Raw genomic sequence first — 72,089 nt, 5'->3', positions numbered from 1 at the left:
GAACTGTCTGAGTATAGAGGGACTGAGTATAGAGGGACTGTCCGAGTATAGAGTGACTGAGTATAGAGGGACTGTCCGAGTATAGAGGGACTGAGTATAGTGGGACTGAGTACAGAGGGACTGAGTATAGAGGGACTGTCCGAGTACAGAGGGACTGAGTATAGAGGGACCGAGTATAGAGGGACTGAGTATAGAGGGACTGTCCGAGTTTCGAGGGACTGAGTATAGAGGGACTGAGTATAGAGAGACTGTACGAGTATAGAGTGACTGAGTATAGAGGGACTGAGTATAGAGGGACTGAGTATAGAGGGACTGTCCGAGTACAGAGGGACTGAGTATAGAGGGACCGAGTATAGAGGGACTGAGTATAGAGGGACTGTCCGAGTATAGAGGGACTGAGTATAGAGGGACCGAGTATAGTGGGACTGTCCGAGTACAGAGGGACTGAGTATAGAGGGACCGAGTATAGAGGGACTGAGTATAGAGGGACTGTCCGAGTACAGAGGGACTGAGTATAGAGGGACTGTCCGAGTATAGAGGGACTGAGTATAGAGAGACTGTCCGAGTATAGTGGGACTGAGTACAGAGGGACTGAGTATAGAGGGACTGTCCGAGTATAGAGGGACTGAGTATAGAGGGACCGAGTATAGAGGGACTGAGTATAGAGGGACTGTACGAGTATAGAGTGACTGAGTATAGAGGGACTGAGTATAGAGAGACTGTACGAGTATAGAGTGACTGAGTATAGACAGACTGTCCGAGTATTGAGGGACTGAGTATAGCGGACTGTCCGAGTATGGAGAGACTGAGTATAGAGGGACTGTCTGAGTATAGAGTGACTGAATAGAGAGGGACTGTCCGAGTATAGAGGGACTGAGTATAGCGGACTGTCCGAGTACAGAGGGACTGAGTATAGAGGGACTGCCTGAGTATAGAGGGACTGAGTAGAGAGAGACCATCCGAGTATAGAGTGACTGAGTATAGAGGGACTCAGAAAAGAGGGACTGTCCGAGTGTAGAGGGACTGAGTGTATAGGGACTGTCCGCGTATAGAGGGACTGTCCGAGTATAGAGGGACTGTCCGAGTATAGAGGGGCTGAGTATAGAGGGACTGTACGAGTACAGAGGGACTGAGTATAGAGGGACTGAGTATAGTGGGACTGAGGATAGAGGGACTGTCCGAGTATAGAGGGACTGAGTATAGAGGGACTGTCCGAGTATAGAGGGACTGAGTATAGTGGGACTCTACGAGCACAGAGGGACTGAGTATAGAGGGACTGAGTATAGAGGGACTGAGTATAGAGAGACTGTCCGAGAACAGAGGGACTGAGTATAGAGGGACTGAGTATAGAGGAACTGAGTATGGAGGGACTGAGCATAGAGGGACTGTACGAGTACAGAGGGACTGAGTATAGAGGGACTGATGATCGAGGGACTGAGTATAGAGTGACTGTCCGAGTATAGAGGGACTGAGTATAGAGGGACTGAGTATAGAGTGACTGTCCGAGTATAGAGGGACTGAGAATAGAGGGACTGTCCGAGAATAGAGGGACTGAGAATAGAGGGACTGTCCGAGAATAGAGGGACTGAGTATAGAGGGACTGAGTATAGAGGGACTGAGTATAGAGAGACTGTACGAGTATAGAGGGACTGAGTATAGAGAGATTGTACGAGTACAAAGGGACTGAGTATAGAGGGACTGTCTGAGTACAGAGGGACTGAGTCTAGAGGGACTGAGTATAGAGGGACTGTCCGAGTACAGAGGGACTGAGTATAGAGGGACCGAGTATAGAGGGACTGAGTATAGAGAGACTGTTCGAGTACAGAGGAACTGAGTACAGAGGGACTGAGTATAGAGGGACCGAGTATAGAGGGACTGAGTATAGAGGAACTGTCCGAGTTTCGAGGGACTGAGTATAGAGGGACTGAGTATAGAGAGACTGTACGAGTATAGAGTGACTGAGTATAGAGGGACTGTCTGAGTATAGAGTGACTGAGTATAGAGGGACTGTCCGAGTATAGAGGGACTGAGTATAGAGAGACTGTCCGAGTATAGAGGAACTGTCTGAGTATAGAGGGACTGAGTATAGAGGGACTGTCCGAGTATAGAGTGACTGAGTATAGAGGGACTGTCCGAGTATAGAGTGACTGAGTATAGAGAGACTGTCCGAGCATAGAGTGACTGAGTATAGAGGGACTGTCCGAGTACAGAGGGAGTGTCCGAGTATTGAGGGACTGAGTATAGAGGGACTGATTATAGAGGGACTGTCCGAGTATAGAGTGACTGAGTATAGAGGGAGTGAGTATAGAGAGACTGTCCGGGTTTAGAGGGACTGAGTATAGCGGGACTGTCCGAGTATAGAGGGACTGTCCGAGTATAGAGGGACTGAGTATAGAGGGACTGTCCGAGTATAGAGGGACTGAGTATAGAGGGACTGTCCGAGTACAGAGGAACTGAGTATAGAGGGACCGAGTATAGAGGGACTGAGTATAGAGGGACTGTCCGAGTACAGAGGGAATGAGTATAGAGGGACTGTCCGAGAATAGAGGGACTGAGTATAGAGGGACTGAGTACAGAGGGACTGAGTATAGGGGGACTGTCCGAGTATAGAGGGACTGAGTATAGAGGGACCGAGTATAGAGGGACTGAGCATAGAGGGACTGTCCGAGTTTCGAGGGACTGAGTACAGAGGGACTGAGTATAGAGAGACTGTACGAGGAAAGGGTGACTGAGTATAGAGGGACTGTCTGAGTATAGAGTGACTGAGTAGAGAGGAACTGTCCGAGTATAGAGGGACTGAGTATAGAGGTACTGAGTATAGACAGACTGTCCGAGTATTGAGGGACTGAGTATAGAGGGACTGCCCGAGTATAGAGTGACTGAGTATAGAGGGACTCAGAAAAGAGAGACTGTCCGAGTATAGAGTGACTGAGTATAGAGGGACTGTACGAGTATAGAGGGACTGAGTATAGAGAGACTGTCTGAGTATAGAGGGACTGTCCAAGTATAGAGGGACTGAGTATAGAGAGACTGTCCGAGTATACAGGGACTGTCCGAGTATAGAGGGACTGAGTATAGAGGGACTGAGTATAGAGAGACTGTCCGAGTATACAGGGACTGTCCGAGTACAGAGGGACTGAGTATAGAGGGACTGTCCGAGTATAGAGTGACTGAGTATAGAGGGACTGTCCGAGTATAGAGTGACTGAGTATAGAGAGACTGTCCGAGCATAGAGTGACTGAGTATAGAGGGACTGTCCGAGTATAGAGTGACTGAGTATAGAGGGACTGTCCGAGTATAGAGGGAGTGTCCGAGTATAGAGGGACTGTCCGAGTATAGAGGGAGTGTCCGAGAATAGAGGGACTGTCTGAGTATAGAGGGACTGAGTATAGAGGGACTGTCCGAGTACAGAGGGACTGAGTATAGAGGGACCGAGTATAGAGGGACTGAGTATAGAGAGACTGTCCGAGTACAGAGGGACTGAGTACAGAGGGACTGAGTATAGAGGGACTGTCCGAGTATAGAGGGACTGAGTATAGAGGGACCGAGTTTAGAGGGACTGAGTATAGAGGAACTGTCCGAGTTTCGAGGGACTGAGTATAGAGGGACTGAGTATAGAGAGACTGTACGAGTATAGAGTGACTGAGTATAGAGGGACTGTCTGAGTATAGAGTGACTGAGTATAGAGGGACTGTCCGAGTATAGAGGGACTGAGTATAGAGAGACTGTCCGAGTATAGAGGAACTGTCTGAGTATAGAGGGACTGAGTATAGAGGGACTGTCCGAGTATAGAGTGACTGAGTATAGAGGGACTGTCCGAGTATAGAGTGACTGAGTATAGAGAGACTGTCCGAGCATAGAGTGACTGAGTATAGAGGGACTGTCCGAGTACAGAGGGAGTGTCCGAGTATTGAGGGACTGAGTATAGAGGGACTGATTATAGAGGGACTGTCCGAGTATAGAGTGACTGAGTATAGAGGGAGTGAGTATAGAGAGACTGTCCGGGTTTAGAGGGACTGAGTATAGCGGGACTGTCCGAATATAGAGGGACTGTCCGAGTATAGAGGGACTGAGTATAGAGGGACTGTCCGAGTATAGAGGGACTGAGTATAGAGGGACTGTCCGAGTACAGAGGAACTGAGTATAGAGGTACCGAGTATAGAGGGACTGAGTATAGAGGGACTGTCCGAGTACAGAGGGAATGAGTATAGAGGGACTGTCCGAGTATAGAGGGACTGAGTATAGAGGGACTGAGTACAGAGGGACTGAGTATAGAGGGACTGTCCGAGTATAGAGGGACTGAGTATAGAGGGACCGAGTATAGAGGGACTGAGCATAGAGGGACTGTCCGAGTTTCGAGGGACTGAGTACAGAGGGACTGAGTATAGAGAGACTGTCCGAGTACAGAGGGACTGAGTATAGAGGGACTGCCCGAGTATAGAGTGACTGAGTATAGAGGGACTCAGAAAAGAGGGACTGTCCGAGTGTAGAGGGACTGAGTATATAGGGACTGTCCGAGTATAGAGGGACTGTCCGAGTATAGAGGGGCTGACTATAGAGGGACTGTACGAGTACAGAGGGACTGAGTATAGAGGGACTGAGTATAGAGGGACTGTCCGAGTATAGAGGGACTGTCCGAGTATAGAGGGGCTGAGTATAGAGGGACTGTCCGAGTATAGAGGGACTGTCCGAGTATAGAGGGGCTGAGTATAAGGGACTGTACGAGTACAGAGGGACTGAGTATAGAGGGACTGAGTATAGTGGGACTGAGGATAGAGGGACTGTCCGAGTATAGAGGGACTGAGTATAGAGGGACTGTCCGAGTATAGAGGGACTGAGTATAGTGGGACTCTACGAGCACAGAGGGACTGAGTATAGTGGGACTCTACGAGCACAGAGGGACTGAGTATAGAGGGACTGAGTATAGAGGGACTGAGTATAGAGAGACTGTCCGAGAACAGTGGGACTGAGTATAGAGGGACTGAGTATAGAGGGACTGAGTATGGAGGGACTGAGCATAGAGGGACTGTACGAGTACAGAGGGACTGAGTATAGAGGGACTGATGATCGAGGGACTGAGTATAGAGTGACTGTCCGAGTATAGAGGGACTGAGTATAGAGGGACTGAGTATAGAGGGACTGAGAATAGAGGGACTGTCCGAGAATAGAGGCACTGAGTATAGAGGGACTGAGTATAGAGGGACTGAGTATGGAGGGACTGTCCGAGTATAGAGGGACTGAGTATAGAGGGACTGATTATCGAGGGACTGAGTATAGAGGGACTGTACGAGTACAGAGGGACTGAGTATAGAGGGACTGAGTATAGAAGGACTGTCCGAGTATAGAGGGAGTGAGTATAGAGGGGCTGTCCGAGTATAGAGTGACTGAGTATGGAGGGACTGTCCGAGTATAGAGTGACTGAGTATAGAGGGACTGTCCGAGTATAGAGGGACTGAGTATAGAGGGACTGAGTATAGAGGGACTGTCCGAGTTTAGAAGGACTGAGTATAGCGGGACTGTCCGAGTATAGAGCGACTGTCCAAGTATAGAGGGACTGAGTATAGAGGGACTGAGTATAGAGGGACTGTCCGAGTATAGAGGGACTGAGTATAGAGGGACTGTCCGAGTATAGAGGGACTGAGTATAGAGGGACTGAGTATAGAGGGACTGTCCGAGTACAGAGGGACTGAGTATAGAGGGACCGAGTATAGAGGGACTGAGTAGAGAGGGACTGTCCGAGTATAGAGGGACTGAGTATAGAGGGACCGAGTATAGAGGGACTGTCCGAGTACAGAGGGACTGAGTATAGAGGGACCGAGTATAGAGGGACTGAGTATAGAGGGACTGTCCGAGTACAGAGGGACTGAGTATAGAGGGACTGTCCGAGTATAGAGGGACTGAGTATAGTGGGACTGAGTACAGAGGGACTGAGTATAGAGGGACTGTCCGAGTATAGAGGGACTGAGTATAGAGGGACCGAGTATAGAGGGACTGAGTATAGAGGGACTGTCCGAATTTCGAGGGACTGAGTATAGAGGGACTGAGTATAGAGAGACTGTACGAGTATAGAGTGACTGAGTATAGAGGGACTGAGTATAGAGGGACTGAGTATAGAGGGACTGTCCGAGTACAGAGGGACTGAGTATAGAGGGAATGTCCGAGTATAGAGGGACTGAGTATAGAGGGAATGTCCGAGTATAGAGGGACTGAGTATAGAGGGACCGAGTATAGTGGGACTGTCCGAGTACAGAGGGACTGAGTATAGAGGGACCGAGTATAGAGGGACTGAGTATAGAGGGACTGTCCGAGTACAGAGGGACTGAGTATAGAGGGACTGTCCGAGTATAGAGGGACTGAGTATAGTGGGACTGAGTACAGAGGGACTGAGTATAGAGGGACTGTCCGAGTATAGAGGGACTGAGTATAGAGGGACCGAGTATAGAGGGACTGAGTATAGAGGGACTGTCCGAGTTTCGAGGGACTGAGTATAGAGGGACTGAGTATAGAGAGACTGTACGAGTATAGAGTGACTGAGTATAGAGGGACTGTCTGAGTATAGAGTGACTGAGTATAGAGGGACTGTCCGAGTATAGAGTGACTGAGTATAGAGGTACTGAGTATAGACAGACTGTCCGAGTATTGAGGGACTGAGTATAGCGGACTGTCCGAGTATGGAGAGACTGAGTATAGAGGGACTGTCTGAGTATAGAGTGACTGAATAGAGAGGGACTGTCCGAGTATAGAGGGACTGAGTATAGAGGTGCTGAGTATAGACAGACTGTCCGAGTATTGAGGGACTGAGTATAGCGGACTGTCCGAGTACAGAGGGACTGAGTATAGAGGGACTGCCCGAGTATAGAGGGACTGAGTAGAGAGAGACCATCCGAGTATAGAGTGACTGAGTATAGAGGGACTCAGAAAAGAGGGACTGTCCGAGTGTAGAGGGACTGAGTATATAGGGACTGTCCGCGTATAGAGGGACTGAGTATAGAGGGACTGAGTATCGTGGGACTGAGGATAGAGGGACTGTCCGAGTATAGAGGGACTGAGTATAGAGGGACTGTCCGAGTATAGAGGGACTGAGTATAGTGGGACTCTACGAGCACAGAGGGACTGAGTATAGAGGGACTGAGTATAGAGGGACTGAGTATAGAGAGACTGTCCGAGAACAAAGGGACTGAGTATAGAGGGACTGAGTATAGAGGGACTGAGTATGGAGGGACTGAGCATAGAGGGACTGTACGAGTACAGAGGGACTGAGTATAGAGGGACTGATGATCGAGGGACTGAGTATAGAGTGACTGTCCGAGTATAGAGGGACTGAGTATAGAGGGACTGAGTATAGAGTGACTGTCCGAGTATAGAGGGACTGAGAATAGAGGGACTGTCCGAGAATAGAGGGACTGAGAATAGAGGGACTGTCCGAGAATAGAGGGACTGAGTATAGAGGGACTGAGTATAGAGGGACTGAGTATAGAGGGACTGTCCGAGTACAGAGGGACTGAGTATAGAGGGACCGAGTATAGAGGGACTGAGCATAGAGGGACTGTCCGAGTTTCGAGGGACTGAGTACAGAGGGACTGAGTATAGAGAGACTGTACGAGGAAAGGGTGACTGAGTATAGAGGGACTGTCTGAGTATAGAGGGACTGAGTATAGAGGTACTGAGTATAGACAGACTGTCCGAGTATTGAGGGACTGAGTATAGCGGACTGTCCGAGTACAGAGGGACTGAGTATAGAGGGACTGCCCGAGTATAGAGTGACTGAGTATAGAGGGACTCAGAAAAGAGGGACTGTCCGAGTGTAGAGGGACTGAGTATATAGGGACTGTCCGAGTATAGAGGGACTGTCCGAGTATAGAGGGGCTGAGTATAGAGGGACTGTACGAGTACAGAGGGACTGAGTATAGAGGGACTGAGTATAGTGGGACTGAGGATAGAGGGACTGTCCGAGTATGAGGGACTGAGTATAGAGGGACTGTCCGAGTATAGAGGGACTGAGTATAGTGGGACTCTACGAGCACAGAGGGACTGAGTATAGAGGGACTGAGTATAGAGGGACTGAGGATAGAGAGACTGTCCGAGAACAGAGGGGCTGAGTATAGAGGGACTGTACGAGTACAGAGGGACTGAGTATAGAGGGACTGAGTATAGAGGGACTGTCCGAGTATAGAGGGACTGTCCGAGTATAGAGGGGCTGAGTATAGAGGGACTGTACGAGTACAGAGGGACTGAGTATAGAGGGACTGAGTATAGTGGGACTGAGGATAGAGGGACTGTCCGAGTATAGAGGGACTGAGTATAGAGGGACTGTCCGAGTATAGAGGGACTGAGTATAGTGGGACTCTACGAGCACAGAGGGACTGAGTATAGAGGGACTGAGTATAGAGGGACTGAGGATAGAGAGACTGTCCGAGAACAGAGGGACTGAGTATAAAGGGACTGAGTATAGAGGGACTGAGTATGGAGGGACTGAGCATAGAGGGACTGTCCGAGTACAGAGGGACTGAGTATAGAGGGACTGATGATCGAGGGACTGAGTATAGAGGGACTGTCCGAGTATAGAGGGACTGAGATTAGAGGGACTGAGTATAGAGGGACTGAGAATAGAGGGACTGTCCGAGAATAGAGGGACTGAGTATAGAGGGACTGAGTATAGAGGGACTGAGTATGGAGGGACTGTCCGAGTATAGAGGGACTGAGTATAGAGGGACTGATTATCGAGGGACTGAGTATAGAGGGACTGTACGAGTACAGAGGGACTGAGTATAGAGGGACTGAGTATAGAAGGACTGTCCGAGTATAGAGGGAGTGAGTATAGAGGGGCTGTCCGAGTATAGAGTGACTGAGTATAGAGGGACTGTCCGAGTATAGAGTGACTGAGTATAGAGGGACTGTCCGAGTATAGAGGGACTGAGTATAGAGGGACTGAGTATAGAGGGACTGTCCGAGTTTAGAGGGACTGAGTATAGCGGGACTGTCCGAGTATAGAGCGACTGTCCGAGTATAGAGGGACTGAGTATAGCGGACTGTCCGAGTATAGAGGGACTGAGTATAGAGGGACTGTCCGAATATAGAGGGACTGAGTACAGAGGTACTGAGTATAGACAGACTGTCCGAGTATTGAGGGACTGAGTATAGCGGACTGTCCGAGTATAGAGGGACTGAGTATAGAGGGACTGTCCGAATATAGAGGGACTGAGTACAGAGGTACTGAGTATAGACAGACTGTCCGAGTATAGAGGGACTGAGTATAGCGGACTGTCCGAGTACAAAGGGACTGAGTATAGAGAGACTGTCCGGGTATAGAAGGACAGAGTATAGAGGGACTGTCCGAGTATAGAGGGACTGAGTATAGAGAGACTGTCCGAGTATAGAGAGACTGAGTATTGAGGGACTGCCCGAGTATAGAGGAACTGTCCAAGTATAGAGGGACTGAGTATAGAGAGGCTGTCCGAGTATAGAGTGACTGAGTATAGAGGGACTCTACGAGTATAGAGGGACTGTCCAAGTATAGAGGGAATGAGTATAGAGAGACTGTCCGAGTATAGAGTGACTGAGTATAGAGGGACTCTACGAGTATAGAGGGACTGTCCAAGTATAGAGGGACTGCGTATAGAGAGACTGTCCGAGTATAGAGAGACTGAGTATTGAGGGACTGCCCGAGTATAGAGGAACTGTCCAAGTATAGAGGGACTGAGTTTAGAGAGACTGTCCGAGTATAGAGTGACTGAGTATAGAGGGACTGTACGAGTATAGAGGGACTGAGTATAGAGAGACTGTCTGAGTATAGAGGGACTGTCCAAGTATAGAGGGACTGAGTATAGAGAGACTGTCCGAGTATACAGGGACTGTCCGAGTATAGAGGTACTGAGTATAGAGGGACTGTCCTAGTATAGAGTGACTGAGTATAGAGGGACTGTCCGAGTATAGAGTGACTGAGTATAGAGAGACTGTCCGAGCATAGAGTGACTGAGTATAGAGGGACTGTCCGAGTATAGAGTGACTGAGTATAGAGGGACTGTCCGAGTATAGAGGGAGTGTCCGAGTATAGAGGGACTGTCCGAGTATAGAGGGAGTGTCCGAGTATAGAGGGACTGTACGAGTATAGAAGGACTGAGTATAGAGAGACTGTACGAGTACAAAGGGACTGAGTATAGAGGGACTGTCTGAGTATAGAGGGACTGAGTATAGAGGGACTGTCCGAGTACAGAGGGACTGAGTATAGAGGGACCGAGTATAGAGGGACTGAGTATAGAGAGACTGTCCGAGTACAGAGGGACTGAGTACAGAGGGACTGAGTATAGAGGGACTGTCCGAGTATAGAGGGACTGAGTATAGAGGGACCGAGTATAGAGGGACTGAGTATAGAGGAACTGTCCGAGTTTCGAGGGACTGAGTATAGAGGGACTGAGTATAGAGAGACTGTACGAGTATAGAGTGACTGAGTATAGAGGGACTGTCTGAGTATAGAGTGACTGAGTATAGAGGGACTGTCCGAGTATAGAGGGACTGAGTATAGAGAGACTGTCCGAGTATAGAGGAACTGTCTGAGTATAGAGGGACTGAGTATAGAGGGACTGTCCGAGTATAGAGTGACTGAGTATAGAGGGACTGTCCGAGTATAGAGTGACTGAGTATAGAGAGACTGTCCGAGCATAGAGTGACTGAGTATAGAGGGACTGTCCGAGTATAGAGTGACTGAGTATAGAGGGACTGTCCGAGTATAGAGGGAGTGTCCGAGTATAGAGGGACTGTCCGAGTATAGAGGGAGTGTCCGAGTATAGAGGGACTGTACGAGTATAGAGGGACTGAGTATAGAGAGACTGTACGAGTACAAAGGGACTGAGTATAGAGGGACTGTCTGAGTATAGAGGGACTGAGTATAGAGGGACTGTCCGAGTACAGAGGGACTGAGTATAGAGGGACCGAGTATAGAGGGACTGAGTATAGAGAGACTGTCCGAGTACAGAGGGACTGAGTACAGAGGGACTGAGTATAGAGAGACTGTCCGAGTATAGAGGGACTGAGTATAGAGGGACCGAGTATAGAGGGACTGAGTATAGAGGAACTGTCCGAGTTTCGAGGGACTGAGTATAGAGGGACTGAGTATAGAGAGACTGTACGAGTATAGAGTGACTGAGTATAGAGGGACTGTCTGAGTATAGAGTGACTGAGTATAGAGGGACTGTCCGAGTATAGAGGGACTGAGTATAGAGAGACTGTCCGAGTATAGAGGAACTGTCTGAGTATAGAGGGACTGAGTATAGAGGGACTGTCCGAGTATAGAGTGACTGAGTATAGAGGGACTGTCCGAGTATAGAGTGACTGAGTATAGAGAGACTGTCCGAGCATAGAGTGACTGAGTATAGAGGGACTGTCCGAGTACAGAGGGAGTGTCCGAGTATTGAGGGACTGAGTATAGAGGGACTGATTATAGAGGGACTGTCCGAGTATAGAGGGACTGAGTATAGAGGGACTGAGTATAGAGGGACTGAGAATAGAGGGACTGTCCGAGAATAGAGGCACTGAGTATAGAGGGACTGAGTATAGAGGGACTGAGTATGGAGGGACTGTCCGAGTATAGAGGGACTGAGTATAGAGGGACTGATTATCGAGGGACTGAGTATAGAGGGACTGTACGAGTACAGAGGGACTGAGTATAGAGGGACTGAGTATAGAAGGACTGTCCGAGTATAGAGGGAGTGAGTATAGAGGGGCTGTCCGAGTATAGAGTGACTGAGTATGGAGGGACTGTCCGAGTATAGAGTGACTGAGTATAGAGGTACCGAGTATAGAGGGACTGAGTATAGAGGGACTGTCCGAGTACAGAGGGAATGAGTATAGAGGGACTGTCCGAGTATAGAGGGACTGAGTATAGAGGGACTGAGTACAGAGGGACTGAGTATAGAGGGACTGTCCGAGTATAGAGGGACTGAGTATAGAGGGACCGAGTATAGAGGGACTGAGCATAGAGGGACTGTCCGAGTTTCGAGGGACTGAGTACAGAGGGACTGAGTATAGAGAGACTGTCCGAGTACAGAGGGACTGAGTATAGAGGGACTGCCCGAGTATAGAGTGACTGAGTATAGAGGGACTCAGAAAAGAGGGACTGTCCGAGTGTAGAGGGACTGAGTATATAGGGACTGTCCGAGTATAGAGGGACTGTCCGAGTATAGAGGGGCTGAGTATAGAGGGACTGTACGAGTACAGAGGGACTGAGTATAGAGGGACTGAGTATAGAGGGACTGTCCGAGTATAGAGGGACTGTCCGAGTATAGAGGGGCTGAGTATAGAGGGACTGTCCGAGTATAGAGGGACTGTCCGAGTATAGAGGGGCTGAGTATAAGGGATTGTACGAGTACAGAGGGACTGAGTATAGAGGGACTGAGTATAGTGGGACTGAGGATAGAGGGACTGTCCGAGTATAGAGGGACTGAGTATAGAGGGACTGTCCGAGTATAGAGGGACTGAGTATAGTGGGACTCTACGAGCACAGAGGGACTGAGTATAGAGGGACTGAGTATAGAGGGACTGAGTATAGAGAGACTGTCCGAGAACAGTGGGACTGAGTATAGAGGGACTGAGTATAGAGGGACTGAGCATGGAGGGACTGAGCATAGAGGGACTGTACGAGTACAGAGGGACTGAGTATAGAGGGACTGATGATCGAGGGACTGAGTATAGAGTGACTGTCCGAGTATAGAGGGACTGAGTATAGAGGGACTGAGTATAGAGGGACTGAGAATAGAGGGACTGTCCGAGAATAGAGGCACTGAGTATAGAGGGACTGAGTATAGAGGGACTGAGTATGGAGGGACTGTCCGAGTATAGAGGGACTGAGTATAGAGGGACTGATTATCGAGGGACTGAGTATAGAGGGACTGTACGAGTACAGAGGGACTGAGTATAGAGGGACTGAGTATAGAAGGACTGTCCGAGTATAGAGGGAGTGAGTATAGAGGGGCTGTCCGAGTATAGAGTGACTGAGTATGGAGGGACTGTCCGAGTATAGAGTGACTGAGTATAGAGGGACTGTCCGAGTATAGAGGGACTGAGTATAGAGGGACTGAGTATAGAGGGACTGTCCGAGTTTAGAAGGACTGAGTATAGCGGGACTGTCCGAGTATAGAGCGACTGTCCAAGTATAGAGGGACTGAGTATAGAGGGACTGAGTATAGAGGGACTGTCCGAGTATAGAGGGACTGAGTATAGAGGGACTGTCCGAGTATAGAGGGACTGAGTATAGAGGGACTGAGTATAGAGGGACTGTCCGAGTACAGAGGGACTGAGTATAGAGGGACCGAGTATAGAGGGACTGAGTATAGAGGGACTGTCCGAGTATAGAGGGACTGAGTATAGAGGGACCGAGTATAGAGGGACTGTCCGAGTACAGAGGGACTGAGTATAGAGGGACCGAGTATAGAGGGACTGAGTATAGAGGGACTGTCCGAGTACAGAGGGACTGAGTATAGAGGGACTGTCCGAGTATAGAGGGACTGAGTATAGTGGGACTGAGTACAGAGGGACTGAGTATAGAGGGACTGTCTGAGTATAGAGGGACTGAGTATAGAGGGACCGAGTATAGAGGGACTGAGTATAGAGGGACTGTCCGAGTTTCGAGGGACTGAGTATAGAGGGACTGAGTATAGAGAGACTGTACGAGTATAGAGTGACTGAGTATAGAGGGACTGAGTATAGAGGGACTGAGTATAGAGGGACTGTCCGAGTACAGAGGGACTGAGTATAGAGGGACCGAGTATAGAGGGACTGAGTATAGAGGGAATGTCCGAGTATAGAGGGACTGAGTATAGAGGGACCGAGTATAGTGGGACTGTCCGAGTACAGAGGGACTGAGTATAGAGGGACCGAGTATAGAGGGACTGAGTATAGAGGGACTGTCCGAGTACAGAGGGACTGAGTATAGAGGGACTGTCCGAGTATAGAGGGACTGAGTATAGTGGGACTGAGTACAGAGGGACTGAGTATAGAGGGACTGTCCGAGTATAGAGGGACTGAGTATAGAGGGACCGAGTATAGAGGGACTGAGTATAGAGGGACTGAGTATAGAGGGACTGTCCGAGTTTCGAGGGACTGAGTATAGAGGGACTGAGTATAGAGAGACTGTACGAGTATAGAGTGACTGAGTATAGAGGGACTGTCTGAGTATAGAGTGACTGAATAGAGAGGGACTGTCCGAGTATGGAGAGACTGAGTATAGAGGGACTGTCTGAGTATAGAGTGACTGAATAGAGAGGGACTGTCCGAGTATAGAGGGACTGAGTATAGAGGGACTGTCTGAGTATAGAGTGACTGAATAGAGAGGGACTGTCCGAGTATAGAGGGACTGAGTATAGAGGTACTGAGTATAGACAGACTGTCCGAGTATTGAGGGACTGAGTATAGCGGACTGTCCGAGTACAGAGGGACTGAGTATAGAGGGACTGCCCGAGTATAGAGGGACTGAGTAGAGAGAGACCATCCGAGTATAGAGTGACTGAGTATAGAGGGACTCAGAAAAGAGGGACTGTCCGAGTGTAGAGGGACTGAGTATATAGGGACTGTCCGCGTATAGAGGGACTGTCCGAGTATAGAGGGACTGTCCGAGTATAGAGGGGCTGAGTATAGAGGGACTGTACGAGTACAGAGCGACTGAGTATAGAGGGACTGAGTATAGTGGGACTGAGGATAGAGGGACTGTCCGAGTATAGAGGGACTGAGTATAGAGGGACTGTCCGAGTATAGAGGGACTGAGTATAGTGGGACTCTACGAGCACAGAGGGACTGAGTATAGAGGGACTGAGTATAGAGGGACTGAGTATAGAGAGACTGTCCGAGAACAAAGGGACTGAGTATAGAGGGACTGAGTATAGAGGGACTGAGTATGGAGGAACTGAGCATAGAGGGACTGTACGAGTACAGAGGGACTGAGTATAGAGGGACTGATGATCGAGGGACTGAGTATAGAGTGACTGTCCGAGTATAGAGGGACTGAGTATAGAGGGACTGAGTATAGAGTGACTGTCTGAGTATAGAGGGACTGAGAATAGAGGGACTGTCCGAGAATAGAGGGACTGAGAATAGAGGGACTGTCCGAGAATAGAGGGACTGAGTATAGAGGGACTGAGTATAGAGGGACTGAGTATAGAGGGACTGTCCGAGTACAGAGGGACTGAGTATAGAGGGACCGAGTATAGAGGGACTGAGCATAGAGGGACTGTCCGAGTTTCGAGGGACTGAGTACAGAGGGACTGAGTATAGAGAGACTGTACGAGGAAAGGGTGACTGAGTATAGAGGGACTGTCTGAGTATAGAGGGACTGAGTATAGCGGACTGTCCGAGTACAGAGGGACTGAGTATAGAGGGACTGCCCGAGTATAGAGTGACTGAGTATAGAGGGACTCAGAAAAGAGGGACTGTCCGAGTGTAGAGGGACTGAGTATATAGGGACTGTCCGAGTATAGAGGGACTGTCCGAGTATAGAGGGGCTGAGTATAGAGGGACTGTACGAGTACAGAGGGACTGAGTATAGAGGGACTGAGTATAGTGGGACTGAGGATAGAGGGACTGTCCGAGTATAGAGGGACTGAGTATAGAGGGACTGTCCGAGTATAGAGGGACTGAGTATAGTGGGACTCTACGAGCACAGAGGGACTGAGTATAGAGGGACTGAGTATAGAGGGACTGAGGATAGAGAGACTGTCCGAGAACAGAGGGGCTGAGTATAGAGGGACTGTACGAGTACAGAGGGACTGAGTATAGAGGGACTGAGTATAGAGGGACTGTCCGAGTATAGAGGGACTGTCCGAGTATAGAGGGGCTGAGTATAGAGGGACTGTACGAGTACAGAGGGACTGAGTATAGAGGGACTGAGTATAGTGGGACTGAGGATAGAGGGACTGTCCGAGTATAGAGGGACTGAGTATAGAGGGACTGTCCGAGTATAGAGGGACTGAGTATAGTGGGACTCTACGAGCACAGAGGGACTGAGTATAGAGGGACTGAGTATAGAGGGACTGAGGATAGAGAGACTGTCCGAGAACAGAGGGACTGAGTATAGAGGGACTGAGTATAGAGGGACTGAGTATGGAGGGACTGAGCATAGAGGGACTGTCCGAGTACAGAGGGACTGAGTATAGAGGGACTGATGATCGAGGGACTGAGTATAGAGGGACTGTCCGAGTATAGAGGGACTGAGATTAGAGGGACTGAGTATAGAGGGACTGAGAATAGAGGGACTGTCCGAGAATAGAGGGACTGAGTATAGAGGGACTGAGTATAGAGGGACTGAGTATGGAGGGACTGTCCGAGTATAGAGGGACTGAGTATAGAGGGACTGATTATCGAGGGACTGAGTATAGAGGGACTGTACGAGTACAGAGGGACTGAGTATAGAGGGACTGAGTATAGAAGGACTGTCCGAGTATAGAGGGAGTGAGTATAGAGGGGCTGTCCGAGTATAGAGTGACTGAGTATAGAGGGACTGTCCGAGTATAGAGTGACTGAGTATAGAGGGACTGTCCGAGTATAGAGGGACTGAGTATAGAGGGACTGAGTATAGAGGGACTGTCCGAGTTTAGAGGGACTGAGTATAGCGGGACTGTCCGAGTATAGAGCGACTGTCCGAGTATAGAGGGACTGAGTATAGAGGTACTGAGTATAGACAGACTGTCCGAGTATTGAGGGACTGAGTATAGCGGACTGTCCGAGTATAGAGGGACTGAGTATAGAGGGACTGTCCGAATATAGAGGGACTGAGTACAGAGGTACTGAGTATAGACAGACTGTCCGAGTATAGAGGGACTGAGTATAGCGGACTGTCCGAGTACAAAGGGACTGAGTATAGGGAGACTGTCCGGGTATAGAAGGACAGAGTATAGAGGGACTGTCCGAGTATAGAGGGACTGTACGAGTATAGAGGGACTGAGTATAGAGAGACTGTACGAGTACAAAGGGACTGAGTATAGAGGGACTGTCTGAGTATAGAGGGACTGAGTATAGAGGGACTGTCCGAGTACAGAGGGACTGAGTATAGAGGGACGGAGTATAGAGGGACTGAGGATAGAGAGACTGTCCGAGAACAGAGGGACTGAGTATAGAGGGACTGAGTATAGAGGGACTGAGTATGGAGGGACTGAGCATAGAGGGACTGTCCGAGTACAGAGGGACTGAGTATAGAGGGACTGATGATCGAGGGACTGAGTATAGAGGGACTGTCCGAGTATAGAGGGACTGAGATTAGAGGGACTGAGTATAGAGGGACTGAGAATAGAGGGACTGTCCGAGAATAGAGGGACTGAGTATAGAGGGACTGAGTATAGAGGGACTGAGTATGGAGGGACTGTCCGAGTATAGAGGGACTGAGTATAGAGGGACTGATTATCGAGGGACTGAGTATAGAGGGACTGTACGAGTACAGAGGGACTGAGTATAGAGGGACTGAGTATAGAAGGACTGTCCGAGTATAGAGGGAGTGAGTATAGAGGGGCTGTCCGAGTATAGAGTGACTGAGTATAGAGGGACTGTCCGAGTATAGAGTGACTGAGTATAGAGGGACTGTCCGAGTATAGAGGGACTGAGTATAGAGGGACTGAGTATAGAGGGACTGTCCGAGTTTAGAGGGACTGAGTATAGCGGGACTGTCCGAGTATAGAGCGACTGTCCGAGTATAGAGGGACTGAGTATAGAGGTACTGAGTATAGACAGACTGTCCGAGTATTGAGGGACTGAGTATAGCGGACTGTCCGAGTATAGAGGGACTGAGTATAGAGGGACTGTCCGAATATAGAGGGACTGAGTACAGAGGTACTGAGTATAGACAGACTGTCCGAGTATAGAGGGACTGAGTATAGCGGACTGTCCGAGTACAAAGGGACTGAGTATAGGGAGACTGTCCGGGTATAGAAGGACAGAGTATAGAGGGACTGTCCGAGTATAGAGGGACTGAGTATAGAGAGACTGTCCGAGTATAGAGAGACTGAGTATTTAGGGACTGCCCGAGTATAGAGGAACTGTCCAAGTATAGAGGGACTGAGTATAGAGAGGCTGTCCGAGTATAGAGTGACTGAGTATAGAGGGACTCTACGAGTATAGAGGGACTGTCCAAGTATAGAGGGACTGCGTATAGAGAGACTGTCCGAGTATAGAGAGACTGAGTATTGAGGGACTGCCCGAGTATAGAGGAACTGTCCAAGTATAGAGGGACTGAGTTTAGAGAGACTGTCCGAGTATAGAGTGACTGAGTATAGAGGGACTGTACGAGTATAGAGGGACTGAGTATAGAGAGACTGTCTGAGTATAGAGGGACTGTCCAAGTATAGAGGGACTGAGTATAGAGAGACTGTCCGAGTATACAGGGACTGTCCGAGTATAGAGGTACTGAGTATAGAGGGACTGTCCTAGTATAGAGTGACTGAGTATAGAGGGACTGTCCGAGTATAGAGTGACTGAGTATAGAGAGACTGTCCGAGCATAGAGTGACTGAGTATAGAGGGACTGTCCGAGTATAGAGTGACTGAGTATAGAGGGACTGTCCGAGTATAGAGGGAGTGTCCGAGTATAGAGGGACTGTCCGAGTATAGAGGGAGTGTCCGAGTATAGAGGGACTGTACGAGTATAGAGGGACTGAGTATAGAGAGACTGTACGAGTACAAAGGGACTGAGTATAGAGGGACTGTCTGAGTATAGAGGGACTGAGTATAGAGGGACTGTCCGAGTACAGAGGGACTGAGTATAGAGGGACCGAGTATAGAGGGACTGAGTATAGAGAGACTGTCCGAGTACAGAGGGACTGAGTACAGAGGGACTGAGTATAGAGGGACTGTCCGAGTATAGAGGGACTGAGTATAGAGGGACCGAGTATAGAGGGACTGAGTATAGAGGAACTGTCCGAGTTTCAAGGGACTGAGTATAGAGGGACTGAGTATAGAGAGACTGTACGAGTATAGAGTGACTGAGTATAGAGGGACTGTCTGAGTATAGAGTGACTGAGTATAGAGGGACTGTCCGAGTATAGAGGGACTGAGTATAGAGAGACTGTCCGAGTATAGAGGAACTGTCTGAGTATAGAGGGACTGAGTATAGAGGGACTGTCCGAGTATAGAGTGACTGAGTATAGAGGGACTGTCCGAGTATAGAGTGACTGAGTATAGAGAGACTGTCCGAGCATAGAGTGACTGAGTATAGAGGGACTGTCCGAGTACAGAGGGAGTGTCCGAGTATTGAGGGACTGAGTATAGAGGGACTGATTATAGAGGGACTGTCCGAGTATAGAGTGACTGAGTATAGAGGGAGTGAGTATAGAGAGACTGTCCGGGTTTAGAGGGACTGAGTATAGCGGGACTGTCCGAATATAGAGGGACTGTCCGAGTATAGAGGGACTGAGTATAGAGGGACTGTCCGAGTATAGAGGGACTGAGTATAGAGGGACTGTCCGAGTACAGAGGAACTGAGTATAGAGGGACCGAGTATAGAGGGACTGAGTATAGAGGGACTGTCCGAGTACAGAGGGAATGAGTATAGAGGGACTGTCCGAGAATAGAGGGACTGAGTATAGAGGGACTGAGTACAGAGGGACTGAGTATAGAGGGACTGTCCGAGTATAGAGGGACTGAGTATAGAGGGACAGAGTATAGAGGGACTGAGCATAGAGGGACTGTCCGAGTTTCGAGGGACTGAGTACAGAGGGACTGAGTATAGAGAGACTGTACGAGGAAAGGGTGACTGAGTATAGAGGGACTGTCTGAGTATAGAGTGACTGAGTAGAGAGGAACTGTCCGAGTATAGAGGGACTGAGTATAGAGGTACTGAGTATAGACAGACTGTCCGAGTATTGAGGGACTGAGTATAGCGGACTGTCCGAGTACAGAGGGACTGAGTATAGAGGGACTGCCCGAGTATAGAGTGACTGAGTATAGAGGGACTCAGAAAAGAGAGACTGTCCGAGTATAGAGTGACTGAGTATAGAGGGACTGTACGAGTATAGAGGGACTGAGTATAGAGAGACTGTCTGAGTATAGAGGGACTGTCCAAGTATAGAGGGACTGAGTATAGAGAGACTGTCCGAGTATACAGGGACTGTCCGAGTATAGAGGTACTGAGTATAGAGGGACTGTCCGAGTATAGAGTGACTGAGTATAGAGGGACTGTCCGAGTATAGAGTGACTGAGTATAGAGAGACTGTCCGAGCATAGAGTGACTGAGTATAGAGAGACTGTCCGAGTACAGAGGGACTGAGTACAGAGGTACTGAGTATAGACAGACTGTCCGAGTATAGAGGGACTGAGTATAGCGGACTGTCCGAGTACAAAGGGACTGAGTATAGGGAGACTGTCCGGGTATAGAAGGACAGAGTATAGAGGGACTGTCCGAGTATAGAGGGACTGTACGAGTATAGAGGGACTGAGTATAGAGAGACTGTACGAGTACAAAGGGACTGAGTATAGAGGGACTGTCTGAGTATAGAGGGACTGAGTATAGAGGGACTGTCCGAGTACAGAGGGACTGAGTATAGAGGGACCGAGTATAGAGGGACTGAGGATAGAGAGACTGTCCGAGAACAGAGGGACTGAGTATAGAGGGACTGAGTATAGAGGGACTGAGTATGGAGGGACTGAGCATAGAGGGACTGTCCGAGTACAGAGGGACTGAGTATAGAGGGACTGATGATCGAGGGACTGAGTATAGAGGGACTGTCCGAGTATAGAGGGACTGAGATTAGAGGGACTGAGTATAGAGGGACTGAGAATAGAGGGACTGTCCGAGAATAGAGGGACTGAGTATAGAGGGACTGAGTATAGAGGGACTGAGTATGGAGGGACTGTCCGAGTATAGAGGGACTGAGTATAGAGGGACTGATTATCGAGGGACTGAGTATAGAGGGACTGTACGAGTACAGAGGGACTGAGTATAGAGGGACTGAGTATAGAAGGACTGTCCGAGTATAGAGGGAGTGAGTATAGAGGGGCTGTCCGAGTATAGAGTGACTGAGTATAGAGGGACTGTCCGAGTATAGAGTGACTGAGTATAGAGGGACTGTCCGAGTATAGAGGGACTGAGTATAGAGGGACTGAGTATAGAGGGACTGTCCGAGTTTAGAGGGACTGAGTATAGCGGGACTGTCCGAGTATAGAGCGACTGTCCGAGTATAGAGGGACTGAGTATAGAGGTACTGAGTATAGACAGACTGTCCGAGTATTGAGGGACTGAGTATAGCGGACTGTCCGAGTATAGAGGGACTGAGTATAGAGGGACTGTCCGAATATAGAGGGACTGAGTACAGAGGTACTGAGTATAGACAGACTGTCCGAGTATAGAGGGACTGAGTATAGCGGACTGTCCGAGTACAAAGGGACTGAGTATAGGGAGACTGTCCGGGTATAGAAGGACAGAGTATAGAGGGACTGTCCGAGTATAGAGGGACTGAGTATAGAGAGACTGTCCGAGTATAGAGAGACTGAGTATTTAGGGACTGCCCGAGTATAGAGGAACTGTCCAAGTATAGAGGGACTGAGTATAGAGAGGCTGTCCGAGTATAGAGTGACTGAGTATAGAGGGACTCTACGAGTATAGAGGGACTGTCCAAGTATAGAGGGACTGCGTATAGAGAGACTGTCCGAGTATAGAGAGACTGAGTATTGAGGGACTGCCCGAGTATAGAGGAACTGTCCAAGTATAGAGGGACTGAGTTTAGAGAGACTGTCCGAGTATAGAGTGACTGAGTATAGAGGGACTGTACGAGTATAGAGGGACTGAGTATAGAGAGACTGTCTGAGTATAGAGGGACTGTCCAAGTATAGAGGGACTGAGTATAGAGAGACTGTCCGAGTATACAGGGACTGTCCGAGTATAGAGGAACTGTCCAAGTATAGAGGGACTGAGTATAGAGAGGCTGTCCGAGTATAGAGTGACTGAGTATAGAGGGACTCTACGAGTATAGAGGGACTGTCCAAGTATAGAGGGACTGCGTATAGAGAGACTGTCCGAGTATAGAGTGACTGAGTATAGAGGGACTCTACGAGTATAGAGGGACTGTCCAAGTATAGAGGGACTGCGTATAGAGAGACTGTCCGAGTATAGAGAGACTGAGTATTGAGGGACTGCCCGAGTATAGAGGAACTGTCCAAGTATAGAGGGACTGAGTTTAGAGAGACTGTCCGAGTATAGAGTGACTGAGTATAGAGGGACTGTACGAGTATAGAGGGACTGAGTATAGAGAGACTGTCTGAGTATAGAGGGACTGTCCAAGTATAGAGGGACTGAGTATAGAGAGACTGTCCGAGTATACAGGGACTGTCCGAGTATAGAGGTACTGAGTATAGAGGGACTGTCCTAGTATAGAGTGACTGAGTATAGAGGGACTGTCCGAGTATAGAGTGACTGAGTATAGAGAGACTGTCCGAGCATAGAGTGACTGAGTATAGAGGGACTGTCCGAGTATAGAGTGACTGAGTATAGAGGGACTGTCCGAGTATAGAGGGAGTGTCCGAGTATAGAGGGACTGTCCGAGTATAGAGGGAGTGTCCGAGTATAGAGGGACTGTACGAGTATAGAGGGACTGAGTATAGAGAGACTGTACGAGTACAAAGGGACTGAGTATAGAGGGACTGTCTGAGTATAGAGGGACTGAGTATAGAGGGACTGTCCGAGTACAGAGGGACTGAGTATAGAGGGACCGAGTATAGAGGGACTGAGTATAGAGAGACTGTCCGAGTACAGAGGGACTGAGTACAGAGGGACTGAGTATAGAGGGACTGTCCGAGTATAGAGGGACTGAGTATAGAGGGACCGAGTATAGAGGGACTGAGTATAGAGGAACTGTCCGAGTTTCAAGGGACTGAGTATAGAGGGACTGAGTATAGAGAGACTGTACGAGTATAGAGTGACTGAGTATAGAGGGACTGTCTGAGTATAGAGTGACTGAGTATAGAGGGACTGTCCGAGTATAGAGGGACTGAGTATAGAGAGACTGTCCGAGTATAGAGGAACTGTCTGAGTATAGAGGGACTGAGTATAGAGGGACTGTCCGAGTATAGAGTGACTGAGTATAGAGGGACTGTCCGAGTATAGAGTGACTGAGTATAGAGAGACTGTCCGAGCATAGAGTGACTGAGTATAGAGGGACTGTCCGAGTACAGAGGGAGTGTCCGAGTATTGAGGGACTGAGTATAGAGGGACTGATTATAGAGGGACTGTCCGAGTATAGAGTGACTGAGTATAGAGGGAGTGAGTATAGAGAGACTGTCCGGGTTTAGAGGGACTGAGTATAGCGGGACTGTCCGAATATAGAGGGACTGTCCGAGTATAGAGGGACTGAGTATAGAGGGACTGTCCGAGTATAGAGGGACTGAGTATAGAGGGACTGTCCGAGTACAGAGGAACTGAGTATAGAGGGACCGAGTATAGAGGGACTGAGTATAGAGGGACTGTCCGAGTACAGAGGGAATGAGTATAGAGGGACTGTCCGAGAATAGAGGGACTGAGTATAGAGGGACTGAGTACAGAGGGACTGAGTATAGAGGGACTGTCCGAGTATAGAGGGACTGAGTATAGAGGGACAGAGTATAGAGGGACTGAGCATAGAGGGACTGTCCGAGTTTCGAGGGACTGAGTACAGAGGGACTGAGTATAGAGAGACTGTACGAGGAAAGGGTGACTGAGTATAGAGGGACTGTCTGAGTATAGAGTGACTGAGTAGAGAGGAACTGTCCGAGTATAGAGGGACTGAGTATAGAGGTACTGAGTATAGACAGACTGTCCGAGTATTGAGGGACTGAGTATAGCGGACTGTCCGAGTACAGAGGGACTGAGTATAGAGGGACTGCCCGAGTACAGAGTGACTGAGTATAGAGGGACTCAGAAAAGAGAGACTGTCCAAGTATAGAGTGACTGAGTATAGAGGGACTGTACGAGTATAGAGGGACTGAGTATAGAGAGACTGTCTGAGTATAGAGGGACTGTCCAAGTATAGAGGGACTGAGTATAGAGAGACTGTCCGAGTATACAGGGACTGTCCGAGTATAGAGGTACTGAGTATAGAGGGACTGTCCGAGTATAGAGTGACTGAGTATAGAGGGACTGTCCGAGTATAGAGTGACTGAGTATAGAGAGACTGTCCGAGCATAGAGTGACTGAGTATAGAGGGACTGTCCGAGTATAGAGTGACTGAGTATAGAGGGACTGTCCGAGTATAGAGGGAGTGTCCGAGTATAGAGGGACTGTCCGAGTATAGAGGGAGTGTCCGAGTATAGAGGGACTGTACGAGTATAGAGGGACTGAGTATAGAGAGACTGTACGAGTACAAAGGGACTGAGTATAGAGGGACTGTCTGAGTATAGAGGGACTGAGTATAGAGGGACTGTCCGAGTACAGAGGGACTGAGTATAGAGGGACCGAGTATAGAGGGACTGAGTATAGAGAGACTGTCCGAGTACAGAGGGACTGAGTACAGAGGGACTGAGTATAGAGGGACTGTCCGAGTATAGAGGGACTGAGTATAGAGGGACCGAGTTTAGAGGGACTGAGTATAGAGGAACTGTCCGAGTTTCGAGGGACTGAGTATAGAGGGACTGAGTATAGAGAGACTGTACGAGTATAGAGTGACTGAGTATAGAGGGACTGTCTGAGTATAGAGTGACTGAGTATAGAGGGACTGTCCGAGTATAGAGGGACTGAGTATAGAGAGACTGTCCGAGTACAGAGGAACTGTCTGGGTATAGAGGGACTGAGTATAGAGGGACTGTCCGAGTATAGAGTGACTGAGTATAGAGGGACTGTCCGAGTATAGAGTGACTGAGTATAGAGAGACTGTCCGAGCATAGAGTGACTGAGTATAGAGGGACTGTCCGAGTACAGAGGGAGTGTCCGAGTATTGAGGGACTGAGTATAGAGGGACTGATTATAGAGGGACTGTCCGAGTATAGAGTGACTGAGTATAGAGGGAGTGAGTATAGAGAGACTGTCCGGGTTTAGAGGGACTGAGTATAGCGGGACTGTCCGAATATAGAGGGACTGTCCGAGTATAGAGGGACTGAGTATAGAGGGACTGTCCGAGTATAGAGGGACTGAGTATAGAGGGACTGTCCGAGTACAGAGGAACTGAGTATAGAGGTACCGAGTATAGAGGGACTGAGTATAGAGGGACTGTCCGAGTACAGAGGGAATGAGTATAGAGGGACTGTCCGAGTATAGAGGGACTGAGTATAGAGGGACTGAGTACAGAGGGACTGAGTATAGAGGGACTGTCCGAGTATAGAGGGACTGAGTATAGAGGTTCAGAGTATAGAGGGACTGAGCATAGAGGGACTGTCCGAGTTTCGAGGGACTGAGTACAGAGGGACTGAGTATAGAGAGACTGTACGAGGAAAGGGTGACTGAGTATAGAGGGACTGTCTGAGTATAGAGTGACTGAGTAGAGAGGAACTGTCCGAGTATAGAGGGACTGAGTATAGAGGTACTGAGTATAGACAGACTGTCCGAGTATTGAGGGACTGAGTATAGCGGACTGTCCGAGTACAGAGGGACTGAGTATAGAGAGACTGCCCGAGTATAGAGTGACTGAGTATAGAGGGACTCAGAAAAGAGGGACTGTCCGAGTGTAGAGGGACTGAGTATATAGGGACTGTCCGAGTATAGAGGGACTGTCCGAGTATAGAGGGGCTGAGTATAGAGGGACTGTACGAGTACAGAGGGACTGAGTATAGAGGGACTGAGTATAGACGGACTGTCCGAGTATAGAGGGACTGTCCGAGTATAGAGGGGCTGAGTATAGAGGGACTGTCCGAGTATAGAGGGACTGTCCGAGTATAGAGGGGCTGAGTATAAGGGACTGTACGAGTACAGAGGGACTGAGTATAGAGGGACTGAGTATAGTGGGACTGAGGATAGAGGGACTGTCCGAGTATAGAGGGACTGAGTATAGAGGGACTGTCTGAGTATAGAGGGACTGAGTATAGTGGGACTCTACGAGCACAGAGGGACTGAGTATAGAGGGACTGAGTATAGAGGGACTGAGTATAGAGAGACTGTCCGAGAGCAGTGGGACTGAGTATAGAGGGACTGAGTATAGAGGGACTGAGTATGGAGGGACTGAGCATAGAGGGACTGTACGAGTACAGAGGGACTGAGTATAGAGGGACTGATGATCGAGGGACTGAGTATAGAGTGACTGTCCGAGTATAGAGGGACTGAGTATAGAGGGACTGAGTATAGAGGGACTGAGAATAGAGGGACTGTCCGAGAATAGAGGCACTGAGTATAGAGGGACTGAGTATAGAGGGACTGAGTATGGAGGGACTGTCCGAGTATAGAGGGACTGAGTATAGAGGGACTGATTATCGAGGGACTGAGTATAGAGGGACTGTACGAGTACAGAGGGACTGAGTATAGAGGGACTGAGTATAGAAGGACTGTCCTAGTATAGAGGGAGTGAGTATAGAGGGGCTGTCCGAGTATAGAGTGACTGAGTATGGAGGGACTGTCCGAGTATAGAGTGACTGAGTAAAGAGGGACTGTCCGAGTATAGAGGGACTGAGTATAGAGGGACTGAGTATAGAGGGACTGTCCGAGTTTAGAAGGACTGAGTATAGCGGGACTGTCCGAGTATAGAGTGACTGTCCAAGTATAGAGGGACTGAGTATAGAGGGACTGAGTATAGAGGGACTGTCCGAGTATAGAGGGACTGAGTATAGAGGGACTGTCCGAGTATAGAGGGACTGAGTATAGAGGGACTGAGTATAGAGGGACTGTCCGAGTACAGAGGGACTGAGTATAGAGGGACCGAGTATAGAGGGACTGAGTATAGAGGGACTGTCCGAGTATAGAGGGACTGAGTATAGAGGGACCGAGTAGAGAGGGACTGTCCGAGTACAGAGGGACTGAGTATAGAGGGACCGAGTATAGAGGGACTGAGTATGGAGGGACTGTCCGAGTACAGAGGGACTGAGTATAGAGGGACTGTCCGAGTATAGAGGGACTGAGTATAGTGGGACTGAGTACAGAGGGACTGAGTATAGAGGGACTGTCCGAGTATAGAGGGACTGAGTATAGAGGGACCGAGTATAGAGGGACTGAGTATAGAGGGACTGTCCGAGTTTCGAGGGACTGAGTATAGAGGGACTGAGTACAGAGAGACTGTACGAGTATAGAGTGACTGAGTATAGAGGGACTGAGTATAGAGGGACTGAGTATAGAGGGACAGTCCGAGTACAGAGGGACTGAGTATAGAGGGACCGAGTATAGAGGGACTGAGTATAGAGGGACTGTCCGAGTATAGAGGGACTGAGTATAGAGGGACCGAGTATAGTGGGACTGTCCGAGTACAGAGGGACTGAGTATAGAGGGACCGAGTATAGAGGGACTGAGTATAGAGGGACTGTCCGAGTACAGAGGGACTGAGTATAGAGGGACTGTCCGAGTATAGAGGGACTGAGTATAGTGGGACTGAGTACAGAGGGACTGAGTATAGAGGGACTGTCCGAGTATAGAGGGACTGAGTATAGAGGGACCGAGTATAGAGGGACTGAGTATAGAGGGACTGTCCGAGTTTCGAGGGACTGAGTATAGAGGGACTGAGTATAGAGAGACTGTACGAGTATAGAGTGACTGAGTATAGAGGGACTGTCTGAGTATAGAGTGACTGAGTATAGAGGGACTGTCCGAGTATAGAGTGACTGAGTATAGAGGGACTGTCTGAGTATAGAGTGACTGAATATAGACAGACTGTCCGAGTATTGAGGGACTGAGTATAGCGGACTGTCCGAGTATGGAGAGACTGAGTATAGAGGGACTGTCTGAGTATAGAGTGACTGAATAGAGAGGGACTGTCCGAGTATAGAGGGACTGAGTATAGAGGGACTGAGTATAGACAGACTGTCCGAGTATTGAGGGACTGAGTATAGCGGACTGTCCGAGTACAGAGGGTCTGAGTATAGAGGGACTGCCCGAGTATAGAGGGACTGAGTAGAGAGAGACCATCCGAGTATAGAGTGACTGAGTATAGAGGGACTCAGAAAAGAGGGACTGTCCGAGTGTAGAGGGACTGAGTATATAGGGACTGTCCGCGTATAGAGGGACTGTCCGAGTATAGAGGGATTGTCCGAGTATAGAGGGGCTGAGTATAGAGGGACTGTACGAGTACAGAGGGACTGAGTATAGAGGGACTGAGTATAGTGGGACTGAGGATAGAGGGACTGTCCGAGTATAGAGGGACTGAGTATAGAGGGACTGTCCGAGTATAGAGGGACTGAGTATAGTGGGACTCTACGAGCACAGAGGGACTGAGTATAGAGGGACTGAGTATAGAGGGACTGAGTATAGAGAGACTGTCCGAGAACAGAGGGACTGAGTATAGAGGGACTGAGTATAGAGGGACTGAGTATAGAGGTACTGAGTATAGACAGACTGTCCGAGTATTGAGGGACTGAGTATAGCGGACTGTCCGAGTACAGAGGGACTGAGTATAGAGGGACTGCCCGAGTACAGAGTGACTGAGTATAGAGGGACTCAGAAAAGAGAGACTGTCCAAGTATAGAGTGACTGAGTATAGAGGGACTGTACGAGTATAGAGGGACTGAGTATAGAGAGACTGTCTGAGTATAGAGGGACTGTCCAAGTATAGAGGGACTGAGTATAGAGAGACTGTCCGAGTATACAGGGACTGTCCGAGTATAGAGGTACTGAGTATAGAGGGACTGTCCGAGTATAGAGTGACTGAGTATAGAGGGACTGTCCGAGTATAGAGTGACTGAGTATAGAGAGACTGTCCGAGCATAGAGTGACTGAGTATAGAGGGACTGTCCGAGTATAGAGTGACTGAGTATAGAGGGACTGTCCGAGTATAGAGGGAGTGTCCGAGTATAGAGGGACTGTCCGAGTATAGAGGGAGTGTCCGAGTATAGAGGGACTGTACGAGTATAGAGGGACTGAGTATAGAGAGACTGTACGAGTACAAAGGGACTGAGTATAGAGGGACTGTCTGAGTATAGAGGGACTGAGTATAGAGGGACTGTCCGAGTACAGAGGGACTGAGTATAGAGGGACCGAGTATAGAGGGACTGAGTATAGAGAGACTGTCCGAGTACAGAGGGACTGAGTACAGAGGGACTGAGTATAGAGGGACTGTCCGAGTATAGAGGGACTGAGTATAGAGGGACCGAGTTTAGAGGGACTGAGTATAGAGGAACTGTCCGAGTTTCGAGGGACTGAGTATAGAGGGACTGAGTATAGAGAGACTGTACGAGTATAGAGTGACTGAGTATAGAGGGACTGTCTGAGTATAGAGTGACTGAGTATAGAGGGACTGTCCGAGTATAGAGGGACTGAGTATAGAGAGACTGTCCGAGTACAGAGGAACTGTCTGAGTATAGAGGGACTGAGTATAGAGGGACTGTCCGAGTATAGAGTGACTGAGTATAGAGGGACTGTCCGAGTATAGAGTGACTGAGTATAGAGAGACTGTCCGAGCATAGAGTGACTGAGTATAGAGGGACTGTCCGAGTACAGAGGGAGTGTCCGAGTATTGAGGGACTGTGTATAGAGGGACTGATTATAGAGAGGCTGTCCGGGTTTAGAGGGACTGAGTATAGCGGGACTGTCCGAATATAGAGGGACTGTCCGAGTATAGAGGGACTGAGTATAGAGGGACTGTCCGAGTATAGAGGGACTGAGTATAGAGGGACTGACCGAGTACAGAGGAACTGAGTATAGAGGTACCGAGTATAGAGGGACTGAGTATAGAGGGACTGTCCGAGTACAGAGGGAATGAGTATAGAGGGACTGTCCGAGTATAGAGGGACTGAGTACAGAGGGACTGAGTATAGAGGGACTGTCCGAGTATAGAGGGACTGAGTATAGAGGGACAGAGTATAGAGGGACTGAGCATAGAGGGACTGTCCGAGTTTCGAGGGACTGAGTACAGAGGGACTGAGTATAGAGAGACTGTACGAGGAAAGGGTGACTGAGTATAGAGGGACTGTCTGAGTATAGAGTGACTGAGTAGAGAGGAACTGTCCGAGTATAGAGGGACTGAGTATAGAGGTACTGAGTATAGACAGACTGTCCGAGTATTGAGGGACTGAGTATAGCGGACTGTCCGAGTACAGAGGGACTGAGTATAGAGAGACTGCCCGAGTATAGAGTGACTGAGTATAGAGGGACTCAGAAAAGAGGGACTGTCCGAGTGTAGAGGGACTGAGTATATAGGGACTGTCCGAGTATAGAGGGACTGTCCGAGTATAGAGGGGCTGAGTATAGAGGGACTGTACGAGTACAGAGGGACTGAGTATAGAGGGACTGAGTATAGACGGACTGTCCGAGTATAGAGGGACTGTCCGAGTATAGAGGGGCTGAGTATAGAGGGACTGTCCGAGTATAGAGGGACTGTCCGAGTATAGAGGGGCTGAGTATAAGGGACTGTACGAGTACAGAGGGACTGAGTATAGAGGGACTGAGTATAGTGGGACTGAGGATAGAGGGACTGTCCGAGTATAGAGGGACTGAGTATAGAGGGACTGTCTGAGTATAGAGGGACTGAGTATAGTGGGACTCTACGAGCACAGAGGGACTGAGTATAGAGGGACTGAGTATAGAGGGACTGAGTATAGAGAGACTGTCCGAGAGCAGTGGGACTGAGTATAGAGGGACTGAGTATAGAGGGACTGAGTATGGAGGGACTGAGCATAGAGGGACTGTACGAGTACAGAGGGACTGAGTATAGAGGGACTGATGATCGAGGGACTGAGTATAGAGTGACTGTCCGAGTATAGAGGGACTGAGTATAGAGGGACTGAGTATAGAGGGACTGAGAATAGAGGGACTGTCCGAGAATAGAGGCACTGAGTATAGAGGGACTGAGTATAGAGGGACTGAGTATGGAGGGACTGTCCGAGTATAGAGGGACTGAGTATAGAGGGACTGATTATCGAGGGACTGAGTATAGAGGGACTGTACGAGTACAGAGGGACTGAGTATAGAGGGACTGAGTATAGAAGGACTGTCCGAGTATAGAGGGAGTGAGTATAGAGGGGCTGTCCGAGTATAGAGTGACTGAGTATGGAGGGACTGTCCGAGTATAGAGTGACTGAGTAAAGAGGGACTGTCCGAGTATAGAGGGACTGAGTATAGAGGGACTGAGTATAGAGGGACTGTCCGAGTTTAGAAGGACTGAGTATAGCGGGACTGTCCGAGTATAGAGCGACTGTCCAAGTATAGAGGGACTGAGTATAGAGGGACTGAGTATAGAGGGACTGTCCGAGTATAGAGGGACTGAGTATAGAGGGACTGTCCGAGTATAGAGGGACTGAGTATAGAGGGACTGAGTATAGAGGGACTGTCCGAGTACAGAGGGACTGAGTATAGAGGGACCGAGTATAGAGGGACTGAGTATAGAGGGACTGAGTATAGAGGGACCGAGTAGAGAGGGACTGTCCGAGTACAGAGGGACTGAGTATAGAGGGACCGAGTATAGAGGGACTGAGTATAGAGGGACTGTCCGAGTACAGAGGGACTGAGTATAGAGGGACTGTCCGAGTATAGAGGGACTGAGTATAGTGGGACTGAGTACAGAGGGACTGAGTATAGAGGGACTGTCCGAGTATAGAGGGACTGAGTATAGAGGGACCGAGTATAGAGGGACTGAGTATAGAGGGACTGTCCGAGTTTCGAGGGACTGAGTATAGAGGGACTGAGTACAGAGAGACTGTACGAGTATAGAGTGACTGAGTATAGAGGGACTGAGTATAGAGGGACTGAGTATAGAGGGACTGTCCGAGTACAGAGGGACTGAGTATAGAGGGACCGAGTATAGAGGGACTGAGTATAGAGGGACTGTCCGAGTATAGAGGGACTGAGTATAGAGGGACCGAGTATAGTGGGACTGTCCGAGTACAGAGGGACTGAGTATAGAGGGACCGAGTATAGAGGGACTGAGTATAGAGGGACTGTCCGAGTACAGAGGGACTGAGTATAGAGGGACTGTCCGAGTATAGAGGGACTGAGTATAGTGGGACTGAGTACAGAGGGACTGAGTATAGAGGGACTGTCCGAGTATAGAGGGACTGAGTATAGAGGGACCGAGTATAGAGGGACTGAGTATAGAGGGACTGTCCGAGTTTCGAGGGACTGAGTATAGAGGGACTGAGTATAGAGAGACTGTACGAGTATAGAGTGACTGAGTATAGAGGGACTGTCTGAGTATAGAGTGACTGAGTATAGAGGGACTGTCCGAGTATAGAGTGACTGAATATAGACAGACTGTCCAAGTATTGAGGGACTGAGTATAGCGGACTGTCCGAGTATGGAGAGACTGAGTATAGAGGGACTGTCTGAGTATAGAGTGACTGAATAGAGAGGGACTGTCCGAGTATAGAGGGACTGAGTATAGAGGGACTGAGTATAGACAGACTGTCCGAGTATTGAGGGACTGAGTATAGCGGACTGTCCGAGTACAGAGGGTCTGAGTATAGAGGGACTGCCCGAGTATAGAGGGACTGAGTAGAGAGAGACCATCCGAGTATAGAGTGACTGAGTATAGAGGGACTCAGAAAAGAGGGACTGTCCGAGTGTAGAGGGACTGAGTATATAGGGACTGTCCGCGTATAGAGGGACTGTCCGAGTATAGAGGGACTGTCCGAGTATAGAGGGGCTGAGTATAGAGGGACTGATTATCGAGGGACTGAGTATAGAGGGACTGTACGAGTACAGAGGGACTGAGTATAGAGGGACTGAGTATAGAAGGACTGTCCGAGTATAGAGGGAGTGAGTATAGAGGGGCTGTCCGAGTATAGAGTGACTGAGTATGGAGGGACTGTCCGAGTATAGAGTGACTGAGTAAAGAGGGACTGTCCGAGTATAGAGGGACTGAGTATAGAGGGACTGAGTATAGAGGGACTGTCCGAGTTTAGAAGGACTGAGTATAGCGGGACTGTCCGAGTATAGAGCGACTGTCCAAGTATAGAGGGACTGAGTATAGAGGGACTGAGTATAGAGGGACTGTCCGAGTATAGAGGGACTGAGTATAGAGGGACTGTCCGAGTATAGAGGGACTGAGTATAGAGGGACTGAGTATAGAGGGACTGTCCGAGTACAGAGGGACTGAGTATAGAGGGACCGAGTATAGAGGGACTGAGTATAGAGGGACTGTCCGAGTATAGAGGGACTGAGTATAGAGGGACCGAGTAGAGAGGGACTGTCCGAGTACAGAGGGACTGAGTATAGAGGGACCGAGTATAGAGGGACTGAGTATAGAGGGACTGTCCGAGTACAGAGGGACTGAGTATAGAGGGACTGTCCGAGTATAGAGGGACTGAGTATAGTGGGACTGAGTACAGAGGGACTGAGTATAGAGGGACTGTCCGAGTATAGAGGGACTGAGTATAGAGGGACCGAGTATAGAGGGACTGAGTATAGAGGGACTGTCCGAGTTTCGAGGGACTGAGTATAGAGGGACTGAGTACAGAGAGACTGTACGAGTATAGAGTGACTGAGTATAGAGGGACTGAGTATAGAGGGACTGAGTATAGAGGGACTGTCCGAGTACAGAGGGACTGAGTATAGAGGGACCGAGTATAGAGGGACTGAGTATAGAGGGACTGTCCGAGTATAGAGGGACTGAGTATAGAGGGACCGAGTATAGTGGGACTGTCCGAGTACAGAGGGACTGAGTATAGAGGGACCGAGTATAGAGGGACTGAGTATAGAGGGACTGTCCGAGTACAGAGGGACTGAGTATAGAGGGACTGTCCGAGTATAGAGGGACTGAGTATAGTGGGACTGAGTACAGAGGGACTGAGTATAGAGGGACTGTCCGAGTATAGAGGGACTGAGTATAGAGGGACCGAGTATAGAGGGACTGAGTATAGAGGGACTGTCCGAGTTTCGAGGGACTGAGTATAGAGGGACTGAGTATAGAGAGACTGTACGAGTATAGAGTGACTGAGTATAGAGGGACTGTCTGAGTATAGAGTGACTGAGTATAGAGGGACTGTCCGAGTATAGAGTGACTGAATATAGACAGACTGTCCAAGTATTGAGGGACTGAGTATAGCGGACTGTCCGAGTATGGAGAGACTGAGTATAGAGGGACTGTCTGAGTATAGAGTGACTGAATAGAGAGGGACTGTCCGAGTATAGAGGGACTGAGTATAGAGGGACTGAGTATAGACAGACTGTCCGAGTATTGAGGGACTGAGTATAGCGGACTGTCCGAGTACAGAGGGTCTGAGTATAGAGGGACTGCCCGAGTATAGAGGGACTGAGTAGAGAGAGACCATCCGAGTATAGAGTGACTGAGTATAGAGGGACTCAGAAAAGAGGGACTGTCCGAGTGTAGAGGGACTGAGTATATAGGGACTGTCCGCGTATAGAGGGACTGTCCGAGTATAGAGGGACTGTCCGAGTATAGAGGGGCTGAGTATAGAGGGACTGATTATCGAGGGACTGAGTATAGAGGGACTGTACGAGTACAGAGGGACTGAGTATAGAGGGACTGAGTATAGAAGGACTGTCCGAGTATAGAGGGAGTGAGTATAGAGGGGCTGTCCGAGTATAGAGTGACTGAGTATGGAGGGACTGTCCGAGTATAGAGTGACTGAGTAAAGAGGGACTGTCCGAGTATAGAGGGACTGAGTATAGAGGGACTGAGTATAGAGGGACTGTCCGAGTTTAGAAGGACTGAGTATAGCGGGACTGTCCGAGTATAGAGCGACTGTCCAAGTATAGAGGGACTGAGTATAGAGGGACTGAGTATAGAGGGACTGTCCGAGTATAGAGGGACTGAGTATAGAGGGACTGTCCGAGTATAGAGGGACTGAGTATAGAGGGACTGAGTATAGAGGTACTGTCCGAGTACAGAGGGACTGAGTATAGAGGGACCGAGTATAGAGGGACTGAGTATAGAGGGACTGTCCGAGTATAGAGGGACTGAGTATAGAGGGACCGAGTAGAGAGGGACTGTCCGAGTACAGAGGGACTGAGTATAGAGGGACCGAGTATAGAGGGACTGAGTATAGAGGGACTGTCCGAGTACAGAGGGACTGAGTATAGAGGGACTGTCCGAGTATAGAGGGACTGAGTATAGTGGGACTGAGTACAGAGGGACTGAGTATAGAGGGACTGTCCGAGTATAGAGGGACTGAGTATAGAGGGACCGAGTATAGAGGGACTGAGTATAGAGGGACTGTCCGAGTTTCGAGGGACTGAGTATAGAGGGACTGAGTACAGAGAGACTGTACGAGTATAGAGTGACTGAGTATAGAGGGACTGAGTATAGAGGGACTGAGTATAGAGGGACTGTCCGAGTACAGAGGGACTGAGTATAGAGGGACCGAGTATAGAGGGACTGAGTATAGAGGGACTGTCCGAGTATAGAGGGACTGAGTATAGAGGGACCGAGTATAGTGGGACTGTCCGAGTACAGAGGGACTGAGTATAGAGGGACCGAGTATAGAGGGACTGAGTATAGAGGGACTGTCCGAGTACAGAGGGACTGAGTATAGAGGGACTGTCCGAGTATAGAGGGACTGAGTATAGTGGGACTGAGTACAGAGGGACTGAGTATAGAGGGACTGTCCGAGTATAGAGGGACTGAGTATAGAGGGACCGAGTATAGAGGGACTGAGTATAGAGGGACTGTCCGAGTTTCGAGGGACTGAGTATAGAGGGACTGAGTATAGAGAGACTGTACGAGTATAGAGTGACTGAGTATAGAGGGACTGTCTGAGTATAGAGTGACTGAGTATAGAGGGACTGTCCGAGTATAGAGTGACTGAGTATAGAGGGACTGTCTGAGTATAGAGTGACTGAATATAGACAGACTGTCCGAGTATTGAGGGACTGAGTATAGCGGACTGTCCGAGTATGGAGAGACTGAGTATAGAGGGACTGTCTGAGTATAGAGTGACTGAATAGAGAGGGACTGTCCGAGTATAGAGGGACTGAGTATAGAGGGACTGAGTATAGACAGACTGTCCGAGTATTGAGGGACTGAGTATAGCGGACTGTCCGAGTACAGAGGGTCTGAGTATAGAGGGACTGCCCGAGTATAGAGGGACTGAGTAGAGAGAGACCATCCGAGTATAGAGTGACTGAGTATAGAGGGACTCAGAAAAGAGGGACTGTCCGAGTGTAGAGGGACTGAGTATATAGGGACTGTCCGCGTATAGAGGGACTGTCCGAGTATAGAGGGACTGTCCGAGTATAGAGGGGCTGAGTATAGAGGGACTGTACGAGTACAGAGGGACTGAGTATAGAGGGACTGAGTATAGTGGGACTGAGGATAGAGGGACTGTCCGAGTATAGAGGGACTGAGTATAGAGGGACTGTCCGAGTATAGAGGGACTGAGTATAGTGGGACTCTACGAGCACAGAGGGACTGAGTATAGAGGGACTGAGTATAGAGGGACTGAGTATAGAGAGACTGTCCGAGAACAGAGGGACTGAGTATAGAGGGACTGAGTATAGAGGGACTGAGTATGGAGGGACTGAGCATAGAGGGACTGTACGAGTACAGAGGGACTGAGTATAGAGGGACTGATGATCGAGGGACTGAGTATAGAGTGACTGTCCGAGTATAGAGGGACTGAGTATAGAGGGACTGAGTATAGAGTGACTGTCCGAGTATAGAGGGACTGAGAATAGAGGGACTGTCCGAGAATAGAGGGACTGAGAATAGAGGGACTGTCCGAGAATAGAGGGACTGAGTATAGAGGGACTGAGTATAGAGGGACTGAGTATGGAGGGACTGTCCGAGTATAGAGGGACTGAGTATAGAGGGACTGAGTATTGAGGGACTGAGAATAGAGGGACTGTACGAGTACAGAGGGACTGAGTATAGAGGGACTAAGTATAGAAGGACTGTCCGAGTATAGAGGGAGTGAGTATAGAGGGGCTGTCCGAGTATAGAGTGACTGAGTATAGAGGGACTGTCCGAGTATAGAGTGACTGAGTATAGAGGGACTGTCCGAGTATAGAGGGACTGAGTATAGAGGGACTGAGTATAGAGGGACTGTCCGAGTTTAGAGGGACTGAGTATAGCGGGACTGTCCGAGTATAGAGGGACTGTCCGAGTATAGAGGGACTGAGTATAGAGGGACTGAGTAGAGAGGGACTGTCCGAGTACAGAGGGACTGAGTATAGAGGGACTGTCCGAGTATAGAGTGACTGAGTATAGAGGGACTGAGTATAGAGGGACTGTCCGAGTATAGAGGGACTGAGTATAGAGGGACTGAGTATAGAGGGACTGTCCGAGTACAGAGGGACTGAGTATAGAGGGACCGAGTATAGAGGGACTGAGTATAGAGGGACTGTCCGAGTATAGAGGGACTGAGTATAGAGGGACTGAGTATAGAGGGACTGTCCGAGTACAGAGGCACTGAGTATAGAGGGACCGAGTATAGAGGGACTGAGTATAGAGGGACTGTCCGAGTATAGAGGGACTGAGTATAGAGGGACCGAGTATAGAGGGACTGTCCGAGTACAGCGGACTGAGTATAGAGGGACCGAGTATAGAGGGACTGAGTATAGAGGGACTGTCCGAGTACAGAGGGACTGAGTATAGAGGGACTGTCCGAGTATAGAGGGACTGAGTATAGTGGGACTGAGTACAGAGGGACTGAGTATAGAGAGACTGTACGAGTATAGAGGGACTGAGTATAGAGGGACTGTCTGAGTATAGAGTGACTGAGTATAGAGGGACCGTCCGAGTATAGAGTGACTGAGTATAGAGGTACTGAGTATAGACAGACTGTCCGAGTATGGAGAGACTGAGTATAGAGGGACTGTCTGAGTATAGAGTGACTGAGTAGAGAGGGACTGTCCGAGTATAGCGGGACTGAGTATAGAGGTACTGAGTATAGACAGACTGTCCGAGTATTGAGGGACTGAGTATAGCGGACTGTCCGAGTACAGAGGGTCTGAGTATAGAGGGACTGCCCGAGTATAGAGGGACTGAGTAGAGAGAGACCATCCGAGTATAGAGTGACTGAGTATAGAGGGACTCAGAAAAGAGGGACTGTCCGAGTGTAGAGGGACTGAGTATATAGGGACTGTCCGCGTATAGAGGGACTGTCCGAGTATAGAGGGGCTGAGTATAGAGGGACTGAGTATAGAGGGACTGAGGATAGAGGGACTGTCCGAGTATAGAGGGACTGAGTATAGAGGGACTGTCCGAGTATAGAGGGACTGAGTATAGAGGGACCGAGTATAGAGGGACTGTCCGAGTACAGAGGGACTGAGTATAGAGGGACCGAGTATAGAGGGACTGAGTATAGAGGGACTGTCCGAGTACAGAGGGACTGAGTATAGAGGGACTGTCCGAGTATAGAGGGACTGAGTATAGTGGGACTCTACGAGCACAGAGGGACTGAGTATAGAGGGACTGAGTATAGAGGGACTGAGTATAGAGGGACTGTCCGAGTATAGAGGGACTGAGTATAGAGAGACTGTCCGAGAATAGAGGGACCGAGTATAGAGGGACTGAGTATAGAGGGACTGATAATCGAGGGACTGAGTATAGAGGGACTGTCCGAGAATAGAGGGACTGAGTATAGAGGGACTGTACGAGTATAGAGTGACTGAGTATAGAGGGACTGTCCGAGTATAGAGGGACTGAGTATAGAGGGACTGAGGATAGAGGGACTGTCTGAGTATAGAGTGACTGAGTATAGAGGGACTGTCCGAGTATAGAGGGACTGAGTATAGCGGACTGTCCGAGTATGGAGAGACTGAGTATAGAGGGACTGTCCGAGTATAGAGGGACTGAGTATAGCGGGACTGTCCGAGTCTAGAGGGACTGAGTATAGAGAGACTGTCCGAGTATAGAGGGACTGTCCAAGTATAGAGGGACTGAGTATAGAGAGACTGTCCGGGTATAGAAGGACTGAGTATAGAGGGACTGTCCGTGTATAGAGAGACTGAGTATAGAGGGACTGTCCGAGTCTAGAGGGACTGAGTATAGAGGGACTGCCCGAGTATAGAGGGACTGAGTATAGAGGAACTGTCCGAGTATAGAGGGACTGAGTATGGAGAGACTGTCCAAGTATAGAGGGACTGAGTATAGAGAGACTGAGTATAGAGGGACTGTCCGAGTATAGAGGGACTGAGTATAGAGGGACTGTCCGAGTATAGAGGGACTGAGTATGGAGAGACTGTCTGGGTATAGAGGGAGTGAGTTTAGAGAGACTGTCCGAGTATAGAGAGACTGAGTATAGAGGAACTGTCCGAGTATAGAGGGACTGAGTATGGAGAGACTGTCCAAGTATAGAGGGACTGAGTATAGAGAGACTGAGTATAGAGGGACTGTCCGAGTACAGAGGGACTGAGTATAGAGGGACTGTCCGAGTATAGAGGGACTGAGTATGGAGAGACTGTCTGGGTATAGAGGGAGTGAGTTTAGAGAGACTGTCCGAGTATAGAGAGACTGAGTATAGAGGGACTGTACGAGTATAGAGGGACTGAGTATGGAGAGACTGTCCAAGTATAGAGGGACTGAGTATAGAGGGACTGAGTATAGAGGGACTGTCCGAGTATAGAGGGACTGAGTATAGAGGGACTGTCCGAGTATAGAGTGACTGAGTATTGAGGGACTGAGTATACAGGGACTGTCCGAGTATAGAGGGACTGAGTATAGAGAGACTGTCCGAGTATAGAGGAACTGTCCGAGTATAGAGGGACTGAGTATGGAGAGACTGTCCGGGTATAGAGGGACTGAGTTTAGAGAGACTGTCCGAGTAGAGAGGGACTGAGTATAGAGGGACTGAGTATAGAGGGACTGAGGATAGAGGGACTGTCCGAGTATAGAGGGACTGAGTATAGTGGGACTCTACGAGCACAGAGGGACTGAGTATAGAGGGACTGAGTATAGAGGGACTGAGTATAGAGGGACTGTCCGAGTATAGAGGGACTGAGTATAGAGAGACTGAGTATAGAGGGACTGTCCGAGTATAGAGTGACTGAGTATAGAGGGACTGAGTATAGAGGGACTGAGTATGGAGGGACTGAGAATAGAGGGACTGTCCGAGTATAGAGTGACTGAGTATAGAGGGACTGAGTATAGAGGGACTGAGTATAGAGGGACTGAGAATAGAGGGACTGAGAATAGAGGGACTGTCCGAGAATCGAGGGACTGAGTATAGAGGGACTGAGTATAGACGGACTGTCCGAGTATAGAGTGACTGAGTATAGAGGGACTGAGTATAGAGGGACTGAGTATGGAGGGACTGAGAATAGAGGGACTGTCCGAGAATAGAGGGACTGAGTATAGAGGGACTGAGTATAGAGGGACTGAGTATGGAGGGACTGTCCGAGTATAGAGGGACTGAGTATAGAGAGACTGTCCGAGAATAGAGGGACTGAGTATAGAGGGACTGTACGAGTACAGAGGGACTGAGTATAGAGGGACTGATTATCGAGAGACTGAGTTTCGAGGGACTGTCCGAGTTTAGAGGGACTGAGTATAGCGGGACTGTCTGAGTATAGAGCGACTGTCCGAGTATAGAGGGACTGAGTATAGAGGGACTGAGTATAGAGGGACTGTCCGAGTACAGAGGGACTGAGTATAGAGGGACTGAGTATAGAGGGACTGTCCGAGTACAGAGGGACTGTGTATAGAGGGACCGAGTATAGAGGGACTGAGTATAGAGGGACTGTCCGAGTACAGAGGGACTGAGTATAGAGGGACTGTCCGAGTATAGAGGGACTGAGTATAGAGGGACTGTCCAAGTACAGAGGGACTGAGTATAGAGGGACTGTCCGAGTATAGAGGGACTGAGTATAGTGGGACTGAGTACAGAGGGACTGAGTATAGAGGGACTGTCCGAGTATAGAGGGACTGAGTATAGAGGGACCGAGTATAGAGAGACTGTACGAGTATAGAGTGACTGAGTATAGAGGGACTGTCTGAGTATAGAGTGACTGAGTATAGAGGGACCGTCCGAGTATTGAGGGACTGAGTATAGCGGACTGTCCGAGTATGGAGAGACTGAGTATAGAGGGACTGTCCGAGTAAAGAGGGACTGAGTATAGAGGGACTGAGTATAGAGAGACTGTCCGAGTATAGAAGGACTGAGTATAGAGGGACTGTCCGAGTATAGAGAGACTGTCCGAGTATAGTGGGACTGAGTATAGAGGTACTGAGTATAGACAGACTGTCCGAGTATAGAGGGACTGAGTATAGCGGACTGTCCGAGTACAAAGGGACTGAGTATAGAGAGACTGTCCGGGTCTAGAAGGACTGAGTATAGAGGGACTGTCCGAGTATAGAGAGACTGTCCGAGTATAGTGGGACTGTCCAAGTATAGAGGGACTGAGTATAGAGAGACTGTATGAGTAAAAACTGACTGAGTATAGAGGGACTGTCCGTGTATAGAGTGACTGAGTATAGAGGGACTGTCCGAGTCTAGAGGGACTGAGTATAGAGAGACTGTCCGAGTATAGAGGGACTGAGTTTAGAGAGACTGTCCGAGTATAGAGTGACTGAGTATAGAGGGACTGTCCGAGTATAGAGGGACTGAGGATAGAGGGACTGTCCGAGTATAGAGGGACTGAGTATAGAGGGACTGTCCGAGTATAGAGGGGCTGAGTATAGAGGGACTGTACGAGTACAGAGGGACTGAGTATAGAGGGACTGAGTATAGTGGGACTGAGTATAGAGGGACTGTCCGAGTATAGAGGGACTGAGTATAGAGGGACTGTCCGAGTATAGAGGGACTGAGTATAGTGGGACTCTACGAGCACAGAGGGACTGAGTATAGAGGGACTGAGTATAGAGGGACTGAGTATAGAGGGACTGTCCGAGTATAGAGTGACTGAGTATAGAGAGACTGTCCGAGAATAGAGGGACTGAGCATAGAGGGACTGAGTATAGAGGGACTGATAATCGAGGGACTGAGTATAGAGGGACTGTCCGAGAATAGAGGGACTGAGTATAGAGGGACTGTACGAGTACAGAGGGACTGAGTATAGAGGGACCGAGTATAGAGGGACTGAGGATAGAGGGACTGTCCGAGTATCGAGGAACTGAGTATAGAGGGACTGTCCGAGTACAGAGGGACTGAGTATAGAGGGACTGTCCGAGTACAGAGGGACTGAGTATAGAGGGACTGTCCGAGTTTCGAGGGACTGAGTGTAGAGGGACTGAGTATAGAGAGACTGTCTGAGTATAGAGTGACTGAGTATAGAGGGACTGTCCGAGTATCGAGGGACTGAGTACAGAGGTACTGAGTATAGACAGACTGTCCGAGTATTGAGGGACTGAGTATAGCGGACTGTCCGAGTATGGAGAGACTGAGTATAGAGGGACTGTCCGAGTATAGAGGGACTGAGTATAGAGAGACTGTCCGAGTATAGAGGGACTGTCCAAGTATAGAGGGACTGAGTATAGAGAGACTGTCCGAGTATAGAAGGACTGAGTATAGAGGGACTGTCCGTGTATAGAGTGACTGAGTATAGAGGGACTGTCCGAGTCTAGAGGGACTGAGTATAGAGAGACTGTCCGAGTATAGAGGGACTGAGTTTAGAGGGACTGTCCGAGTATAGAGTGACTGAGTATTGAGGGACTGCCCGAGTATAGAGGGACTGAGTACAGAGGAACTGTCCGAGTATAGAGGGACTGAGTATGGAGAGACTGTCCAAGTATAGAGGGACTGAGTATAGAGAGACTGAGTATAGAGGGACTGTCCGAGTATAGAGGGACTGAGTATAGAGGGACTGTCCGAGTATAGAGGGACTGAGTATGGAGAGACTGTCTGGGTATAGAGGGAGTGAGTTTAGAGAGACTGTCCGAGTATAGAGAGACTGAGTATAGAGGGACTGTACGAGTATAGAGGGACTGAGTATAGAGAGACTGTCTGAGTATAGAGTGACTGAGTATAGAGGGACTGAGTATAGAGGGACTGTCCGAGTATAGAGGGACTGAGTATAGAGGGACTGAGTATAGAGGGACTGTCCGAGTATAGAGGGACTGAGTATAGAGGGACTGTCCGAGTATAGAGTGACTGAGTATTGAGGGACTGAGTATAGAGGGACTGTCCGAGTATAGAGGGACTGAGTATAGAGAGACTGTCCGAGTATAGAGGAACTGTCCGAGTATAGAGGGACTGAGTATGGAGAGACTGTCCGGCTATAGAGGGACTGAGTTTAGAGAGACTGTCCGAGTAGAGAGGGACTGAGTATAGAGGGACTGAGTATAGAGGGACTGAGGATAGAGGGACTGTCCGAGTATAGAGGGACTGAGTATAGTGGGACTCTACGAGCACAGAGGGACTGAGTATAGAGGGACTGAGTATAGAGGGACTGAGTATAGAGGGACTATCCGAGTATAGAGGGACTGAGTATAGAGAGACTGTCCGAGAATAGAGGGACTGAGCATAGAGGGACTGTACGAGTACAGAGGGACTGAGTATAGAGGGACTGATAATCGAGGGACTGAGTATAGAGGGACTGAGTATAGAGGGACTGTCCGAGTATAGAGTGACAGAGTATAGAGGGACTGATAATCGAGGGACTGAGTATAGAGGGACTGAGTATAGAGGGACTGAGTATGGAGGGACTGAGAATAGAGGGACTGTCCGAGAATAGAGGGACTGAGTATAGAGGGACTGAGTATAGAGGGACTGAGTATGGAGGGACTGTCCGAGTATAGAGGGACTGAGTATAGAGGGACTGAGTATAGAGGGACTGTCCGAGTATAGAGGGACTGAGTATAGAGGGACTGTCCGAGTATAGAGTGACTGAGTATTGAGGGACTGAGTATAGAGGGACTGTCCGAGTATAGAGGGACTGAGTATAGAGAGACTGTCCGAGTATAGAGGAACTGTCCGAGTATAGAGGGACTGAGTATGGAGAGACTGTCCGGCTATAGAGGGACTGAGTTTAGAGAGACTGTCCGAGTAGAGAGGGACTGAGTATAGAGGGACTGAGTATAGAGGGACTGAGGATAGAGGGACTGTCCGAGTATAGAGGGACTGAGTATAGTGGGACTCTACGAGCACAGAGGGACTGAGTATAGAGGGACTGAGTATAGAGGGACTGAGTATAGAGGGACTGTCCGAGTATAGAGGGACTGAGTATAGAGAGACTGTCCGAGAATAGAGGGACTGAGCATAGAGGGACTGTACGAGTACAGAGGGACTGAGTATAGAGGGACTGATAATCGAGGGACTGAGTATAGAGGGACTGAGTATAGAGGGACTGTCCGAGTATAGAGTGACTGAGTATAGAGGGACTGATAATCGAGGGACTGAGTATAGAGGGACTGAGTATAGAGGGACTGAGTATGGAGGGACTGAGAATAGAGGGACTGTCCGAGAATAGAGGGACTGAGTATAGAGGGACTGAGTATAGAGGGACTGAGTATGGAGGGACTGTCCGAGAATAGAGGGACTGAGTATAGAGGGACTGTACGAGTACAGAGGGACTGAGTATAGAGGGACTGAGTATAGAGGGACTGTCCGAGTACAGAGGGACTGTGTATAGAGGGACCGAGTATAGAGGGACTGAGTATAGAGGGACTGTCCGAGTACAGAGGGACTGAGTATAGAGGGACTGAGTATAGAGGGACTGAGTATAGAGGGACTGTCCGAGTATAGAGGGACTGAGTATAGAGGGACTGTCCGAGTACAGAGGGACTGAGTATAGTGGGACTGAGTACAGAGGGACTGAGTATAGAGGGACTGTCCGAGTATAGAGTGACTGAGTATAGAGGGACCGTCCGAGTATAGAGGGACTGAGTATAGAGGGACCGTCCGAGTATAGAGGGACTGAGTATAGAGGTACTGAGTATAGACAGACTGTCCGAGTATTGAGGGACTGAGTATAGCGGACTGTCCGAGTATGGAGAGACTGAGTATAGAGGGACTGTCCGAGTATAGAGGGACTGAGTATAGTGGGACTGAGTACAGAGGGACTGAGTATTGAGGGACTGAGTATAGCGGACTGTCCGAGTATAGAGTGACTGAGTATAGAGGGACCGTCCGAGTATAGAGGGACTGAGTATAGAGGGACTGTCCGAGTATAGAGTGACTGAGTATAGAGGGACCGTCCGAGTATAGAGGGACTGAGTATAGAGGTACTGAGTATAGACAGACTGTCCGAGTATTGAGGGACTGAGTATAGCGGACTGTCCGAGTATAGAGTGACTGAGTATAGAGGGACCGTCCGAGTATAGAGGGACTGAGTATAGAGGTACTGAGTATAGACAGATTGTCCGAGTATTGAGGGACTGAGTATAGCGGACTGTCCGAGTACAGAGGGACTGAGTATAGAGGGACTGTCCGAGTATAGAGTGACTGAGTATAGAGGGACCGTCCGAGTATAGAGGGACTGAGTATAGAGAGACTGTCCGAGTATAGAGGGACTGAGTTTAGAGAGACTGTCCGAGTATAGAGTGACTGAGTATAGAGGGACTGTCCGAGTATAGAGGGACTGAGTATAGAGGGACTGTACGAGTACAAAGGGCCTGAGTATAGAGGGACTGTCCGAGTATAGAGGGACTGAGTATAGAGGGACTGTCCGAGTATAGAGTGACTGAGTATTGAGGGACTGCCCGAGTATAGAGGAACTGTCCGAGTATAGAGGGACTGAGTATGGAGAGACTGTCCGGGTCTAGAGGGACTGAGTTTAGAGAGACTGTCCGAGTAGAGAGGGACTGAGTATAGAGAGACTGTCCGAGTATAAAGGGACTGTCAAAGTATCGAGGGACTGAGTATAGAGAGACTGTCCGAGTATAGAGGGATAGAGGAAAAAGGGACTGCCCGAGTATTGAGGGACTGAGTATAGAGAGACTCTCCGAGGAAAGAGGGACTGACCGAGTATAGAGGGACTGAGTATAGAGGGACTGCCCGAGTATAGATGGACTGAGATGGAAATGTGTTGCTGGAAAAACGCAGCAGGTCAGGCAGCATCTAGGGAAAAGGAGAATAAACGTTTCGGGCATTAGCCCTTCTTCAGGAATGAGGAAAGTTTGTCCAGCAGGCTAAGATAAAAGATAGGGAGGAGGGACTTGGGGAGGGGCGTCGGAAATGTGATAGGTGGAAAGAGGTCAAGGTGAGGGTGATAGGTCAGACTGGGGTGGGGGCGGAGAGGTCGGGAAGAAGATTGCAGGTTAGGAAGGCGGTGCTGAATTTGATGGATTTGACTGAGACAAGGTGGGGGGAGGGGAAATGAGGAAACTGGTGAAATCCGAGTTCATCCCTTGTGGTTGGAGGGTTCCTAGCCGGAAGATGAGGCGCTCTTCCTCCAACCGTCGTTTTGTTGTGGTCTGACGATGGAGGAGTCCAAAGACCTGCATATCCTTGGTGGAATGGGAGGGGGAATTGAAGTGTTGAGCCACGGGGTGGTTGGGTTGGTTGGTCCGAGTGTCGCAGAGGTGTTCCCTGAAACGCTCCGCAAGTAGGCGGCCTGTCTCCACAATATAGAGTTTAGAGGGACTGAGTATAGAGAGACTGTCCGAGTATAGAGGGACTGTCCGGGGAAAGAGGGACAGAGTATAGAGAGACTGTCCGAGTATAGAGGGACTGTCCGGGGAAAGAGGGACTGAGTATAGAGAGACTGTCCGAGTATAGAGAGACTGAGTATAGAGGGACTGTCCGAGTATTGAGTGACTGAGTATAGAGGGACTGTCCGAGTATAGAGTGACTGAGTATAGAGGGACTGTCCGAGTATAGCGTGACTGAGTATAGAGAGACTGAGTATAGAGGGACTGTCCGAGTATAGAGTGACTGAGTATAGAGGGACTGAGTATAGAGAGACTGTCCGAGTATAGAGGGACTGTGTATAGAGTGACTGAGTATAGAGAGAATGTCCGAGTATAGAGGGACTGACTATAGAGGGACTGAATATAGAGGGACTGTCCGAGTATTGAGTGACTGAGTATAGAGGGACCATCCGAATATAGAGTGATTGAGTATAGAGGGAACTGTCCGAGTATAGAGGGATTGAGTATAGAGGGACTGTCCGAGTATTGAGTGACTGAGTATAGAGGGACCATCCGAATATAGAGTGACTGAGTATAGAGGGAACTGTCCGAGTATAGAGGGATTGAGTATAGAGGGACTGTCCGAGTATAGAGTGACTGAGTATAGAGGGGCTGTCCGAGTATAGAGGGACTGAGTATAGAGGGACGTCCGAGTATAGAGGGACTGTGTATAGAGGGACTGCCCGAGTATCGAGGGACTGTCCGAGTATAGAGGGACTGAGTATAGAGGGACTGTCCGAGTATAGAGGCACTGTGTATAGAGGGACTTTCCAAGTATAGAGGGACTGAGTATAGAGAGACTGTCCGAGTATAGAGTGACTGAGTATAGAGGGACTGAGTATAGAGAGACTGTCTGAGTATAGAGCGACTGAGTATAGAGAGACTGTCCGAGTATAGAGGGACTGAGTATAGAGGCGCTGTCCGAGTATAGAGGGACTGAGTATAGAGAGACTGTCCGAGTATTGAGGGACTGAGTATAGAGGGACTCTCCGAGTATAGAGGGACTGTCCGAGTATAGAGAGATTGGGTATAGAGGGACTGTCCGAGTATAGAGGGACTGAGTATAGAGGCGCTGTCCGAGTATAGAGGGACTGAGTATAGAGAGACTGTCCGAGTATAGAGGGACTGAGTATAGAGAGACTGTCCGAGTATAAAGGGACTGTCAAAGTATCGAGGGACTGAGTATAGAGGGACTGTCCGATTATAGAGGGACTGAGTATAGAGAGACTGTCCGAGTATAGAGGGACTGTCCGAGTCTAGAGGGACTGAGTATAGAGAGACTGTCCAAGTATAGAGGGACTGTCCGATTATAGAGGGACTGTCCGAGTATAGAGGGACTGAGTATAGAGGTACAGCCCGAGTATAGAGGGACTGTCCGAGTATAGAGAGACTGTCCGAGTATAGAGGGACTGAGTATCGAGGGAGTGTCCGAGTATTGAGGGACTGTCCGAGTATAGAGGGACTGAGTATAGAGGGACTGTCCGAGTATAGAGGCACTGTGTATAGAGGGACTTTCCAAGTATAGAGGGACTGAGAAAAGAGAGACTGTCCGAGTATAGAGTGACTGAGTATAGAGGGACTGTCCGAGTATAGAGGGATTGAGTATAGAGGGACTCTCCGAGTATAGAGGGACTGTCCGAGTATAGAGGGATTGGGTATAGAGGGACTGTCCGAGTATAGAGGGACTGAGTATAGAGGCGCTGTCCGAGTATAGAGGGACTGAGTATAGAGAGACTGTCCGAGTATAGAGGGACTGAGTATAGAGGGACTGTCCGAGTATAGAGGGACTGTCCGAGTATAGAGGGACTGAGTATAGAGAGACTGTCCAAGTATAGAGGGACTGTCCGATTATAGAGGGACTGTCCGAGTATAGAGGGACTGTCCGAGTATAGAGGGACTGAGTATAGAGGGACTGTCTGAGTATAGAGGGACTGAGTATAGAGGGACTGTCCGAGTATAGAGGGACTGTCCGAGTATTGAGGGACTGAGTATAGAGGGACTGAGTATAGAGGGACTGTCCGGGTATAGAGTGACTGAGTATGGAGAGGCTGTCCGAGTATAGAGGGACTGTCCGAGTATAGAGGGACTGTCCGAGTATAGAGGGACTGAGTATAGAGGGACTGAGTATAGAGGGACTGTCCGAGTATAGAGGGACTGTCCGAGTATAGAGGGACTGAGTATAGAGGGACTGTCCGAGTATAGAGGGACTGTCCGAGTATAGAGGGACTGAGTATAGAGAGACTGTCCGAGTATAGAGGGACTGAGTATAGAGGGACTGTCCGAGTATAGAGGGACTGTCCGAGTATAGAGGGACTGAGTATAGAGAGACTGTCCGAGTATAGAGGGACTGTCCGAGTATAGAGGGACTGTCCGAGTATAGAGGGACTGAGTATCGAGGGACTGTCCGAGTATAGACGGACTGAGTATAGAGGGACTGAGTATAGAGGGACTGTCCGAGTATAGAGTGACTGAGTATAGAGAGACTGTCTGAGTATAGAGGGACTGTCCGAGTATATAGGGACTGAGTATAGAGGGACTGAGTATAGAGGGACTGTCCGAGTATAGAGGGACTGTCCGAGTATTGAGGGACTGAGTATAGAGAGACTGTCCGAGTATAGAGGGACTGTCCGAGTATAGAGGGACTGTCCGAGTATAGAGGGACTGAGTATAGAGGGACTGTCCGAGTATAGACAGACGGTCCGAGTATAGTGGGACTGAGTATAGAGGGACTCAGTAGAGAGGGACTGTCCGAGTATAGAGGGACTGAGTATAGAGGGACTGAGTATAGAGGGACTGAGTATAGAGGGACTGAGTATAGAGGGACTGTCCGAGTATAGAGGGACTGAGTATAGAGGGACTGAGTATAGAGGGACTGTCCGAGTATAGAGGGACTGAGTATAGAGGGACTGAGTATAGAGGGACTGTCCGAGTATCGAGGGACTGTCCGAGTATAGAGGGACTGTCCGAGTATCGAGGAACTGTTGTTGTTCAAAGTTTGTGCGAAGATTTGTAGCTCGGGTGCTCGTTGTTGTGGTTCTGTTCGCCGAGCTGGAAATTTTTGTTGCAAACATTTCGTCCCCTGGCTCGGCGACATCATCAGTGCTTGGGAGCCTACTGCGAAGCGCTTCTTTGATGTTTCCTCCGGTGTTTATAGTGGTCTGTCCCTGCCGCTTCCGGTTGTCAGTTTCAGCTGTCCGCTGTAGTGGTTGGTATATTGGGTCCAGGTCAATGTGTTTGTTGCTGGAGTTTGTGGATGAATGCCATGCCTCTAGGAATGCCCTGGCTGTTCTCTGTCTGGCTTGCCCTATGATAGTAGTGTTGTCCCAGTCGAATTCATGTTGCTTGTTGTCTGCGTGTGTGGCTACTAAGGATAGCTGGTCGTGTCGTTTCGTGGCTAGTTGATGTTCATGTATGCGGATTGTTAGCTGTCTTCCTGTTTGTCCTATATAGTGTTTAGTGCAGTCCTTGCATGGTATTTTGTACACTACATTCGTCTTGCTCATGTTGGGTATCGGGTCCTTCGTTCTGGTGAGTTGTTGTCTGAGCGTGGCTGTTGGTTTGTGTGCCGTTATGAGTCCTAGGGGTCGCAGTAGTCTGGCAGTCAGTTCCGAGATGCTCCTGATGTATGGTAGTGTGGCTAGTCACTTGGTTGTGGTATGTCCTCGTTCCGTGGTCTTTCTCTTAGGCATCTGCTGATGAAGTTGCGCGGGTGAACGCAGTCCACCTTCCAATATGATCATGTGTGATTGAACACACCACACCGTCCAATATGATCATGTGAGACTGAACACACCCCACATTCCAAAATGATCATGTGTGTCTTAACACACCACACCTTCCAATATGATCATGTGTGTCTGAACACACCACACCTTCCAATATGATCATGTGTGTCTGAACACACCCCACCTTCCAATATGATCATGTGTGTCTGAACACACCACACCTTCCAATTTGATCATGTGTGTCTTAACACACCACACCTTCCAATATGATCATGTGTGTCTGAACACACCCCACCTTCCAATATGATCATGTGTGTCTGAACACACCACACCTTCCAATTTGATCATGTGTGTCTTAACACACCACACCTTCCAATATGATCATGTGTGTCTGAACACACCACACCTTCCAATATGATCATGTGTGTCTGAACACACCCCACCTTCCAATATGATCATGTGTGTCTGAACACACCACACCTTCCAATATGATCATGTGAGACTGAACACACCACACCTTCCAATATGTTCATGTGTGTCGGAACACACCACACCTTCCAATATGATCATGTGTGTCTGAACACACCACACCTTCCAATATGATCATGTGTGTCTGAAAACACCCCACCTTCGAATATGATCACGTGTGTCTGAACACACCACACCTTCCAATATGATCATGTGTGTCTGAACACACCTCACCTTCCAATATGAACACGTGTGTCAGAACACACCACACCTTCCAATATGATCATGTGAGACTGAACACACCACACCTTCCAATACGATCATGTGTGTCTGAAAACACCCCATCTTCGAATATGATCACGTGTGTCTGAACACACCACACCTTCTAATATGATCATGTGTGTCTGAACACACTCTACCTTCCAATATGATCACGTGTGTCTGAACACACCCCACCTTCCAGTATGATCATGACAGACTGAACACACCCCACCTTTCAAAATGATCATGTGTAACTGAACACACCACACCTTCCAGTATGATCATGTGAGACTGAACATATTCCACCTTCCAATATGTTCATGTGTGATTGAGCACACCCCACCTTCCAATATGATCATGTGTGTCTGAACATACCCCACCTTCCAATATGATCATGTGAGACTGAACACATTCCACCTTCCAATATGTTCATGTGTGATTGAGCACACCCCACCTTCCAATATGTTCATGTGTGTCTGAACACACCCCACCTTCCAATATGTTCATGTGTGTCTGAACACACCCCAACTTCCAATATGTTCATGTGTGTCTGAACACACCCCAACTTCCAATATGATCATGTGTGTCTGAACACACCCCATCTTCCAATATGATCATGTGTGTCTGAACACATCCCAACTTCCAATATGATCATGTGTGACTGAACACACCCCACCTTCCAATATGATCATGTGTGTCTGAACACACCCCACCTTGCAATATGATCATGTGTGTCTGAACACATCCCAACTTCCAATATGATCATGTGTGTCTGAACACACCCCACCTTCCAATATGTTCATGTGTGTCTGAACACACCTCAACTTCCAATATGATCATGTGTGACTGAACACACCCCACCTTCCAATATGATCATGTGTGTCTGAACACACCCCACCTTGCAATATGATCATGTGTGTCTGAACACATCCCAACTTCCAATATGATCATGTGTGTCTGAAAACACCCCAACTTCCAATATGTTCATGTGTGTCTGAACACACCCCAACTTCCAATATGATCATGTGTGTCTGAACACACCCCATCTTCCAATATGATCATGTGTGTCTGAACACATCCCAACTTCCAATATGATCATGTGTGACTGAACACACCCCACCTTCCAATATGATCATGTGTGTCTGAACACACCCCACCTTGCAATATGATCATGTGTGTCTGAACACATCCCAACTTCCAATATGATCATGTGTGTCTGAACACACCCCACCTTCCAATATGTTCATGTGTGTCTGAACACACCTCAACTTCCAATATGATCATATGTGACTGAACACACCCCACCTTCCAATATGATCATGTGTGTCTGAACACACCCCACCTTCCAATATGATCATGTGTGTCTGAACACATCCCAACTTCCAATATGATCATGTGTGTCTGAACACAACCCACCTTCCAATATGTTCATGTGTGTCTGAACACACCCCAACTTCCAATATGATCATGTGTGTCTGAACACACCCCACCTTCCAATATGATCATGTGTGTCTGAACACACCCCAACTTCCAATATAATCATGTGTTTCTGAACACACCCCACCTTCCAATATGATCATGTGTGTCTGAACACATCCCAACTTCCAATATGTTCACGTGTGACTGAAAACACCACATCGTCCAATATGTTCATGTGTGTCTGAACACACCCCACCTTCCAATATGATCATGTGTGATTGAACACACCACACCTTCCAATATGATCATGTGTGTCTGAACACATCCCGTCTTCCAATATGATCATGTGTGACAGAACAAACCACACCTTCCAATATGTTCATGTGTGACTGAACACACCACATCTTCCAATATGTTCATGTGTGACTGAACACACCCCATCTTCCAATATGATCATGTGTGACCGAACACACCACAACTTCCAATATGATCACGTGTGACTGAACACACCCCACCTTCCAATATGATCATGACAGACTGAACACACCCCACCTTCCAGTATGATCATGTGTAACTGAATATACCCAACCTTCCAATATGATCATGTGTGACTGAACGCACGCTACCTTCCAACATGATCATGTGTGTCTGAACACACCACATCTTCCAATATGATCATGAGAGACTGAACACATCCCACCTTCCAATAAGTTCATGTGTGTCTGAACACACCCCACCTTCCAATATGATCATGTGTGACTGAACACACCCCACCTTCCAATATGTTCATGTGTGACTGAACACACCCCACCTTCCAATATGATCATGTGTGACTGAACACACCCCACCTTCCAATATGATCATGCGTGACTGAACACACCCCACCTTCCAATATGATCATGTGTGACTGAACACACCCCACCTTCCAGTATGATCATGGGTGACTGAACACACCCCACCTTCCAATATGATCATGACAGACTGAACACACCCCACCTTCCAATATGATCATGTGTGACTGAACACACCTCACTTTCCAATATGATCATGACAGACTGAACACATCCCACCTTCCAATAAGATCATGTGTGACTGAATACACCTCACTTTCCAATATGATCATGTGTGACTGAACGCACGCTACCTTCCAATATGATCATGTGTGTCTGAACACACCCCACCTTCCAATAATATCATGTGTGTCTGAACACACCCCACCTTCCAATATGATCATGTGTGACTGAACACACCCCACCTTCCAATATGTTCATGTGTGACTGAACACACCCCACCTTCCAATATGATCATGTGTGACTGAACACACCCCACCTTCCAATATGATCATGTGTGACTGAACACACCCCACCTTCCAATATGATCATGTGTGACTGAACACACCCCACCTTCCAGTATGATCATGGGTGACTGAACACACCCCACCTTCCAATATGTTCATGTGTGACTGAACACACCCCACCTTCCAATATGATCATGTGTGACTGAACACACCCCACCTTCCAGTATGATCATGGGTGACTGAACACACCCCACCTTCCAATATGATCATGTGTGACTGAACACACCACACCTTCCAATATGATCATGTGTGACTGAATACACCTCACTTTCCAATATGATCATGTGTAACTGAACATACCCGACCTTCCAATATGATCATGACAGACTGAACACACCCCACCTTCCAATATGATCATGTGTGACTGAACACACCTCACTTTCCAATATGATCATGTGTGACTGAACGCACGCTACCTTCCAATATGATCATGTGTGTCTGAACACACCCCACCTTCCAATATGATCATGTGTGTCTGAACACATCCCAACTTCCAATATGATCATGTGTGACTGAACACACCCCACCTTCCAATATGATCATGTGTGTCTGAACACACCCCACCTTCCAATATGATCATGACAGACTGAACACACCTCACCTTCCAATATGATCACGTGTGTCTGAACACACCCCACCTTCCAGTATGATCATGACAGACTGAACACACCTCACTTTCCAATATGATCATGTGTGACTGAACACACCCCACCTTCCAATATGGCCATGAGTGACTGAACACACCTCACCTTCCAATATGATCACGTGTGTCTGAACACACACTACCTTCCAATATGATCATGACAGACTGAACACACCCCACCTTTCAAAATGATCATGTGTAACTGAACACACCCCACCTTCCAATATGTTCATGTGTGATTGAGCACACCCAAACTTCCAATATGATCACGTGTGTCTGAACACACCCCACCTTCCAATATGTTCATGTGTGACTGAACACACCCCAACTTCCAATATGATCACGTGTGTCTGAACACATCCCACCTTCCAATATGATCATGTGTGTCTGAACACACCCCGCCTTCCAGTATGTTCATGTGTGTCTGAACACATCCCAACTTCGAATATGATCATGTGTGACTGAACACACCCCACCTTCCAATATGATCATGTGTGTCTGAACACACCCCACCTTCCAATATGATCATGTGTGACTGAACACACCCCACCTTCCAATATGATCATGTGTGACTGAACACACCCCACCTTCCAATATGATCATGGGTGACTGAACACACCCCACCTTCCAATATGGTCATGTGTGACTAAACACACCACACCTTCCAATATGATCATGTGTGACTGAACACACCCCACCTTCCAATATGATCATGTGTGACTGAACACACCGCACCTTCCAATATGATCATGGGTGACTGAACACACCCCACCTTCCAATATGGTCATGTGTGACTGAACACACCACACCTTCCAATATGATCATGTGTGACTGAACACACCCCAACTTCCAATATGATCATGTGTGACTGAACACACCTCACTTTCCAATATGATCATGACAGACTGAACACACCCCATCTTCCAATATGATCATGTGTGTCTGAACACACCCCACCTTCCAATATGATCATGTGTGACTGAACACACCTCACTTTCCAATATGATCATGACAGACTGAACACACCCCACCTTCCAATATGATCATGTGTGTCTGAACACACCCCTCCTTCCAGTATGATCATGACAGACTGAACACACCCCACCTTCCAATATGATCATGTGAGACTGAACACACCCCACCTTCCAATATGTTCATGTGTGATTGAGCACACCCCACCTTCCAATATGTTCATGTGTGATTGAGCACACCCCACCTTCCAATATGATCATGTGTGTCTGAACACACCCCACCTTCCAATATGTTCATGTGTGTCTGAACACACCCCACCTTCCAATATGATCATGTGTGTCTGAACACACCCCACCTTCCAATATGATCATGTGTGTCTGAACACACCCCACCTTCCAATATGTTCATGTGTGTCTGAACACACCCCACCTTCCAATATGATCATGTGTGTCTGAACACACCCCACCTTCCAATATGATCATGTGTGTCTGAACACACCCCACCTTCCAATATGATCATGTGTGTCTGAACACACCCCACCTTCCAATATGATCATGTGTGTCTGAACACACCCCACCTTCCAATATGATCATGACAGACTGAACACACCCCACCTTCCAATATGATCATGTGTGTCTGAACACACCCCACCTTCCAATATGATTATGTGTGACTGAACACACCCCACCTTCCAATATGATCATGTGTGTCTGAACACACCCCACCTTCCAATATGATCATGTGTGTCTGAACACACCCCACCTTCCAATATGATCATGTGTGTCTGAACACACCCCACCTTCCAATATGATCATGTGTGTCTGAACACACCCCACCTTCCAATATGATCATGACAGACTGAACACACCCCACCTTCCAATATGATCATGTGTGACTGAACACACCCCACCTTCCAATATGTTCATGTGTGACTGAACACACCCCACCTTCCAATATGATCATGTGTGACTGAACACACCCCACCTTCCAATATGATCATGTGTGTCTGAACACACCCCACCTTCCAATTTGTTCATGTGTGACTGAACACACCTCACTTTCCAATATGATCATGTGTGACTGAACACACCCCACCTTCCTTTATGATCATGTGTAACTGAACATACCCCACCTTCCAATATGATCATGACAGATTGAACACACCCCACCTTCCAATATGTTCATGTGTGTCTGAACACACCCCACCTTCCAATATGATCATGAGAGACTGAACACAGCCCACCTTCCAATAAGTTCATGTGCGTCTGAACACACCCCACCTTCCAATATGATCATGTGTGACTGAACACACCCCACCTTCCAATATGATCATGTGTGTCTGAACACAGCCCACCTTCCAATAAGTTCATGTGTGACTGAACACACCCCACCTTCCAAGATGTTCATGTGTGACTGAACACACCCCACCTTCCAATATGTTCATGTGTGACCGAACACACCCCACCTTCCAATATGTTCATGTGTGACTGAACACACCCCACCTTCCAATATGATCATGACAGACTGAACACACCCCACCTTGCAATATGATCATAGGTGACTGAATACATCTCACTTTCCAATATGATCACGTGTGACTGAACACACCTCACTTTCCAATATGATCATGTGGGTCTGAACACACCCCACCTTCCAATATGATCATGTGTGACGGAACACACCCCACCTTCCAATATGTTCATGTGTGTCTGAACACACCCCACCTTCCAATATGATCATGACAGACTGAACACACCCCACCTTCCAATATGATCATGTGTGTCTGAACACACCCCACCTTCCAATATGTTCATGTGTGTCTGAACACACCCCATTTCCAATATGATCATGTGTGTCTGAACACACCCCACCTTCCAATATGATCATGTGTGATTGAACACACCACATCTTCCATTTTGATCATGTGCGTCTGAACACACCACACCTTCCAATATGTTCATGTATGTCTGAACGCACCCCACCTTCCAATATGTTCAAGTGTGTCTGAACACACCCCACCTTCCATTTTGATCATGTGTGATTGAACACACGACACCTTCCAATATGATCATGTGTGATTGAACACACCACACCTTCCAATATGTTCATGTATGTCTGAACGCACCCCACCTTCCAATATGATCATGTGTGTCTGAACACACCACACCTTCCAATGTGTTCATGTGTGTCTGAACACACCCCACCTTCCATTTTGATCATGTGTGATTGAACACACGACACCTTCCAATATGATCATGTGTGATTGAACACACCCCACCTTCCAATATGATCATGTGTGTCTGAACACACACCAACTTCCAATATGTTCATGTGTGTCTGAACACACCCCACCTTCCAATATGATCATGTGTGACAGAACACACCACACCTTCCAATATGTTTATGTGTGACTGAACACACCACACCTTCCAATATGTTCATGTGTGATTGAACACAACCCACCTTCCAATATGATCATGTGTGACGGAACACACCCCACCTTCCAATATGATCATGACAGACTGAACACACCCCACCTTCCAATATGATCATGTGTGACTGAACACACCCCACCTTCCAATATGTTCATGTGTGACTGAACACTCCACACATTCCAATATTTTCATGTGTGTCTGAACACACCCCACCTTCCAATATGATCATGTGTGATTGAACACACCCCACCATCCAATATGATCATGTGAGACTGAACACACCCCAACTTCCAATATGATCATGTGAGACTGAACACACCACACCTTCCAATATGATCATGTGTGTCTGAACACACCCCATCTTCCAATATGAGCATGTGTGACTGAACACACCCCACCTTCCAGTATGATCACATGAGACAGAATACACCCCACCTTCCAATATGTCCATGTGTGACTGAACACACCTCACTTTCCAATATGATCACGTGTGTCTGAACACACCACACCTTCCAATATGTTCATGTGTGACTGAACACACCCCACCTTCCAATATGATCATGTGTGTCTGAACACACCCCACCTTCCAATATGATCATGTGTGGCTGAACACACCCCACCTTCCAATATGATCATGAGAGACTGAACACACCACACCTTCCGACATGTTCATGTGTGACTGAACACACCACACCTTCCAATATGATCATGTCTAACTGAACACACCCCACCTTCCAATATGATCATGTGTGGCTGAACACACCCCACCTTCCAATATGATCATGTGTGTCTGAACACACGACAACTTCCAATATGATCATGACAGACTGAACACACCCCACCGTCCAATATGATCATGTTTGTCCGAACACACCATACCTTCCAATATGATCATGACAGACTGAACACACCACACCTTCCAATATGATCATGTGAGACTGAACACACCACACCATCCTGTATGATCATGTGTGACTGAACACACCATACCTTCCAATATGATCATGTATGACTGAACACACCCCACCTTCCAATATGATCAGGTGTGTCTGAACACACCCCACCTTCCAATATGATCATGTGTGTCTGAACACACCACACCTTCCAATATGATCATGTGTGACTGAACACACCACACCTTCCAATATGATCATGTATGACTGAACACACCCCACCTTCCAATATGATCATGTGTGACTGAACACACCCCACCTTCCAATATGATCATGTGTGACTGAACACACCACACCTTCCAATATGATCATGTGTGACTGAACACACCCCATCTTCCAATATGATCATGTGTGACTGAACACACCACACCTTCCAATATGATCATGTGTGACTGAACACACCCCACCTTCCAATATGATCATGTATGACTGAACACACCCCATCTTCCAATATGATCATATGTGACTGAACACACCCCACCTTCCAATATGTTCATGTGTGTCTGAACACACCCCACCTTCCGACATGTTCATGTGTGACTGAATACACGTCACCTTCCAATATGTTCATGTGTGCATGAACACACCACACCTTCCAATATGATCATGTGTAACTGAACACAGACCACCTTCCAATATGATCATGTGTGTCTGAACACACCCCACCTTCAAATATGATCATGTGTGTCTGAACACACCCCACCTACCAATATGATCATGTGTGTCTGAACACACCACACCTTCCAATATGATCATGACAGACTGAACACACCCCTCCTTCCAATATGATCATGTGTGTCTGAACACACCACACCTTCCAATATGATCATGACAGACTGAACACACCACACCTTCCAATATGAACATGTGAGACTGAACACACCACACCTTCCTGTATGATCATGTGTGACTGAACACACCCCACCTTCCAATATGATCATGACAGAGTGAACACACCCCACCTTCCAATATGATCATGTGTGACTGAACACACCCCACCTTCCAATATGATCATGTGTGACTGAACACACCCCACCGTCCAATATGATCATGTATGACTGAACACACCCCACCTTCCAATAATCTCATGTGTGTCTGAACACACCCCACCTTCCAATATGATCATGTGTGACAGAACACACCACACCTTCCAATATGTTTATGTGTGACTGAACACACCACACCTTCCAATATGTTCATGTGTGATTGAACACACCACACCTTCCAATATGATCATGTGTGTCTGAACACACCCCACCTTCCAATATGATCATGTGTGGCTGAACACACCCCACCTTCCAATATGATCATGAGAGACTGAACACACCACACCTTCCGACATGTTCATGTGTGACTGAACACACCACACCTTCCAATATGATCATGTCTAACTGAACACACCCCACCTTCCAATATGATCATGTGTGGCTGAACACACCCCACCTTCCAATATGATCATGTGTGTCTGAACACACGACAACTTCCAATATGATCATGACAGACTGAACACACCCCACCGTCCAATATGATCATGTTTGTCCGAACACACCATACCTTCCAATATGATCATGACAGACTGAACACACCACACCTTCCAATATGATCATGTGAGACTGAACACACCACACCATCCTGTATGATCATGTGTGACTGAACACACCATACCTTCCAATATGATCATGTATGACTGAACACACCCCACCTTCCAATATGATCAGGTGTGTCTGAACACACCCCACCTTCCAATATGATCATGTGTGTCTGAACACACCACACCTTCCAATATGATCATGTGTGACTGAACACACCACACCTTCCAATATGATCATGTATGACTGAACACACCCCACCTTCCAATATGATCATGTGTGACTGAACACACCCCACCTTCCAATATGATCATGTGTGACTGAACACACCACACCTTCCAATATGATCATGTGTGACTGAACACACCCCATCTTCCAATATGATCATGTGTGACTGAACACACCACACCTTCCAATATGATCATGTGTGACTGAACACACCCCACCTTCCAATATGATCATGTATGACTGAACACACCCCATCTTCCAATATGATCATATGTGACTGAACACACCCCACCTTCCAATATGTTCATGTGTGTCTGAACACACCCCACCTTCCGACATGTTCATGTGTGACTGAATACACGTCACCTTCCAATATGTTCATGTGTGCATGAACACACCACACCTTCCAATATGATCATGTGTAACTGAACACACACCACCTTCCAATATGATCATGTGTGTCTGAACACACCCCACCTTCAAATATGATCATGTGTGTCTGAACACACCCCACCTACCAATATGATCATGTGTGTCTGAACACACCACACCTTCCAATATGATCATGACAGACTGAACACACCCCTCCTTCCAATATGATCATGTGTGTCTGAACACACCACACCTTCCAATATGATCATGACAGACTGAACACACCACACCTTCCAATATGAACATGTGAGACTGAACACACCACACCTTCCTGTATGATCATGTGTGACTGAACACACCCCACCTTCCAATATGATCATGACAGAGTGAACACACCCCACCTTCCAATATGATCATGTGTGACTGAACACACCCCACCTTCCAATATGATCATGTGTGACTGAACACACCCCACCGTCCAATATGATCATGTATGACTGAACACACCCCACCTTCCAATAATCTCATGTGTGTCTGAACACACCCCACCTTCCAATATGATCATGTGTGACAGAACACACCACACCTTCCAATATGTTTATGTGTGACTGAACACACCACACCTTCCAATATGTTCATGTGTGATTGAACACACCCCACCTTCCAATATGATCACGTGTGACGGAACACACCCCACCTTCCAATATGATCATGTGTGACTGAACACACCCCACCTTCCAATAATCTCATGTGTGTCTGAACACACCCCACCTTCCAATATGATCATGACAGACTGAACACACCCCACCTTCCAATATGATCATGTGTGACTGAACACACCACACCTTCCAATATGATCATGTGTGACTGAACACACCCCACATTCCAATATGATCATGTATGACTGAACACTCCCCACCTTCCAATATGATCATGTGTGACTGAACACAACCCACCTTCCAATATGATCATGTGTGACTGAACACACCCCATCTTCCAATATGATCATGTATGACTGAACACACCCCACCTACCAATATGATCATGTGAGTCTGAACACACCACACCTTCCAATATGATCATGTGTGTCTGAACACACCCCACCTTCCAATATGATCATGTGTAACTGAACACACCACACCTTCCAATATGATCATGTGTGACTGAACACACCCCACCGTCCAATATGATCATGTATGACTGAACACACCCCACCTTCCAATAATCTCATGTGTGTCTGAACACACCCCACCTTCCAATATGATCATGTGTGACAGAACACACCACACCTTCCAATATGTTTATGTGTGACTGAACACACCACACCTTCCAATATGTTCATGTGTGATTGAACACACCCCACCTTCCAATATGATCATGTGTGACGGAACACACCCCACCTTCCAATATGATCATGACAGACTGAACACACCCCACCTTCCAATATGATCATGTGTGATTGAACACACCCCACCATCCAATATGATCATGTGAGACTGAACACACCCCAACTTCCAATATGATCATGTGAGACTGAACACAACACACCTTCCAATATGATCATGTGTGTCTGAACACACCCCATCTTCCAATATGATCATGTGTGACTGAACACACCCCACCTTCCAGTATGATCACATGTGACAGAATACACCCCACCTTCCAATATGTCCATGAGTGACTGAACACACCTCACTTTCCAATATGATCATGTGTGACTGAACACACCACACCTTCCAATATGATCACGTGTGTCTGAACACACCACACCTTCCAATATGTTCATGTGTGACTGAACACACCCCACCTTCCAATATGATCATGTGTGTCTGAACACACCCCACCTTCCAATATGATCATGTGTGGCTGAACACACCCCACCTTCCAATATGATCATGAGAGACTGAACACACCACACCTTCCGACATGTTCATGTGTGACTGAACACACCACACCTTCCAATATGATCATGTCTAACTGAACACACCCCACCTTCCAATATGATCATGTGTGGCTGAACACACCCCACCTTCCAATATGATCATGTGTGTCTGAACACACGACAACTTCCAATATGATCATGACAGACTGAACACACCCCACCGTCCAATATGATCATGTTTGTCCGAACACACCATACCTTCCAATATGATCATGACAGACTGAACACACCACACCTTCCAATATGATCATGTGAGACTGAACACACCACACCTTCCTGTATGATCATGTGTGACTGAACACACCATACCTTCCAATATGATCATGTATGACTGAACACACCCCACCTTCCAATATGATCAGGTGTGTCTGAACACACCCCACCTTCCAATATGATCATGTGTGTCTGAACACACCACACCTTCCAATATGATCATGTGTGACTGAACACACCCCACCTTCCAATATGATCATGTATGACTGAACACACCCCACCTTCCAATATGATCATGTGTGACTGAACACACCCCACCTTCCAATATGATCATGTGTGACTGAACACACCACACCTTCCAATATGATCATGTATGACTGAACACACCCCATCTTCCAATATGATCATGTGTGACTGAACACACCACACCTTCCAATATGATCATGTGTGACTGAACACACCCCATCTTCCAATATGATCATGTGTGACTGAACACACCACACCTTCCAATATGATCATGTGTGACTGAACACACCCCACCTTCCAATATGATCATGTATGACTGAACACACCCCACCTTCCAATATGTTCATGTGTGTCTGAACACACCCCACCTTCCAACATGTTCATGTGTGACTGAATACACGTCACCTTCCAATATGTTCATGTGTGCATGAACACACCACACCTTCCAATATGATCATGTGTAAATGAACACACACCACCTTCCAATATGATCATGTGTGTCTGAACACACCCCACCTTCAAATATGATCATGTGTGTCTGAACACACCCCACCTACCAATATGATCATGTGTGTCTGAACACACCACACCTTCCAATATGATCATGACAGACTGAACACACCCCTCCTTCCAATATGATTATGTGTGTCTGAACACACCACACCTTCCAATATGATCATGACAGACTGAACACACCACACCTTCCAATATGATCATGTGAGACTGAACACACCACACCTTCCTGTATGATCATGTGTGACTGAACACACCCCACCTTCCAATATGATCATGACAGACTGAACACACCCCACCTTCCAATATGATCATGTGTGTCTGAACACACCCCACCTTCCAATAATCTCATGTGTGTCTGAACACACCCCACCTTCCAATATGATCATGACAGACTGAACACACCCCACCTTCCAATATGATCATGTGTGACTGAACACACCACACCTTCCAATATGATCATGTGTGACTGAACACACGCCACATTCCAATATGATCATGTATGACTGAACACTCCCCAACTTCCAATATGATCATGTGTGACTGAACACAACCGACCTTCCAATATGATCATGTGTGACTGAACACACCCCATCTTCCAATATGATCATGTATGACTGAACACACCCCACCTACCAATATGATCATGTGAGTCTGAACACACCACACCTTCCAATATGATCATGTGTGTCTGAACACACCCCACCTTCCAATATGATCATGTGTGTCTGAACACACCCCACCTTCCAATATGATCATGTGTGACTGAACACACCACACCTTCCAATATGATCATGTGTGACTGAACACACCCCACCGTCCAATATGATCATGTATGACTGAACACACCCCACCTTCCAATAATCTCATGTGTGTCTGAACACACCCCACCTTCCAATATGATCATGACAGACTGAACACACCCCACCTTCCAATATGATCATGTGTGACTGAACACACCACACCTTCCAATATGATCATGTGTGACTGAACACACCCCACATTCCAATATGATCATGTATGACTGAACACTCCCCACCTTCCAATATGATCATGTGTGACTGAACACAACCCACCTTCCAATATGATCATGTGTGACTGAACACACCCCATCTTCCAATATGATCATGTATGACTGAACACACCCCACCTACCAATATGATCATGTGAGTCTGAACACACCACACCTTCCAATATGATCATGTGTGTCTGAACACACCCCACCGTCCAATATGATCATGTGTGACTGAACACACCACACCTTCCAATATGATCATGTGTGACTGAACACACCCCACCGTCCAATATGATCATGTATGACTGAACACACCCCACCTTCCAATTTGATCATGTGTGTCTGAACACACCACACCTTCCAATATGATCATGTGTGTCTGAACACACCACACCTTCCAATATGATCATGTGTGACTGAACACACCCCACCTTCCAATATGATCATGTATGACTGAACACACCCCACCTTCCAATATGATCATGTGTGACTGAACACACCCCAACTTCCAATATGATCATGTGTGTCTGAACACACCACACCTTCCAATATGATCATGTGTAACTGAACACACCCCACCTTCCAATATGTTCATGTGTGTCTGATCACACCCCACCTTCCAATATGTTCATGTGTGTCTGAACACACCCCACCTTCCGACATGTTCATGTGTGACGGAACACACCCCACCTTCCAATATGATCATAGGTGACTGAACACACCCCACCTTCCAATATGTTCTTGTGTGTCTGAACACACCCCACCTTCCGACATGTTCATGTGTGTCTGAATACACGTCACCTTCCAATATGTTCATGTGTGTCTGAACACACCACAGCTTCCAATATGATCATGTGTAACTGAACACACACCACCTTCCAATATGATCATGTGTGTCTGAACACACCACACCTTCCAATATGATCATGACAGACTGAACACACCCCACCTTCCAATATAATCATGTGTGACTGAACACACCACACCTTCCAATATGATCATGTGTGTCTGAACACACCACACCTTCTAATATGATCATATGTGTCTGAACACACACCACCTTCCAATATGTCCATGTGTGACTGAACACACCTCACTTTACAATATGATCATGTGTGACTGAACACAATCCACCTTCCAATATGTTCATGTGTGTCTGAACACACCCCACCTTCCAATATGATCACGTGTGTCTGAACACACCACACCTTCCAATATGTTCATGTGTGACTGAACACACCCCACCTTCCAATATGATCATGTGTGTCTGAACACACCCCACCTTCCAATATGATCATGTGTGTCTGAACACACGACAACTTCCAATATGATCATGACAGACTGAACACACCACACCTTCCAATATGATCATGAGAGACTGAACACACCCCACCTTCCGACATGTTCATGTGTGACTGAACACACCACACCTTCCAATATGATCGTGTGTAACTGAACACGCCCCACCTTCCAATATGATCATGTGTGTCTGAACACACCCCACCTTCCAATATGATCATGTGTGTCTGAACACACGACAACTTCCAATATGATCATGACAGACTGAACACACCCCACCTTCCAATATGATCATGTTTGTCCGAACACACCACACCTTCCAATATGATCATGACAGACTGAACACACCACACCTTCCAATATGATCATGTGAGACTGAACACACCACACCTTCCTGTATGATCATGTGTGACTGAACACACCCCATCTTCCAATATGATCATGTATGACTGAACACACACCACCTTCCAATATGATCATGTGTGTCTGAACACACCCCACCTTCCAATATGATCATGTGTGTCTGAACACACGACAACTTCCAATATGATCATGACAGACTGAACACACCCCACCTTCCAATATGATCATGTTTGTCCGAACACACCACACCTTCCAATATGATCATGACAGACTGAACACACCACACCTTCCAATATGATCATGTGAGACTGAACACACCACACCTTCCTGTATGATCATGTGTGACTGAACACACCCCACCTTCCAATATGATCATGTGTGTCTGAACACACCACACCTTCCAATATGATCATGTGTGTCTGAAAACACCACACCTTCCAATATGTTCATGTGTGTCTGAACACACCCCACCTTCCAACATGATCATGTGTGACTGAACACACCCCACCTTCCGATATGATCATGTGTGACTGAACACACCACCTTACAATATGTTCATGTGTGACTGAACACATCCCACCTTCCAATAATCTCATGTGTGTCTGAACACACCCCACCTTCCAATATGATCATGACAGACTGAACACACCCCACCTTCCAATATGATCATGTGTGACTGAACACACCCCACCTTCCAATATGATCATGTGTGACTGAACACACCACACCTTCCAATATGATCATGTGTGACTGAACACACCCCATCTTCCAATATGATCATGTGTGACTGAACACACCACACCTTCCAATATGTTCATGTGTGACTGAACACACCCCACCTTCCAATAATCTCATGTGTGTCTGAACACACCCCATTTCCAATATGATCATGACAGACTGAACACACCCCACCTTCCAATATGATCATGTGTGACTGAACACACCACACCTTCCAATATGATCATGTGTGACTGAACACACCCCACATTCCAATATGATCATGTATGACTGAACACTCCCCACCTTCCAATATGATCATGTATGACTGAACACACCCCATCTTCCAATATGATCATGTATGACTGAACACACCCCACCTTCCAATATGATCATGTGTGACTGAACACACCCCACCTTCCAATATGATCATGTGTGACTGAACACACCCCACCTTCCAATATGATCATGTGTGACTGAACACACCACACCTACCAATATGATCATGTGAGTCTGAACACACCACACCTTCCAATATGATCATGTGTGACTGAACACACCCCACCTTCCGACATGTTCATGTGTGACTGAACACACCACACCTTCCAATATGATCATGTGTGACTGAAAACACCCCACCGTCCAATATAATCATGTATGACTGAACACACCCCACCTTCAAATATGATCATGTGTGTCTGAACACACCACACCTTCCAATATGATCATGTGTGTCTGAACACACCCCACCTTCAAATATGATCATGTGTGTCTGAACACACCCCACCTTCCAATATGATCATGTGTGACTGAACACACCACACCTTCCAATATGATCATGTGTGTCTGAACACACCCCACCTTCCAATATGATCATGTGTGTCTGAACACACCACACCTTCCAATATGATCATGTGTAACTGAACACACCCCACCTTCCAATATGTTCATGTGTGACTGAACACACCACACCTTCCGATCTGATCATGTGTGACTGAACACACCCCATCTTCCAATATGATCATGTATGACTGAACACACCCCACCTACCAATATGATCATGTGAGTCTGAACACACCACACCTTCCAATATGATCATGTGTGTCTGAACACACCCCACCTTCCAATATGATCATGTGTGACTGAAAACACCCCACCGTCCAATATGATCATGTATGACTGAACACACCCCACCTTCCAATTTGATCATGTGTGTCTGAACACACCACACCTTCCAATATGATCATGTGTGTCTGAACACACCACACCTTCCAATATGATCATGTGTGACTGAACACACCCCACCTTCCAATATGATCATGTATGACTGAACACACCCCACCTTCCAATATGATCATGTGTGACTGAACACACCCCAACTTCCAATATGATCATGTGTGTCTGAACACACCACACCTTCCAATATGATCATGTGTAACTGAACACACCCCACCTTCCAATATGTTCATGTGTGTCTGAACACACCCCACCTTCCAATATGATCATGTATGACTGAACACACCCCACCTTCCAATATGTTCATGTGTGTCTGATCACACCCCACCTTCCAATATGTTCATGTGTGTCTGAACACACCCCACCTTCCGACATGTTCATGTGTGACGGAACACACCCCACCTTCCAATATGATCATAGGTGACTGAACACACCCCACCTTCCAATATGTTCTTGTGTGTCTGAACACACCCCACCTTCCGACATGTTCATGTGTGTCTGAGTACACGTCACCTTCCAATATGTTCATGTGTGTCTGAACACACCACAGCTTCCAATATGATCATGTGTAACTGAACACACACCACCTTCCAATATGATCATGTGTGTCTGAACACACCACACCTTCCAATATGATCATGACAGACTGAACACACCCCACCTTCCAATATAATCAAGTGTGACTGAACACACCACACCTTCCAATATGATCATGTGTGTCTGAACACACCACACCTTCTAATATGATCATATGTGTCTGAACACACACCACCTTCCAATATGTCCATGTGTGACTGAACACACCTCACTTTACAATATGATCATGTGTGACTGAACACAATCCACCTTCCAATATGTTCATGTGTGTCTGAACACACCCCACCTTCCAATATGATCACGTGTGTCTGAACACACCACACCTTCCAATATGTTCATGTGTGACTGAACACACCCCACCTTCCAATATGATCATGTGTGTCTGAACACACCCCACCTTCCAATATGATCATGTGTGTCTGAACACACGACAACTTCCAATATGATCATGACAGACTGAACACACCACACCTTCCAATATGATCATGAGAGACTGAACACACCCCACCTTCCGACACGTTCATGTGTGACTGAACACACCACACCTTCCAATATGATCGTGTGTAACTGAACACGCCCCACCTTCCAATATGATCATGTGTGTCTGAACACACCCCACCTTCCAATATGATCATGTGTGTCTGAACACACGACAACTTCCAATATGATCATGACAGACTGAACACACCCCACCTTCCAATATGATCATGTTTGTCCGAACACACCACACCTTCCAATATGATCATGACAGACTGAACACACCACACCTTCCAATATGATCATGTGAGACTGAACACACCACACCTTCCTGTATGATCATGTGTGACTGAACACACCCCATCTTCCAATATGATCATGTATGACTGAACACACCCCACCTTCCAATATGATCAGGTGTGTCTGAACACACCACACCTTCCAATATGATCATGTGTGTCTGAACACACCACACCTTCCAATATGATCATGTGTGTCTGAAAACACCACACCTTCCAATATGTTCATGTGTGTCTGAACACACCCCACCTTCCAACATGATCATGTGTGACTGAACACACCCCACCTTCCGATATGATCATGTGTGACTGAACACACCACCTTACAATATGTTCATGTGTGACTGAACACATCCCACCTTCCAATAATCTCATGTGTGTCTGAACACACCCCACCTTCCAATATGATCATGACAGACTGAACACACCCCACCTTCCAATATGATCATGTGTGACTGAACACACCCCACCTTCCAATATGATCATGTGTGACTGAACACACCACACCTTCCAATATGATCATGTGTGACTGAACACACCCCATCTTCCAATATGATCATGTGTGACTGAACACACCACACCTTCCAATATGTTCATGTGTGACTGAACACACCCCACCTTCCAATAATCTCATGTGTGTCTGAACACACCCCATTTCCAATATGATCATGACAGACTGAACACACCCCACCTTCCAATATGATCATGTGTGACTGAACACACCACACCTTCCAATATGATCATGTGTGACTGAACACACCCCACATTCCAATATGATCATGTATGACTGAACACTCCCCACCTTCCAATATGATCATGTATGACTGAACACACCCCATCTTCCAATATGATCATGTATGACTGAACACACCCCACCTTCCAATGTGATCATGTGTGACTGAACACACCCCACCTTCCAATATGATCATGTGTGACTGAACACACCCCACCTTCCAATATGATCATGTGTGACTGAACACACCACACCTACCAATATGATCATGTGAGTCTGAACACACCACACCTTCCAATATGATCATGTGTGACTGAACACACCCCACCTTCCGACATGTTCATGTGTGACTGAACACACCACACCTTCCAATATGATCATGTGTGACTGAAAACACCCCACCGTCCAATATAATCATGTATGACTGAACACACCCCACCTTCAAATATTATCATGTGTGTCTGAACACACCACACCTTCCAATATGATCATGTGTGACTGAACACACCACACCTTCCAATATGATCATGTGTGTCTGAACACACCCCACCTTCAAATATGATCAGGTGTGTCTGAACACACCCCACCTTCCAATATGATCATGTGTGACTGAACACACCACACCTTCCAATATGATCATGTGTGTCTGAACACACCCCACCTTCCAATATGATCATGTGTGTCTGAACACACCCCACCTTCCAATATGATCATGTATGACTGAACACACCCCATCTTCGAATATGTTCATGTGTGCCTGAACACACCCCACCTTCCGATATGTTCATGTGTGTCTGAACACACCCCACCTTCCGACATGTTCATGTGTGACGGAACACACCACACCTTCCAATATGATCATAGGTGACTGAACACACCCCACCTTCCAATATGTTCATGTGTGTCTGAACACACCCCACCTTCCGACATGTTCATGTGTGACTGAATACACGTCACCTTCCAATATGTTCATGTGTGTCTGAACACACCACAGCTTCCAATATGATCATGTGTAACTGAACACACCCCACCTTCCTATATGATCATTTGTGTCTGAACACACCCCACCTTCCAATATGATCATGTGTGTCTGAACACACCACAGCTTCCAATATGATCATGTGTAACTGAACACACCCCACCTTCAAATATGATCATGTGTGTCTGAACACACCCCACCTTCCAATATGATCATGTGTGTCTGAACACACAACACCTTCCAATATGATCCTGACAGACTGAACACACCCCACCTTCCAATATAATCATGTGTGACTGAACACACCCCACCTTCCGACATGTTCATGTGTGTCTGAATACACGTCACCTTCCAATATGTTCATGTGTGTCTGAACACACCACAGCTTCCAATATGATCATGTGTAACTGAACACACACCACCTTCTAATATGATCATGTGTGTCTGAACACACCACACCTTCCAATATGATCATGACAGACTGAACACACCCCACCTTCCAATATAGTCAAGTGTGACTGAACACACCACACCTTCCAATATGATCATGTGTGTCTGAACACACCACACCTTCTA

This window comes from Chiloscyllium plagiosum, unplaced genomic scaffold (assembly GCF_037043375.1).
Source record: "Chiloscyllium plagiosum isolate Xiang-an unplaced genomic scaffold, Cpla_swu_hap1 HiC_scaffold_11, whole genome shotgun sequence".
NCBI classification, from domain to species: domain Eukaryota; kingdom Metazoa; phylum Chordata; class Chondrichthyes; order Orectolobiformes; family Hemiscylliidae; genus Chiloscyllium; species Chiloscyllium plagiosum.
Note: the sequence above shows the minus strand (reverse complement) of the source record.